This window comes from Peromyscus maniculatus, chromosome 5 (assembly GCF_049852395.1).
Source record: "Peromyscus maniculatus bairdii isolate BWxNUB_F1_BW_parent chromosome 5, HU_Pman_BW_mat_3.1, whole genome shotgun sequence".
In the NCBI taxonomy this organism is placed as follows: Eukaryota; Metazoa; Chordata; class Mammalia; order Rodentia; family Cricetidae; genus Peromyscus; species Peromyscus maniculatus.
The window spans coordinates 45,112,923-45,181,533 of record NC_134856.1 but is presented as its reverse complement, the minus strand read 5'-3'; the positions used below and the strand labels follow the sequence as shown (position 1 = coordinate 45,181,533).

Below are 68,611 nucleotides of genomic sequence, written 5' to 3'. Positions count from 1 at the left end.
CCAATATATTAAGAAATAAATCCAGTTACAAATGCACTAGTAGGTCTATGTGAAGAGGCTCTGGTAGAGGAACTGAAAACAGCCAGTTATTTACAAGATACACAAGCAGGAACGGTGCACCTAGCAAGCACTGGCCCTCAGAAGCCAAAAGTGTTCTCTCCGCTGTAGGCCACATACAAGAATCCATCTTCATCTTTTTCCTTCTCGTAAAGCTGTCCCATAGTTAGGCTTGAAAAGAAAAAAGAAAAAAAATCATTGAGAATTGAGTCCAGGTATCAAGTAGAAAAATGAGGCTTAAGGATGAGAAGCTTTGTGGCTGATGGTTGGGAGGTAAAAATAACTCAGGTGCCCTGCTGTGACCTACAATCTGTTCTCCTAAAAGAACGCAGAGCATGAAGAAAATGAAGACGGGGCTGACGGGGGTCAGTGGTACAGCCCTCACAGCAAGCACGAGGTCCTGGGTTCAATCTCCAGCACCACAAAAAATGAGGAGAGGATTATAGCACATCAGGAGCCAGGGACAGTGGCAGGCAGACACCAGAAGTCCCTGCACACTCGGACCTTGCAAAGGCATCTGATGACTTAAATGACCAGAATGATGGGCAACATAAGCAAAAGAAAGAGCAAAAGGACCATGACCATGAAAGACCCCTGTAAGCAAGAAGGTGTTGGATTCTCCTCTTCAGGGTATTTATTTGAATATTTATAAATTTAGACTCAGTATCAAAGGTACATGTGGATACTTACTCTGAACACTCCCAGGCCACAATCTCTGAGACCCCAGAGATCTCTACAGTATGATCAAAGAGACTCTTGTGTACAATGCCCAAAGTTCCCACTGTATCTGGGATCTAAAGAAACCTTCCCTAGGCCAGGGATGTACTTCAGTGGTAGAGTGCTTGCCCAGCAGGGGTGAAGCCCTGGGTTAGATTCCCACTATTGCAAAAGAATAAAACGCAATAAAAGATTGCTCAAGCTTCCAAAGAGCCTCCAAAAATAAGATTCCTTAAACTAAACATGTGGGTGGAAAATCAGCTTTCCCTATGCTGTGAAACAGACTGCAGTGGAGAACTAATCCAGTTCTCTGCCAGGAAACTGAGTTGTCTCAATGAGAGTAGTAACACCTACTGCAACCTCATGCAAACTCTGGCCACGTGACCATACTCATGCCATAAGACCACAAGTGCTGGGTCAACCAGAACCAGCAGTAAGATGCTGATCCAAGAATGAGCCCTGGTCACAACAGTTGTCTAGATATGGACAGAACAGGGGTGTAGCTCGGCTGGTAGAGTGCTTACATAGCATACCCACAGCGCGGGTTCAACCTCCCACACTGCATACAGCCTAGGTATGGTGGTTCAAACCTGTAATCCCAGCACTGAGGACAGGACGATCAGAAGTTCGAGGTCACCTTTAGCTACATATCAAATTCTAGGCCAGCCTGGCTACATAATACCCTGTCTCAAAAATAAATATGTAGCCAACCAAGGACCAATGGGGAAAATGAGGGATCCAGAACCTCAGCTTTGTGAAGCAGTGATTTCTCCCCGGCTTTGCTGCTGGTGCTCCTGTGTGTCTGACTGAGACCAATAGGTGACATTTGCAGGGGGAGTTTTTGCTTTTTTATTTCACTTCCCACCCCATTTGCATGTTTCCTGGAGATGGCTGTGTGGGTAGATTATTAATTAAATAATAATGTGAGGGATGAGTATGCACAAGAAAAAGCCTCATCTTCTTCTGCAATCACAAAAACTCCCCGTGTGAGGTTCTCAATTTGGAACATGTGAGAAAACTCTAGATTGGCTGGAGAGAGGCTCAGCAATTAAGAGCACCTGTTGCTCTTCCAGAGGACCCAGGTTCTGTTCCCAGTACCCACATGGCAGCTCACAACCATCCATCACTCCAGTTCCATGGGGTCTGACACCCCTTTCTGACCTCTCTGGGCAGCAGACACACACGTGGTATGTATATATATGGCTAAAACTCATGTATATAAATAAATCTAAAAACCAAACACAAAGAAAACAAGCCAACTTCTCTGAACAGCACTGCTTAATCAAATCCCTGTTGTTAAGGAAGAATATCCTTTATGGCTGCTTCGAAAACAGATCACTGTCTCTATTCAGCAACTGCAATGTGCCATCAGAACTGGATGTGCTAAGTATAAAAACACAAGATTTCAAAAATAAAACATCAAGTTTGGTTACATGTTGAAATGACAAATTTTTCCATTTCCTAAGTTAAATAAATGGTTAATTTCACCTGTTTTGTTTTTCTCTGTGTAGCTTTGGAGCCTATCCTGGAACTCACTCTGTAGACTAGGCTAGCCTGAAAGAACTCACAGAGATCCCTCCTTCATCTGCCTCCCAAGTGCTAGGATTAAAGGCATGCTGATTTTTTGATACAAGGTCTCTCTATGTAGTCTTAACTGTTCTGAAACTCCACGTGTAGACCAGGCTGGCCTTGAACTCTGAGATCCTCCTGAGTGTTGGGGATTAAAAGTTTAACCACCACACCTAGCAATTTCACCTGTTTTTAACTTGTTGGGTGTTAAGGAGCTACTAGAATTTTTAAAACCCACAAGAGGTTTCATGCCATTTCCACTGACAAGTCAGGTGTAGAAGGAAGCTGATTCATGAGAATAACTGTGTTGATTTTCAACCTGGGCTGCCTTCAGGATCTCTAGAGAGCTTTACAAGCATCTCCATGAATGAAATGAAATCAGATCTCTTGTGGTGGGACCCAGGCCTTTTTAAAAATTAGCATACCAAGTAACAGGTCTCCTTGGAGGCATTCTCGTCCATGAATTTTTGGTTGCCTTGACCCGCCCTCTCCCTGAGTCCCATCCCACTGCACCCTTGTGCCCCATATTACCTCACTACTTGCTCCCCTCAAAGCTTATCTCATGACTGTAGCTATTTCATGTCCCCTCTCTAGTTTTCATAGGCATATTTTTCTTTTTGGGGGGAGGGCGGGGTTCAAGACAGGGTTTCTCTTTGAAGCCTTGGCTGTCCTGGAACTTGCTCTGTAGACCAGCCTGGCCTCAAACTCACAGAAATCCACCATAGGCTCCAAAGCTACACAGAGAAACCCTGTGTCGAAAAAACAAAATAAACAGAAAATAAAATGCTGAAGATGAGTCTATGTGTGGCCATATTCAGGGCAAAGGCACCCATTCTTTGTGGGATGTAGAGTTTTCATCTGATTAGGAAGTAAGGTAATGAGTCAAAAATGAGTGAAAAGCCAGCAGGTAGCAGAAGAACTCAAATATATAGCTTGTCCTCCCAAAATTCTTATACTGCTGGCTGGGAATGCCCAGAGAAACGCCCCCTTTCTGAGACTTCTCAGAAAGAAGCTAACAGGAAAACACCACAATAGCGCTCAAGCCTACCCTACATGCTCCAGTGTCAGGTGCTCCAATATCTCCCCACTGTCATTACCAAATGGGTTTAATGGCAATCGCCTACAGTGTTCAACTCAGCACTTCCCTGGTTCCACCTATGAAGTTCTACTCTTTCCCAGCGGTCACAAGTACTAATGCAGCAATTCCAAACCCTGCTGCTGAACTACAAATACCCAAAGGGCTTCATGACCCACCCCAGGGTCTACCTCAGACTCCACAAGCTGCCCACAGTGAATGATGAGCAGCACTGGGACAGCTATTGTCTGGACCAAGAGTGGCCTGAGACTCAGTCCTGACCTCTAAAGGGTAGAGGTCATAATCATGTGGCTGTTCCACTGTTTCTCTTTGCTTTTTTAAAATTTACTTTTATTTCACATACTTGTGTTTGGCCTGCACGTATATCTGTGCATGTGAGTGCCTGATGACTGCAGAGGACAGAAGGCAAGCCCCCCCCCCCCCCAACTGAAGTTGCAAACAGTGTGAGGGGCTAGATGGATGCTGCAAACCAAATCTCAGTCCTCTGCAACAAGAGCTGCTCTTCAGCCCTCAGGTCCACTGTCTTTTAAGTGCATCAATTTGTTTAACAGTGCCCAAGCGGCTATAGAGGTCGGCAGTAAAAATCTTACCTACCATAACGCTCTAAGCTCTATTCTAAGTACTGTACATATTGTAACTTTTTATCCTCACAACAACCTGAAGTCAGTACTATCACAACCCATAATTCAAAGGAATAAAAACTAATACATAGACAAATAATTTATCCACAAAACTAGAAAACATTCTTATCACCAACCTGTATTGCCTCCAAGTGAATACACAGTAGGCTTGTCCCAATGACAAGCCTAGCATTAAATCTTTGTACCTTTGGCAAGGACCTTCCTCAGAACAGTGTTTCTCAAACACACGCTAATGTCCCATTCAAAGTTTACTGAAATGAAGCACAGGCAGGCAAAATGGACCCTGTACAGGAGAATTTGCAGCAGGGGCGGCATTTGTCAGGTGACGACATGTTCTATACACCTCAGGGTGGATGAGCTTCCCTCTCAGAACAAGGCCTGATCACCCGCACTGAGCAGGCACTGTCAGAATGGTCAGGAGTCAGTCCTAAAGCACAGAGGCAGCCCTAACACACCTGATAGGCAAGCTGCCCAAGCCTGCAGACAGAGCAAGTCAGTCAGACCACAATTCCATGGCTTCCTACCTAAGCTACTTCGAGGTGTCTGTAGAGACCCAAAGCCTTTAAGTACACTGCATTCTAGTGCTGTAGTATCCGGTACTACATGAAGGCATCTGGAACGAATTCTGCTCTGGGGGCTCTTGTTTCTACCTTCAAAACTCTTGGTTCTGATTAGTAAAGAGATGGAAAATGCCAATGGCAAATGCAAACCATGGAGTCGATCTAAGGAGAGATGGAATTCTGAGTGCTGAGTAAAAGGAATCACAGTTGTTCCCTAGAGGCTGCTCCCGTGCCTCCATTTGGGGTCACAAAGATCCAGGCAGCCATTTCTCCTGTGGAGGAACTGACCAACAGTAAAGTCAAGTCCTAGGAAGAACCAGGCCCAGGATTAGCTATGACAACCAAAGGCAAACATTCACTTTCTGCTTCTCAACAGCCTTGTGGATGGGGGGGGGGGGGGGGGGATGACCTAGGACTCAGGTGGGTGCCCAACCCCAGTGGAATTGCCTTGACTCCCAACCACAGGCAGGGCATGGAGGAATGAGTCATAAATGGGCTGGAGTAATGAACACCTGGCCAGCCATCTGCTGTACAGCTCATGTGCTTTCCTGTCTCTCAGCAAGGCAGGACAGTGGAGTGAGGCAGGAGTCAATGACCACCACCGAGGAACCTGAAAGGCATTGGTTGTCAAGTGCAAACCTAATGGACCCAAACCAAAACACACAGAGCTGACTATTCCTTCCTATCACATGTTACTCTTGCACAAATCTGCCATTCCTAAAACACATCTTTTCTTAAAAACAAACACAAAACAAACAAACCAAAACAAGGACTCAGTTCTCTCCTTCCACCATGTGGGTTCGAGAGCTCAAACTCAGACCATCGAGCTTGGTGGCAAGCACCTTACCTGCTGAGCTATCTTCACCAGACCAATAGCCATTTCTGAAGAAGTATTTACCCAGAAATGATGAAAATTTTTAAGCTTAAGCATATTTCTGACAAAAGATGGACCCTAAAATCATCATCCTTTAAGACTTCTTTCAGACCAGGAAGCCACCAACCAAACACCATATTCAGCAGCACTGGTCTCTTCAGGCCAAACTGTCAACATGTTGAAGATATTTATTCAATAATACATTTCTGTTTCTTTTGTTTGTGTTATTTTTCAAGACAGGGTTTCTCTGTGTAGCCCTGGATATCCTGGTACTCACTCTGTAGACCAGGCTGTCCTGGAACTCAGAAATCTCCCTGCCTCTGACTCATGAGTGCTGGGATTAAAGGTGTGTGTCACCACTGCCCAGCCACATTCCTGTTTCTATTTTTTTGTTGTGGTTTAGTTTTGTTTTTGAGACAGAGCCTCACTATGTAGACCAGGCTGGCTTTGAACAAATATCTGCCTGCCTGTCTCTGGTGCTGGGACTAAAGGTGTACACCACAACATCCAGCTTTCTGTTTCTATTTTAAACAGGAAACTAACATTCTTGTCTGTGCTTTAAACAAAGAACAAAGATTATTAAGAGACTTGGGTTCCCCTCCACTACAATGACTGGGAAACTTTTATCCCAATGTCTTTTTCAGTTCTGTCTGCATCAAGGGATAGTTCCTCTTCTGTGTAGAGCCAGATTCTTGAGGTAAGCACCTAGGCAGAAAACTCAACTTTCTAATGGGACAAGAAAAAGGCAGTATGGTGGCTTTGAATCCCAGCACTCAGGAGGCAGAGGCAGGTGCATCTCTGAGTTCAAAGCCAGCCTAGTCTACATGGTGAGTTCTAGGACAGCAAGAGCTATATAGAGAAACCCTGTCTCAAACAAACATAAAACCCAGGAAAGAAAAAGAAAAGGAAGCTGAGATCCAGATCCCACCACCTTTTCTTTCTTACTTTTCTTTTTTTCTTTTCTTTTCCTTCCTTCCTTCTTTCTTTTTTTTTTTAAGAAAGGGAACCTATAACTGTATTTAGTACTAACTATGCCACTCTCCATGCTTATCACCTGTGTTCAGCTTGACACATAACCCATGCACTGTTGAACCTGGCAACACTGCTAGTTAATGAACAGGGAGAGCCTGGATTCACCGTCTCTCTATGTTCATTTCCCCAGCCACTCTGCAAGCACTGGATGCAGGTTAAAGGAGGCTCCAGGGCTCCCAAGGAGCCTGGAAAAAGCTGACAAGAGGCAGCTCAACTGACTTTGAGAGACGTGAAGCTGTCACTACCAGCTTTAGGAAAGACACTCTTGTGCTCTGGGCTGACAGGTGTTTACATTTGCATGGGTCTGATGGTGTCACGTGTCTCTTTGTTTATAAACAAATTTGGGTTTTGGTTTTGATTTTTGTTGGAGACAGGGTCTCACTGTATTCCCCCGGAAGGTCTCCTCTTACCAACAGCTGGAATTAAAAGTGAATATCATCCCAAACCTGGCTAACAAATATGTTTTTGGGTTTTTTGTTTTGTTTGTCTTTGAGACAGGGTTTCTCTGTGCAGCAGTCCTGGCTGTCCTAGAATTGGCCCTGTAGACCAGGCTGGCCTCGAACTCACAAGGACCTGCCTGTATCTGCCTTGAGAGTGCCCAGATTAAAGGCGTGCACCACCACTGCCCATCTCTAAATCCATTTTTGTTTGTTTGTTTATAAGATGGGGTCTTTCTATATAGCCCTGGCTAATCTGGAATTTACTATGTAGACCAGGCTGTCCTTGAACTCAGATCTACCTTTGTATGCCAACACTGCCCATCAACAAATACCTTTTTAATAAAACTTCCTGCCGGGCGGTGGTGGTACACTCCTTTAATCCCAGCACTCAGGAGGCAGAGCCAGGAGGATCTCTGTGAGTTCGAGGCCAGCCTGGGCTACAAAGTTGAGTTCCAGGAAAGGCGCAAAGCTACACAGAGAAAAAAAAAAAAAAAAAAAAAAAAACAACTTCCAAATGAATACAGATTGGCCTGCATCAAGCAGCTTCAGTGCTAAGGGCCTGGGTGTTCTCTTCATCCTCTAGAGCCAGAATTTGATTTCTAGGGTTCTGGTCACTCAGTCCTAGAATCCTAACTTTGGTCGAATATAATCTGCTTTAGGACAGAGTCTTACCAGACTAGAAAGGCAAATGGGAAAAATGACAGCCCGTTTGTTTTTCTAGAAAGAACTGGAGAGAAAATGGCTCTGAAGCAGCCTCTGCTGCCCTGAAAACCGCTTTTCACTTCCAATTCAATTTACACTTCAGGACAACAGGGAGGAAATGGGTGATGAGACCTATAAGCTGTTTCCAGTCACTAGATTCTGTGGTGCATCAGAGAAATCTCAATGTCTTCAGACATTAAGTCCCAGGGACTGAGGATGTGGCTAGCAGAGCACTTGCCTAGCAAGACAAGGCCCTGAACTGGATCACCACCACCGACGACGACGACGACGGACAACTATACTCAGCATTAAGGAAAATCAACCCAGTGCCATTGATCCTACTTCCTCCCAGGAAGCCACCATCTCCAAGAAGGAGAAAACAGAATCAAGGTACTGTACAGGTTTTAAAAGCTATAAAGGAAAATTTACCTCCTCCTTTACTTGAAGGAGAGCCAAAAGTGACCCCACGATGGATGCCTGGCCTTCCTCCCTTGGTAAAGTACATGTCCAACAACATACTCCCCAAAAGCCTGTGAAGGAAGGCTAAGTAAGGGGGTCTAGACCCAAGAATGACAAGATTACCAGAGCTATAGGTATTAAAAGACCAGTAGCACCCAGTGGGCAGTCCCTGGCCTTTCTCCTATCTCCTCAGGCAAATACTGGCTTTAGAGACGCTTCTAGTATTCTCCTGTACCCTCTCTACCAGACACCAGAAATAGGTAGTAGAGATTTGCAAAGAAATCAGACCAAGAGAATATAGCCAGAGCTTTTCACCTTCAAAAGAAATAAAGTCTAAAATTCAGCTTAAGCTTCTGGAACTTTCCTTTTGAAACAAGGTCTTTGTAAAACTGCAGGCTATCCTTGAATTTTGAAATCCTGCCTCAGGCTCCTAAGAGCCAGGATTATAGGTATGTGCAACTACGCAGGGCATCTTTTGTAGTTTCCAGTGAATTATATTTTGACAAACTAGGCTAGTTCCCAAAACTTTGAAAGCTTAAATTGTTAGAAATATTACTTCTGAGGTAGTGTGAAACCTAGTGTGGGTCACTAAAATCAGATGTGACAAGAAACTCACACCGAGGGAACACATGAAGACCAAAATCTGGCTAGGGTTTTTAAATGCCCAATCAATAATGGGAAAGGAGTAACCAAATCTCAGCTAGCTAGTCTATTTTCCTCTCTCCGCGGGGGACTAAAGCCAGGCTGTGAGCTATACCAAGAGGGAAACTGTAATGGCCGCTGCCTAAATTCCGGTCCCAGTTTATATTACAAAGATCACTTCTAAAGCCAGGCATGGTGGCACATGCTTTTAATCCCAGCACTTGGGAGGCAGAGGCAAGCAGATCTCTGAGTTTGAGGCCAGTCTGGTCTATAATTCGAGAGTTCCAGGACAGCCAGGGCTACACAGAAAAACCCTGTCTGGAAATACAAGAACAACAACAACCAAAAAAAGAAGAAAGAAAGAAACAAAGATTGCTCCTAGGCAACATAACAGTCAGTCTTACTGGCCACCAAAGCAGGTGGTATCAAGGGAGGTACCCTATAGATGTCACTGTGGCTCCTGACTGGACATAGTCACTTTATCAGACTTGTGGAGCTGGGAGATACCGACTTCCAGAAGAGCAAAGAACTATATTTAGAGGTAACTGAGCAGAATGATGAGCTAATGATGAGCCTCTTCGGGACCTACAGGTTCCTGACAGAGAGAAATGGGACCAATTTACATGAGTCATTAGGTGAAAACCTCACTGTAGGCCTCAGTTCTACTATGGTTTAAGCCCAAGAAAGTTCTGAATGGTTTTAAAGAATTTCTGAGAGTCATTTATTTAGGGTATGGGGTGTGCGTGTGTATGTGGAGGCCAGAGCCAGAGGCCAGGAGGCTCCAAGGGGTACATTTTTAAGTCCGGATCTGGTGGCAAGGAGGTGACTCGGTACACACTGCCTGCTATGTGAGCATGAAGACCTGAGTTTAGATCAGTCAGCTCCAAGTTCAGTGAGACCCTGTCTCAAAATAGATGCTGGAGATGTAAGGTAAAAGCACTGGCCACTCAAGCCTTACAACTGTCCTCAGTGCCAATGGTGGAAGGGGAGAATCAATTCCAAAAGTTGTTCTCTGACCTCCACATGCACCTGCATGCATACACACTCACAATTTTTTTTTTTTTTTTTTTTTTTTTTTGGTTTTTCGAGACAGGGTTTCTCTTGTGTAGCTTTGCGCCTTTTCCTGGAACTCACTTGGTAGTCCAGGCTGGCCTCGAACTCACAGAGATCCGCCTGCCTCTGCCTCCCGAGTGCTGGGATTAAAGGCGTGCGCCACCACCGCCCGGCACACACTCACAATTTTTAAAAAGTGAACAAAAAAAAAAAAAAAAAAAAAAAAAAAAAAAAAGCATTAGTCTAAAAAAGTAAATAGGGTAAAGAAGTAATTGAGGAAGACACCCAATGCTGACCTCTGGCTCACACACACACTGTTCCATTCTCTTAACAGAGTATATACATAATTGTGCCCCTGTGTTTTTTTCCTGAAGCTACTGATATACAAGGAGCTGCAGAACTCTTAAGCTTTTTTTTTTTTTTTTTTTTTTTTTTTTTTTTGGTTTTTCGAGACAGGGTTTCTCTGTGTAGCTTTGCGCCTTTCCTGGAACTCACTTGGTAGCCCAGGCTGGCCTCGAACTCACAGAGATCCTCCTGGCTCTGCCTCCTGAGTGCTGGGATTAAAGGCGCGCGCCACCACCGCCCGGCTCTCTTAAGCTTTTATACCTCCTAAGGCTTGGGTTTTACAAGCAGCAGATGAATTTCTAAACCAGAGGCACATCTAGTAAACACCTCTCACCTGGACTGTGGGACTGTCTTGTCCACAAACAGGAAGATGGCCTTCTCAGAAGGAAGCTGGATCCTTTTCCTGATGATCCACATGAACTGGGCCACAGTGATGTCAGAGGGAACCAAGTACTTCCTTTTGTCAATGTCAACAATCTGAGAGCCTGAGACTTTTTCCACAATCACCTGGAAAAGTCAAGATATGTCAGCAGGGGAGGTTCTTCTTCAGCAAAGAGCAGCACTTGCCTGGCATGCACCAAGGCCGTACTTGATTCCCAGCACTGTAAACAGATGAGAGGGGAAGGAAGGGGAGGGACAAGGAGCACAGTGCACGTAAGCACAAAGCTCTGTCCTCACAGTCTGATGAGCACAGAGTGGGCAAGGAAATGCATGGGAAACTGCACAGCATGAGTAATACTCCTAGGTCTTAATAAGCCACACTCTGGAGGTCCAGATCTGATAAAAATATGTTATCTTTGGTCAATTACATCTCTCATCTCTGATCTCAGCATCTGTAAGAGAAACACAGCTACAAAACTTTCTACCTTTCCAACTAAGAGATCTGCCTGCTTCTGTTTCCTGAGTGCTAGGATTAAAGGTGAACACCACTACCACCCGGCTAACTTTGTAACATTTTATCTAAGCAGAAGAAAGATTATCTGGTCAGAGTTTCATCTGTAGTCTGTTAATCCAGGATCCCAGAACAGATCCACACCACTAGAGAATTAAAATCCCAAGCAAGAATGGAAAGAAGAAAAGATGAGTTAATGGCAATGCTCTACAATCCCAGCCACTCAAGAATCAAGGTGTTCATTTGGCCTGTTGCTTCTCTAAACAGGTTAACATTTGTCCTCCTCATTCTCTCCTCAAAGCAACTGTTTACAAGCAAAGAGCTCCAACAATAAGACTTTATGTCCTTCAAAAATCAATAAGGATAGCAGAAACCATCTCCCCAACTATGGCAGAAACATAGCATCATACTTATTGATTAAAGAAAAAACGGTGGCATTTCAGATTTATTGGTAAAGCAAGGATGACAGTATCAGGGTGAAGAGAAACTACAAGTTAAAGGCTCAAAGTTAAAGAGGAATGTCCTGTGACTGTGGCACTATATCAAAGACCAAGGGACAGTCTCCCTCCACCACCGTTCCCCAAAGTGGAAGTGACCTGTTGCCCTGTCCTAGAACACGGTTCCTTACATAATTGGCGAGGGAGCCTAGAGGCTGCAAGCAGCTTGCTGCCCTAGATCGGAAGATTCAGCACTGATGCCCCTGAACAGCACCACCCTCTTGAGCCCCAAGCTTGGGCCGGCCCCAGCCCAAACCCGTCCGGTCTCCGGCTACACTTTGGGACCTTATCAACTGTTGCATGGCCTAGCGATCCAAGACTCGTAGGGTGACAGAGGGGTGAGGAGACAGGGAGTCCACACTCACCGGAACCCGGTCGGGGTACTTCGCTCTGATCTTCGCGGATTCCACGCATCTGTGTTCTGGGAGAGAAGTACACCGAGCTGACGGTCGGCGTCTGCCCGCCAGTCGTCCCCTGGTTCCCGGAACCCCATCTTCCTGTCCGCCCTTCGCCACCCGCAACCAGCGCGCATACGCCCCGAGTCCTCGCCCCCCGGGGTCCCTGGCCGCGGTCCCCGTCACCGACTTCCAGCAAGGTCCGCGGAGGGGGAGGGGGTACACGGGTCCGTAGGAGGCGCCCCGGCTGGCGGGGCCTGGGCGACCCAGCGGCCCGAGTGGGGGAGGGGCCGCGGCTCGGGGCCCGGTCAGGCCGACCGCGCTTACCCAGCGAGTGGTCCTCCTTAAACATCCACTTCATGGCGGCGGGAGGCGACGGAGGCGGCTCTCGGAGCCGCGGACTTCGGAGAAGCGACCACAACAACAACGGAGGCGGCGGCGGCGGCAGCGACGACTACTCGGCAGGCGGGACTTCCGGCTGCCGGAGCCTAGCAACTACCCGGGGCGGGGCTTCCGGCGCGCCCGGACTATGTACCAGGGGCATGAACTTACGTGAGGGGGCGGGGCTTAGGAGGACCCCCACTAGGGGCTCTGGGGTGGATGGCGGCTGACGTAGGTGTCTGTGCGGGGCCGTGGAGGCTCGAGGCCTTAGTGACTGGAATGGGGGGTCTCTGGATGGTGCGTGACGGGCAGGTTACGGCTCATCGCTTAGAACGCTTATAAAGGACTCCGGTAGGGGAAGTCTGGGGCTTTGGAGAGAGATGAATATTAACGTTTGTCCTGGTGACAAGGCGGGAGGCACGGAGTGGCCGTGAGTACTTGGTGACAGCCTAGAGTTCTAGTATAAGAGTTTTCTCACCTAAACTTTGATTTAGACAAATTTCATTTCCCTTTACTCACGACTACATATTCAAACATTCATAAACATTTATGAACAAGTATCACAGACATGCGCTGAGTCAAGGGAATATCCCCGATCACAGGGATCCACGCATCAGAAACTGTCAGAGGCTAAGTGTGACTGTCCCCCGAGAGCTGGTCATGAGACGGCCAAGGCGACGGAGCCCCCAGTGGGAGTGGCTCAGCAATCAGCACGAGTCGCTGGTGTCACCTGCCCAGGCATAAGCCTTGAGCTTCACCCATAGGCGAGTCGTAGCCCAGTCATCGGAGCAGCCCGCTCTGGGTCACCATCTGTTTATGCACTGGTGAACATGTAACACGAATATGCAGTTAATTGGGCATCTGACCACGTGCTTGTGTTTCTGCGGCATCTGTCAGGACTGTGTCTGAATGTTGTCATCCATCATTTCCTACAGCCGAAATTCCTGACAGATGCTGTGGCTATAGCTTCATGCTGAAAGTATTTTTGTTATTTTAAATGGGCAGGGGTAGGGGTGGGGTGGGGTGAGACAGCTCAACAGGTAAAGTTGCTTGCTGCCAAGCCTGAAGACCTGAGTTCAATACCCAGAACCCAAGTGGTGGAAGAAGAGAAGTCACTTACAAAGGTTACCCTCTGGCCTCAGTGCATGCACCGTGGCATGCCTCTGTACACATACACACCCAGATGCACCAAAAAAGTAATGTAAATATAAACAAAAATGTAACTGAAAAATTTTAAAGACTGTGTGTCTGAGCAACTAGGTGTTGGTCTCTCATGAAATGAAATATCCTTTGAGTATTATACTTAGACATCGATGTTGCATACAAGAATGCTGTTCTGGAAACTGGGAGAAATCATGAGCAAAACAGACAACACCCATGCTGTAGCAGAGTTTGCATTCTCATGGAAGAAGACCAAAAAAAAAAAAACTGAGTGTTAAGTAATGACAGGTGATATTTAGAAAAATAAAACAGAGTGGATGACTAGAGCATGACGCGCTGGTGGGATGGAGTGATTATTGGACAAATTGTCATAAGCTAGGAACACAAAGGACCCCCTGTGGCTAGAACTAAATAAACAAAGAGGAGGATGCTAGGAGACAGATCGGAAAAACCTGGAACAAATTGCACTTTGACTTGCATGTAGATGACTTTGGTTTCTCCATAATGTGATGAGAAATGAACTTTTAAAGAAGATCTGTAATACACTCAGACAGGGTTTCTCTATGTAGTCCTAACCGTCCTGGAACTTGCTCTGGAGATCAAGGTGGCCTCTAACTCAGAGATCCTCCTGCCTCTGTCTCCTGGGTGCCTGCACTGAAGACATTAGCCACCATACCTGGTTCATCCAGACTTTTTTAAATGATCAGCCTAACCTGGGAATGTAGTTCAGTAATGGAGCAATTTCCGGCCTGGATTTAATCCCCAGGCCAAGAAAGAAAAAGAGACAGAAAAAAAAAATCATTGGACTGGGGACTTAGCACAGTTGGTAGAGAACTTTGTGCATGAAGCCTTGATTTCAATCCCTGTAGTCATTTAAAAGAGCTGGGTGGTGGTACACATCTTTAATCTCTTTTTGTTTGTTTGTTTGGTTTTGTCTTGTTTGTGTTTTTGTCTGTCTGTTTTTTGAGACAGGGTTTCTCAGTGTAACAGTTCTGGCTATTCTTAGAACTCCCTTTGTAGACCAGGTTGGCTTTGAACTCATAGAGATTCACCTGCCTCTGTGCTAGGATTAAAGGCATGCACCTCCACACCCAGTTCACCTGTAATCTCAATACAAGGGGGTGCAGGCAAGAGAATCAGAAATTTAAGGTTGTCCTCAGTTACACATTGAGTTGAAAACCAGCCTGGACTAGAGACCCTGTCTCAAATATATCTATCAAGAGCTGGTGAGATGACTCAGCAGGTAAAAATATTTGCTGTCAAGACTGAGGACCTGAGTTTGGTCCCTAGGACCCACATGATGAAAGAAAACTGATCAGGCGGAGGCCAGCCTGGTCTACAGAGTGAGTTCCTGGACAGCCAGGGATACACAGAGAAACCCTGTCTTGAAAAACAAACAAACAAATAAATAAATATAAGCAGGGCTTAAGGAGCTAGAATTTAGCTCAGTAGTAAAGTACTTTCCTACTATATGCAAAATCCCTAGTTCAAATCTCCAACAGTGCAGAAAGGGAGGTAGGGAGGGATAGAAAAGAAATTAGACTTAAAACTCCTACTTCTCAAATCAAAACGATTCTGAGATACCACCTTACACCTGTCAGAATGGCTGTGATCAAAATACTAATGACAGTCCATGTTGGAGAGGATGTGGAGCAATGGGAACACTCTTGGGCATATACCCAAAGAATGCTCAATCATACCACAAAGATACATGCTCAACTATGTTCATAGCAGCACTATTTGTAATAGCCAGAACCTGGGAACAACCTAGATGCCTGTCAACTGAAGAATGGATTAAAAAAATGTGGTACATATACACAATGGAGTACTACTCAGCAGAGAAAAACAATGACAGCATGAAATTTGCAGGCAAATGGATGGAACTAGAAAATATCATCCTGAGTGAGGTAACTCAGACTCATGGTATGTAATCACTCATAAGTGGATACTAGATATAAAGCAAAGGACAGTCAGACTGCAACCCACAGATCCAGGGAGGCTACCTAGCAGGGGGGACCAAAAAACAACAACAACAACAAAAAAAAAAAAAAAAAAAAACACTTCCCCTTCCTTTTTCTTTGACAATAAAGAATGTTGTATTTGTTCAAAAAACAAAAACCCTATCTCTTCTCGCCTTGTGGTGGGGGCACATGCCTTTGATCGCAGCACTCAAAAGGCAGAGCCAGGCAGATCCCTGTGAGTTCAAGGTCAGTCTGGTCTACAGAGCCAGTTTAGTGCAAGAGCAGGCACTAAAACTACACAGAGAAATCTTATCTCGAAAAAAACAAACAAACAAAATCCTGCTTCTCATTCTGGAGAAATGGCTCAGTGGTTAAGAACACTGGCTGTTCTTCTCCAGGTCCTGAGTTCAATTCCGAAGAACCACATGGTGTCTCATAGCCATCTATAATAACCACCTATTCCCTCTTCTGGCATACAGGAGTACATGCAGATAGAGAACTCATATACATAAAATATATAAATAAATAAATCTTTTAAAAAAATACCTCCAGCTTCTCTTTATAAATCTGGTCACTGTTTCCTAGTCCAAGACATGTGTTTATCACTTACAAGTAAGAGCTATGTACACTTCTCAGGGAGGAAAATCCACTGTTCATCAACTCATAGGCATGTCCCCTGATGGTTATTATGACAAGCAATGTCTTTTTGTCTTATTTGCTCACTTGATATCTTTTTTTTTTTTAGATCATCCTCTAAGTGGCTTCTCTAATCTGCCATGATATGCATCCATGTGTTGGTCACTGCATTTAGCTTTCTTGAACATTCTAAGGGCACTAGATGTCTTCCAGAGGGGGTGGAGAACTGAGGAGGTGAGTCAAGAGGAGTGGTAGGATTATCAACACATGCAATCACACATCAGCAGACCTATAAGACAGGCAGGATGTCTCATGTAGCCAGGACAACCTTGAACTCACAATGTAGCCAAGACTGGCCTTGGATTCCTATGTGCGTGGTATATGTACACATGTATGTGGATGCCCATGGGATGATCCACGTATGTGCGTGTGATGGTCGGAGTAGGATACTGAAGGGAGCAGGCAAAAGCACCTTGTCCTAAGGACTGCCATTTTAACTTCAGACTGTCATTTTACCTGTAGGGTGAAAAAAAGTTCATGTTTCCAAGCCCTAGGGGAGTTGGGAACTTTCCAATAGATGACTAACCTTCTCTTTAAACAATAGAAATAGTCTATTATGCCCCTTAGTTCTCTAAAACATTATGGCTAGTCCTAACCACAGAAAGAAGAAATGAATTCGATTGGTTGGACTGCAATCTGTATCTGTGGATGGAACATACAAAGAAAGCCCCTAATCTCTGACTCCGGATTTGTGAAAATTCTAACTTTAACTTGGCAACAAATGTTTGTTGATTTTTGTGCTCATAAACTCCACTTCTGGCCCTGCTTGGGGTGTCAGGAAGAGCAAGGCTCCCTAGTCCTTGTCCTGCAGCCCTGATGGATCAGCGACTCTGCTTATTGATTAAAGTCTTGGGAGCCCATAAGTGTTGTCTCTCTCCTTCCTTGTGGTGCATAATGGACTAGATGTAACAACATCAGGGGTCCTTCCCCATCATACTTAATCTTACTCCCTTGAGATAGGTTTTCTCATTGAACGCGGAGCTGGGCCAGCAGCCATCAAGGCCCAGCTACACTGAGATCACAGGCACACACATCCTGATCTGGCTTTTTACCTCGGTGCTGGATTTAGAACTGGGGTCCTCCTCATGTTTGTGCTGAGTGCTCCTTCCTACTGAACCAACCAGGTTGAGATTGTTTGCGATAAGCTCATGTAGTCCAGGCTGGTCTGAAACTTGCTCTGTAGCCCAGATGGGCCTTAAACCCTTGAGCCTCCTGTCTCAGCCCTCCAAGCGCTGGGATTCCAGGCATGCGCCACTATTCCCATCTAAAATGTGCAGTTTGAAGGAAATGATTTTGTCTTTTGAGGCAAACTGCAGTAACGGGAGGACATTCTGGTAATGGACACTGAAAAGCCACTGTTCAATCATAAAAATGTGAAAATACCATAACATATGCAAAACTTTAGCACTGTAACATGTAATATTTGATCCAGGCCTGTTAATACATGCCTTTAATCCCAGCACTCAGGAGGCAGAGGTGGGTAGATCTCTGTGAATTCAAGACTAGCCTTGTCTGTAGGCATAATTTTCTATCCTGCCAGCTAGCTCCCAAATAACCACACAGAGACATATTATTAATTATAAATGCTTGGCTGATAGCTTAGGCTTGTTTCTAAGGCTTATAACTTAAGGCTCTTATAACTTAAATTAACCCATTTTATTAATTTATTTGCTGCCACATGGTTCATGGCGTGTTACCTCATCATGTACATGTCCTGTTTCCTCTACACCTGTTAACTCTGCTTTTTTTCATCCCAGCAAGCTCTCTTCCTGTTCAGAAGCCCCACCTAACTTCTTCCTGACTAGCTATTGGCCATTTAGCTCTTTATTAATAACCAATGGAGAGCAACACATCTTCACAGTGTACAAAAAGATTGTTCCACAACACTTATCTACATAATGAGTTCCAGGATAGCCAGGGCTACATTTAAAATCCCTGTTGGGGGGTGGAATGGGGATGCAATATTCAGGGGCTGGAGAGATGGCCCAGAGGATGTCTGACCTCCAAACCTAAACTGTGGCACATGCACACATGTACACCTATACATGCACAATAAATATATTTTTAAAAATCATTTTAATATTTTCTTTTAAAGAATTGAAATAAAACCACAGAGTCTAGCTTCCTGAAATCAAGGCAGGAAAGAGGAACAGCTAGTATAATTTATTCCTAATTATTTTTTACCAAGTATATGGCCTTTCAGGGGAGGGGGAAGCATTTATTTTATTTTACTTTTTAAGACAAGGTCTCTCTGGCTGTCCTAGAACTCATAATGAAAACCAGACTGACCTTGAACTCACAAAGATTCACCTTTCTCTGCCTCACTTCTACCTCCCCAGTGCTGGGAATAAAGGTATACACCACCACACCTTGCTAAGGTTGAACCATTATGTATTCCTAAATTCTTACCAGTCACCTCCCTCTGTCTTATCTCCCTCACTCACCTAGCTACAGTATGCATCCCCTTCTGCTGACACTTTGGAGGCAAACACTCTCTACTCACAGAACAGCCACCCCAAGGAATCTACATCACATCCAGCCATTTCAAAATGGTTGTTTTAGTGCAGTTTTTATTTAATTAAAAAATACATTTATATTTTTCCTTAATTTCATTTTATTGTTTTATTTTTATTATTATTATTGAGACAGGTTTTCTCTGTGTAGCCCTGGCTATCCTGGAACTTGCTCTGTAGATGAAGCTGCCCTCAAACTGAGAGATCTATCTGCCTCTACCTCCCAAGTGCTGGTATTAAAGGTGTGTGCCACCATTGCTTGTCCCTTTCATTTTATGTGTATGGGTGTTTTGACTGCATATACGTCTGTGCATCACGTGTATGCAGTGCCCACAGAGGTTGTTGGATTCCTGTGACTGGAGTTACATATGGCTGTGAGCCACCATGTGGGTGCTGAGAATCAAACCTAGATCCTCTGCAAGAGCAGCCATTCTCTCCAGTTCCTTATGTTTTATTACACTGGTTTACTTATTTGTTTATGATTTCAGATGAGCACCATGACATGCACGTGAAGGTCAGAGGACAATATTTCCAGAATTAAGATAAATTATTGGTGGGGGCTGGAGAGATGACCCAGTGGTTAAGAGCACTGATTGCTCATGCATAGGACCTGGAAGAAGGAGAATTGAAGGTCAGCCCAGGCTATATAGTAAGTCCCTACTTCAAAACAGACAAAATCTTCTGCTTGGGTTGAGGGTTGGGGGTAGGGGTTTGGCACACACCTCTAATCCCAGCACTTAGGAGGCAGAGACAGGCAGATCTCTGAGAGTTAAAACCAGCCTGTCCTACAGAGAGAGTTCCAGGACAGCCAGGGCAGTTACATAGAGAAACCCTGTCTTGAAAAACCAACAAAACAAAACAAAAGCTAACTTTCTTCCATGTTGAAATATTGGCAGTAGTAAGTGTTCACATAATCTATCAGCAAATGCTAATTTTGGGGAATATGATACCAACACATATATCTAACTACATACATCAGAAGGAGTCATTAAATAGATTACCTCTAACCTTTGAACAACCAGGGGATTTGTGCCCTGTTTTCTGGCTTTCCTGGCATACCACCATGTGGTATGGTGAAAACAGAACCAAATTGGAAGTCAAAAGTACCTGGCTCCAGAACTGTGGCCTTGTTACGTTAAATGGCTCGGCTTTGGTATGAACCACATTGGAGTTTGGTTTGGTTTGGTTTGGGTTTGGGTTTTGGTCTTTTCGAGACAGAGTTTCTCTGTGTAGTTTTGGTGCCTGTCCTGGATCTTCCTCTGTAGACCAGGCTGGCCTGGAACTCACAGAGATCAGCCTGGCTCTGCCTCACATTGAAGTTTTTGTATTAAGACGAAGTCCAGTGTATTCCAGGCTGGCCTCCAACTCACAATGTAGCTAAAGATGACCTCGAACTTCTGATCCTCCAGCTTCCACCTCACGGGTTGCTGGTATTACAGATGTGGGCCACTGTGCCTCGTTTAATGAAGTGCTAGGGATGAACTCAGGGCTTCCTGCATGGTAGGCTAAACTCCTACCAGCTAAGCTACATTCACCACCCGCATGTCGTGCGTTAATAGATGACCTACGGGGAAATATTTACCAAGTCAACTTCTATGCATATGTGGATAGAAGATGACACAGTCTTCAGTGAGTGGAAATAGTGGTTTTGCTGTTCTCTTGAAGGGACCAAAGGCAACGCATAAAACGCATCTACTTTCTAATCCAGCACACCCCGCTAGCCCCACCCCTACTAAAGGCCTGCGTGCTTGCGATTGGTTCCTCTGCCCGCTGTCGGTTGCCGTGGAGACTCGGCGCTACGGGCCCTGCGCTCATGGCGCTGTACCAGCTCTTCTCCCACCCGGCCGAGCGCGGCTATCGTGCGGGGCTCTGCTCCAAGGCCGCGCTCTTCCTACTGCTGGCCACGGCGCTCACCTACATCCCTCCTCTGCTGGTGGCCTTCCGGAGCCACGGTGAGCCTGCTTGGGCTTGGAGAGCCACATGGCTCGGCGCGGCCCTCTGGCCCGGGCCCTCTCTCTTGACCTGGCTCCCCAACCCGCCTTGTCTCTTGCAGGGTTTTGGCTGAAGCGGAGCAGTTACGAGGAGCAGCCGAGCGTGCGCTTCCAGCACCAGGTGCTGCTCGTGGCCCTGCTGGGGCCCGAGCCCGGAGCCTTCCTCGCCTGGAGCACGTTCCCCACCTTCAACAGGCTGCAGGGGGTTCACCTGCGCGTCCCCCTCGTGTCGGTGCGTGGTTCCCGCCGGGGCCCTGGGGAACAGGAGGGAGTTCCAGGGATCCCAGCTTGGATCTTTTTTTTGGGGGGGGGGATGGAGGATGCTGGGGGGAGGTCTCATGTATCCCAGGATGGTCTTAAACGTTATAGCCAAAGACGGCCTTCAACATCTGATCCTCTGGCCTCCACCTTCCCAAGTGTTGTGATTTCAGTTATGAAACGCCATGCTCCAGTTTATGGGGTGCTAGGAATCAAACCCAGGACTGTGCGCTTCCGTGAGAGCACTTTACCACTGGGCTTGAAGCCTGAGTTCTGTAAACTCCAGGATGTCGCTGAGTTTCCACACTGGAAGGCCAGACAGTACCAGGGTTTTATGTAGACTGGACGCAGGGGCGGGGGCAAGCGCTGATTGGTTGAGTTCTCGGCTCGTGCTTTGGCCAAGCCACGCCTGTCAGGGTTAGGCTAACACCCACACCCCGACACACACCACCACCCCACACCCCCACCCCGCTCCACATTGCAGCTGTCTTCCATGAAACTGAAGCATTTTACTGTCTGAAGTTTAGTGTTTACTTTCGCATAAGTCAAATGCTTTACAGTCACCCCTTTCCGTTCGTATTCTGAAAATACTTTCCCTTAGACGTATGGAACATCTGGCTTTCCTACTTTCAAACGTGGATTCTTTCAGACACAGCTGATTATTAGCCATATAAGGCAAACGTGTAGCTGATAGGGGGAAAAAGAATTCAGACTTTTCCGCCAACAGCTAAACAAGAACTTTAAAATATGAAAACCTTGTTGGTCGTGTGAATAGCAATACATACACAAACTCTAATTCAGATTACTTTGCTCTTTAATTTTTCCATATATATATATATATATATATATATATATATATATATATATATATAAAAAAAAAAAAATTTTCTGATCACAAACCTGTAGGCTCGTGGGGAGATATTAAAGAGGTATAGGTTTATACGCGATGACGGAAAAGTAAGGGTTCAATGTGGTTGGTAATGTAGCAGTACTTGTTAACCAACCTTATTAGTTTTAAGGTCTGTAGATGGTTTAATGACATAAGGAGTGATGGATTTAACCAGTTATTTGTTGGTAAATGTTTTGTCCGTTCCTAACCTACGCTTGCCATCCCAGCTGAGGCAGGAGGATTGCCCCCTTCCCTGGGCTACACAGCAAACACAAGGCCATTCTGTCTCAAAAGACCATGGCGCTGGCTTGTGAAGTCAGAGAAGAACTTGAAGGAGTCAGTTTTCTCCTTCAGCCATGCAGCGGTCCAGCTCGGATTTTCAGGGCTGGCTGCAAGGGTCTTTCTTTACCTTTGACCCTTACTCCTTGGGTTTTTTAAAATCTGCCTCAATTTTTTTCTATGAGAATTAATATTTGAGGGTTGGGGATTTAGCTCAGTGGTAGAGCGCTTGCCTAGCAAGCTCAAGGCCCTGGGTTCAATCCTCAGCTAAAAAATAATAATATTAATAATAATATTAATAATAATAATAATAAAATAATTAATATTTGAATAACAAAATTTTGAGATGGGTCATTGCTATGTTGCCTGTCCAAACTTGCTTTGGCTGAAGCAATAAGGCAAATTCAGCCCCCTAAGAAGCTGGGCAACAGGCATGACCACACACCCAGACTTAAATCGTACACCTTTAAGTGTCAACAGGAGCTTTTTGTTGAAATGTTATGCATATAAAGAAAACGAGGCAAGCAAATCATTGTTAAGTACAGGGAAATACAACATAAGAAAAAGCAAGGAAGGAAATGCAGTTATCATTGTGAATAGGACTTGCCTTGTCCTGGTTACCACACTGAATATTGACTGACCAAAATATGGGTCTAGCTCAGTTGAAGGGATGGGAGAGGAGTGTGCGTGATGGGGGCTGGTGGGAAGAGGGGGGCTCAGGCTCCAGCTTTCCTCACGGAGGAGTGTCAGTAGACAATACTCAAAACAGAAATGGAGATACACCAAAACAGATGTTATCTAAACACCTGGAAAGCATTTTTAAGCACACTCATCAAGCAACGGGTAAAAGTTTTTGCTTTGAAATCATGTGGTTTTTGTAAGACCCCCTTTGGATTTTTTTGAGACTGCGTGGCATGTAGCCCAGGGTGGCTTGGAACTGGATTTGTAGCCAAGGATGACCTCAAAGACTGATCTGTGCCTGCCTGCCCAGTGCTGAGATTGCAGTTGTGGGCCACTGTACCTGTTTTTACTTCTTATTGTTGTTGTTTGTTTGTTTGTTTGTCAAGACAGGGTTTCTCTGTGTAGCTTTGCGCCTGTCCTGGATCTCACTTTGTAGACCAGGCCAGCCTTAAACTCACAGAGATCCGCCTGCTTCTGCCTCCCAAGTGCTGGGATTAAAGGCGTGTGCCACCACCGCCCGGCGTGTTTTTACTTCTTATTTACTTACTGTGGTTCTGGTGAGCCAACGCAGCATCTCAAAATGGCTAGGCAAGTGTTCTGTCCACTGAGCTACACTCCCAGCTCCCTATTTATCTATCTATCTGTTTATTTATTTATTTATTTTCCGTAGGACAGGGCTTTGCAGTGTAGCACAGGTTGTCCCGTGAACTGGTGATCCTCCTGCCTGCTCTTACTGAGTACTTGATTACGAGCAAGGACCACCACACCTGGCCCCAATTTTATTCTTGAGCCGCTAACACAGTGGTTCTTGACCTTCTCAATGCTGCAACTTTTTAACACCGTTCTTCATGTGGTGGTGACCCCAAGCCATAAAATTATTTCTGTTGCTACTTCATAACTGTAATCTTGCCACTGTTATGAATTGTAATGTAGATATCTGATACGTGACGACCCACAGGTTGAGAACCACTGCTCTGATGCAGAGTGATTGGGTGAGAGGCCCGCATGGAGGCAGACCTGTGTAGTCACTGGACTTCTTAAGGAAAAGCAAGGATAAACATTGGGCTTCGTTCTTTATTTTTACTTACTCATTCACTGCAACTGGCTAGTAGCTTAGTGGGCTGGAGTCGGCTTCTTATCTCTAGAACCAGAAGCCACTCCCTTGAGAGGGCTGATCCTCCTCTACCTCCACTTCTGGTACCTGGGTCTAATTTCAAATTTAAGAAGCCAAGACCAATTCTCTTTAGTACTGGATGGACGTGCTATGTTCATTTTGTTTTGTTTGTTTTAAATGGTGGGGCTCTACCCTAAGGCCTTAAGTGTTCTAGGTAAGCACTCTACCACTGAGCTACAGCCCTAGCCTGGATGATTTCGCCCAGCTAGGGAAACAGAGGCCTTAGTCTAGGGATGTTGTTCAGTGGCATAGTTCATGTGCAGGCCTCTGGGATCAATCCCTTACACACACACACACACACACACACACACACACACACACACACACACTTCAAAAAAACACCAGATGTGGTGGCTCATGTCTGTAATCACAACACTTGGGAAGCTAAAATATGAGGATCATTATGAGTTTAAGGCTAGCCTGGGCTACACAGTGAGTTACATTTCAGGTAGGGCTAAAGTGAGACCCTGCCTTAGAAGAAATAAAACACAACTCCTTTTCTTAAACCTCTCTTTTAAAACAATTTTTAAACATTGATTTATTATTTTTTGTGTATGTGACTGTTTTGTTTTGCCTGCATTTATGGCTGTGCACCATGTTGATGCAGTGTCCGTGGAGGCTAAAAGAGGGTGTTGATCCCTGGAACTGGAGTGGCAGATGGTTGTAAGCCATGATGTGGGTGCTGGCAATCAAACCCTGGTCCTCTGGAAGAGGAAGTTAAATTAAGCTATTGCTCTTAACCACTGTAGCCCACCCCCCACAATCTCTTATTGCTTATTTATAATTGTTCAGTAAATTATTCGCTTGCTTCCTGGCTGAGTGCTTGACTTGAGAATGATTTCAAGTTGTACTTAAAAGAATAATCACTGAGCACTGGCCCTGGAGCTGCTGCTGCAACTGTCACTACTGTTGAAAAGACGCTCTGTGGTTCTTGTGTATTGGTGCAGTAGTTCCCTCTTCAAGAGAGACATCTGACGGCCAAAGTCAAAAATGGTTGTATCTGCAAGGAATTCTGGGAAAGTAAATCGTGGTGTGTAGTAGAATGTTACTTTAAGATGTGTTACATTTGTTTATGCTGTGGAACATTTGTTTAACGATGCAAAAAAAAATTAATCACTGGTACTGGAGAGGTGGCTCAGTGGTTGGGAGTGCTTGCTGCTTTTGCAGAGAACCTGAGTTCAGTTCTCGGCATCCATCTTAGGTAGTTAACAACCAAGCATAATTTCAGTTTCAGGAGATCTGATGCTCTCCTTTGGCCTCTGCAGGAATTCGAACTCATGTGCAAGCACATACAGAGATACATATACACATACACATAAAGAAAAATAAAATATTTTTAAATGAATTAATGACTCTACATACCAAAAAAGAAATGAGAAGGCAATCTACAAAATATTTTTAAAGAATGACTGCCTTGTTATGTGCTGCTCCTGTGACCCCGCCTATTTGCCCACCACATCCTTCATTTGGAAAACCCCTAACCCTGAGTGATAAGAACCTTGTCTTCCTCACATCCACTGCTGACCTCTTGAACCCTGCCTGGAAGGCAGCCCATGTACACAAATAAAAAAGCTTACTTTAATCAATTAAAAAAAAAAAAGAAAGAAAGAAAAATGTCAATTAAAAAAAACAAAGCCGGGGGTGGTGGTGGTGGTGGTGGTAGTAGTAGTAGTAGTAGTAGTAGTAGTAGTGGTGCACTCCTTTAATCTCAGCACTCGGGAGGCAGAGGCAGGAGGATCTCTGTGAGTTCGAGGCCAGCCTGGGCTACAGAGTGAGTTCCAGGAAAGGCACAAAGCTACACAGAAACCCTGTCTCAAAAAATAAAAATAAAAAATAAATAAAACAAACAAACAAAAATCCAGAAGATGTCAATTAAAAAAAAATTTACTGGCCAGTGGTGATGCACACCATTAATCCCAGCACTTGGTAGGCAGAATCAGGCAGAGCTCTGTGAGTTCGAGGCCAGCCTGGTCTGCAGAGTGGGTTCCAGGACAACCAGGGCTTCATGGTGAAACCTTGTCTTGAAATACAAAACAAAACAAAACAAAAATCCATAGATATCTAAAACCAGATAATTATATAAAATGTTAAAGTCACTTTGGATGACAATTAAACAGTTTAGCAATTCTTCAAAAGCTACACTTAAAAGTACTTATATATAACCCAACATTTAGTAAATAAACTGAAATCTATTTCACTGGCTAGGACTAAGTATGTAAGACACAGACATGAATTTTTTTGAGTTGTGTCTTGCTCTCTTTGTGTTGATATCCAGGCTGGTTTGCTGAACTTGGGATCTTCCTACCACAGCCCCATTAATAGGCTGGCCTTACAGGCATGCACTGCTGTGCCCAGCTGGACACCGTTCACATGATTGATATATATCATTATTATTCTGAGACAAGGCCTAACATAGCCCAGACCAGCCTTGAACTTCTAATCTTCCTGCCTCTGCCTCCTGTATTCTGGGATTGCAAGCACTCACCACCACACTTGGTTTATATGGTGCTGAGAGTTGAACCCAGGGCTTCATGCATGCTCAGCAAATGTTCTACCAACTAAGCTAAATCATCAGCCCACCTTTTATCATTTTTGAAAATAATTTATTTTCTTTTGTTTTATGTACATTGGTGTTTTCCCTGCGTGTATGTGTGAGGATGTCTAGATCTTAGAGTTACAGACAGTTGTGAGCTGCCCTGTGGGTGCTGGAAATTGAACCGGGGGTCCTCTGGAAGAGCAGCCAGTGCTCTTAACTGCTGAGCCATCTCTCCAGCCCCCCATTTTTTCACTTTTTAAAGAGCAGGTTTTATGGCATGTGAATTGTGTCTCCAGTGTTCATAAAAGCAGACAGACAGTAGCCTATGATGTGATACAAGTAAGGTCATAAAAGTCCCTGTTGACTCTCTATGGCTTATCTTCTCACCCCTATCTCCCTGTACACAGAATAAGCACTTTATTGTTAGATAGCATATTTAAAGTCCTTTCTATGGCATTTGGCCTGTAATAAACAGTAAATGTTAGCTACTAATTTTGAAAACAATATATACCTTCTTTTATTCTCACAGTAATTGTGTGAGGTGGAGATCATGCTGCCATTTTACATATGAAGAAGTAGACTGGGAAGGGCTCCTTTGCCCTGGGTTTCATGTGAACGGTGTCTAGCTGGGCATAATGGTGTGTGGCTGTACTGTCCACTACTCACGAGGACCACAAGTTCAACAAGCAAGCCTGGGTATGAATACATAGCAAGATACAATCCAAAAAAATCCATTTTTTTTTTTTCGAGACAGGGTTTCTCTGTAGCTTTGCGCCTTTCCTGGAATTCGCTTTGGAGACCAGGCTGGCCTCAAACTCGCAGAGAACTGCCTCTCCTCCCGAGTGCTGGGATTAAAGGCGTGCGCCGCCGCCGCCGCCGCCGCCGCCGCCGCCGCCGCCGCCACCACCACCACCCATCAGTCAAATACTTTTATTTTAGCTCTGACCATAGATCCGGGCTGGCTTCACTGTAGCTGGAGAGTTTTCTCTCCAGGTCCCGACAAGCCCCAGCAGTCCCGTAGCCCCCTTATAAAATAAACACACAGACGCTTATATTATTTAAACTGTTTGGCCTAATGGCTCAGGCTTCTTGCTAACTGTTCTTATATCTTAAATTAACCCGTTTCTATAAATCTATACCTTGCCACGTGGCTCGTGGCTTACCGGCATTTTCACAAGCTGCTTGTCATGGCAGTGGCTGGCAGTGTCTCCCTCCGCCTTCCTGTTATCTCAATTCTCCTCTCTGCTAGTCCCGCCTACACTTCCTGCCTGGCTACTGGCCAATCAGTGTTTTATTTATTGACCAATATTATGGATCAGAGCAACACATTTGACATACAGACCATCCCACAGCACTTCACCATGTCTAGAAAACTGTCCAAGGAGTCACGGACACCATGGTAGTATTGTTGTTTTTGGTTTTTCAAGACAAGGTTTCTCTGTGTAGCCCTGGATGTCCTGGATCTCACTCTGTAGACCATGCTGGCCTTGAACTCACAGATATCCGCCTGCCTCAGTCTCCTGAGCCCTGGGATCAAAGGTGTGTGCCACCACCTCCCTGCTGGAGGCCTTATTTTGTTTTGTTTTGTTTTTAATTAAGGAAATTGTTTCATTCATTTTACACACCAGGCAAAGATCCCCCACTTCCGTCTTCCCACCAGAGGCCCTGGTTTTAAGGTCAAGGTTTGACCAACACTGGGAGGTGCCTTTGTAGTTGCTAACTGGGGAAAGTGTTCAGAAGTCACAGACAGCCTTGTTACTGCTTTCGTCAGCTCCCCTAGAACAGTGTCCCCAAGAGCCCTATTTTCTTTTAATGTTTTAGAGTCTGTTTTTCGTTTGTTTGCTTTTGGGGGTTTTGTTTTGGTTTGTTGAGACAGGGTTTCTCGATATAGTCCTGGCTGTCCTAGAACTCACTTTGTAGACCTCTCTGGCCTCTTAACTCACAGAGATCCACCTGCCTCTACCTCCCAAGTGCTGGGATTAAAGGCGTGTGCCATCACCACCCAGCCTTTTTTTCTTCTCTGAATTCTAGGTTTATTTTATGTGTATGAGTGTTTTTAAAAACCACAGAAACTGAGCCAGTTAGCTGGCCCAGCAGACAAAGGTGTTTGCCACCAAGCCCAATGACTCGTGTTTCATCCCCAGAACCCACATGGTAGAAGAAGAGAACTGTCTCCTGAAAGCTGTCCTCTGACCTCCGCTCATGTGCCACCCACACACTTAAATAAATAAGAATGACTTCTTAAATTGACTTATCTTTATTTTATGTACATTGTTGGTTTGCCTGCATGTGTGTCAATGTGAGGATGCCGGATCCTCTGGAACTGGAGTCACAGACAGTTATGAGCCGCCAGGTGGGTGCTAGAAATTGAACCCAGGCCCTCTGGAAGAGCAACCAATGCTCTTAACCACTGCGCCATCTCTCTAGCCCCATAAATGTAATTTTTAAAGTTCCAAATTACACATATATTTCATAAAACAAAGTAGTGTGATTTATGAATTTTCTTAACCAGGTGCCAATCAGATTTTAGGAACTGAGCTAAAGTTATTGTTGAGGTATCAGCTCTCTGAATGTCTACTCTTTGAAAAACAAAAAATACATTTAGTGTATGTGTGTGGGTGTTTTGCCCACTGGCATGTTCTGGGCACCGTGGGTCCCCAGAAGCCAGCAATGGGACCCCTGGGACTGAAGTTACAAACAGTTGTGAGCTCCATGTCGGTGCTAGGAATTGAACTTGGGTCTTCTGGAAGAGCAGTCGGGACTTTTAAGAGCTGAGCTGTCTCTCCAGTTCCCCCTGGATGACGGCTTTTATCACTGTTTGCATCAGTCACTGTTAGGGTTTGAACGTGGCGTGTGCCCCAGAGGCTCATGTTTGAACACGTGGTGCTCAGTGGCTGGTGGTGTTTGGGAAGCTTGTAGCGCCCATATGCAAAGAGTCTGTTCTTCCTCAGCCTTCCTCACTGTCCAGGTGCCTGACGCCACCCACACCCAGCACACAAACCCTTGCTTAGCCTGGATCACCCTCCACCCAAACCCCCAGATATCCAGGCACTTCTGTTGTCATGGTACCAGCAAGTTAGGTCGTGCCAAACACCTCCCGTAAAAATCCCTGTTAATTTCCACCCTCTCCATTCTCCCATTTTAGCCTGCTTCATTTTTCTCTGTGTCCCTGGGCAATTACCTGGTGCTGTTTTGTATTTATTTGGTACTTTTCCCAGTACAATGCTACCTTTGTACAAAATGATGTTTCCTGCCCAGCATCTTTGGGGTTTTTGTTTGTGTGTGTGTACACATGGAAGTCAGAAGACAGATCTTAGAGTCAGTTCTCTCCTTCAGTTGTGTGAGTCCTGAGGATCAAACACAGGCTTGGCAGCAGGCACCTTTACCAAGTGAGCCATCTCACTGGCCCTGTTATTATTATTATTTTAAGATTAATTTCTATTATTTTGATTTGTGTGTGCACATGAGTGTAAGTACCTATGGAGGCCAGAGGGCATTGGATTCCATGGATCTAGAGTTACAGGTGGTTGTGAGGCACCCAGTATGAGTGCTGGGAAGCAAACTCTGGTCCTCTGGAAGAGCAGCACACAGGGCTTTTAACTGATGAATTAACTCTCCACCTCCTGTGAGACCAAAACAGGTTTCTGTTTGCAGTTAAGACAGTTAAGAATAAGGTCTGTTGGGCAGTGGTAGTGCCCACCTTTAATCCCAGCACTTAGGGGGCAGAGGCAGGTGGATCTCTGTGAGTTCAAGGCCAGACTGGTCTACAGGGCAAGATCCAGGACAGCCAAGGTTGTTACCCAGAGAAACCCTGTCTCTCAAAACCAAAAACAAACAAACAAACAAAAACCCAAAGAATAAGTTCCTGTGCAGGTTAAGGTTTCTGTTTGTAGTTAAATAGTCAAAGAATAAGTTACTGTCTATCCTTGCAAGTTAAGGTTCCTTTTCTTTTTCTTTCTTTCTTTCTTTCTTTCTTTCTTTCTTTCTTTCTTTCTTTCTTTCTTTCTTTCTTTCTTTCTTTCTTCCTTCCTTCCTTCCTTCCTTCCTTCCTTCCTTCCTCTCTCTCTCTCTCTCTCTCTCTCTCTCTCTCTCTCTCTCTCTCCTTCCTTCCTTCCTTCCTTCCTTCCTTTCTTTCTTTCTTTCTTTAAAGATCTATTTAATGTATATGAGTGTTCTATCTATACGACACCTTTATGCCAAAAGAGGACATCATCCCAATATAGATGTTTGTGAGCCACCATGTGGGTGCTGAGAATTGAACTCAGGTCCTCTGGAAGAGCAGCCAGTGCTCTTAACCTCCCCCACAAGTTAAAGTTTCTATTTGTAATTAAGAATATGGGACCGGAGAGATGACTCGGTGATTAAGAGCACTGGCTGCTCTTCCATAGGACCCAGGTTCAATTCCCAGCACCCATGTGGCAGCTCACACCTGTCTGTAACTCCAAGCTCTGACACCCTCACACAGACATACATATAGGCAAAATACCAATGCACATAAGATAAAAATAAATTATTAAAAAAAGAAGAAGAAGTTCCTAGCCAGACCCCCCCCCCAAAAAAAAGAATAAGTTCCTATTTCTTAGAGCTGGTGTAAACTGCAAAATATGTTTTTCAACTTACATTAAATTTGCAACTCTATTCACAGGATATATATCCTTACTCTTGTTCCTTTCCTAGTATTTTTATTTTTCTTTCTTTAAAGATTTATTATATATGCAGTGTTCTGCCTGCATAGATGCCTGCAGGCCAGAAGAGGGCACCAGATCTCATTACAGATGATTGTGAGCCACCATGTAGGTGCTGGGAATTGAACTCAGGACCTCTGGAAGAGTAGTCAGTGCTCCTAACCTCTGAGCCATCTCTCCAGCCCATTTTTTGTTGTTTTGTTTTTTTGAGGCAATGTTTCTCTGAACAACAGCCTTGGCTGTCCTGGAACTCACTTTATAGACCAGCCTGGCCTCAAACTCACAGAGATTGCCTGTCTCTGCTTTCTGAGTACTGGGATTAAAGGTGTGCACTACCACATCATGCCCAAGCTCATTGTATTTTTCTTTCTTTCTTTTTTTTTTTTTTTTTTTTTTTCCAGACAGGGTTTCTCTGTGTAGTTTTGGTGCCTGTCCTGGATCTCATTGTGTAGACCAGGCTGGCCTCAAACTCACAGAGATCCACCTGCCTCTGCCTCCCGAGTGCTAGGATTCAAGGTGTGTGCCACCACTGCCTGGCTCATTGTATTTTTCTAACAATGTATAACAGCCAACTCTCTCACCCCCATAATACTTTATCTCTCCCATAAAAGGGACCTTAAGAGGTTAACAGGGGCTGTTCTCTAAAATCTCAACATAGGAAAAAGCAGGTAGACTGGCCAGTCCCAGATGCACCCCAAAATACAGCTTGCCTTAATCAGACAATCGGCTTGTTTTTCCTCTTTGAAGTTCACAGGTTTAATACTCCCTCACTGTTAGTTTTTTGAGATGAGGTGTTGTATAACCTAGGCTGGCCTCAAACCTTGCTGTGTAGCAGAGGAAGACCTTAAACTCCTGATCCTCTGTCTCGGCCTTCCCAGTGCTAGGATCACAGGTGAGCACCACCATGCCCAGGTCTTTCTTTCATTCATTCATTCATTCATTCATTCATTCATTCATCCATCCATCCATCCATCCATCCATCCATCCATCCATCTATCTATCTATCTATTTTTGATGCAAGGTCTCACTCTGTAGTCTAGGCAGGCCTTGCACTCCATGTAGCTCAGGCTGCCCTCAAATTTGTAGTGATCCTTCTGCCTCAGGCTCCCCATATGCTGAGATTGTGGTGTGCCCCACCATACTTGGTTACTCTTAGTTTTGTTTTGTTATCTTTTTTCTCCTTCCAAATCTGGACAATTTAGTACTAAAAGGAAATTTGAATTAAAAACACCTAACCTTGTGGGAGCCCATTCCTGGGGTTCCTCATGGCTTTACCCAGCAGGTCCAAATAGAGGATGATCAGGACCACGGGCCTGAGTGCAGGTGTCTGAGATGGTCTGCACTTGGCTGTGCTGGGGGAGGAGGTCTTTTGCTCCACCCCTTGGCGTCTCTATAAAAACCCTGGACCAGAGACAGTCCGGGCCCGTTGGAATAGGTTCCAGGCACTCTCGAGGCTATCCTTTATTTTCTATCTGTTTATCTCCGCAACATTCTCCGCTATAAATCCTTCTATCTAATATTTCCTGCTGCTCGCACTCAAGAAAACTCTGGGAAGCTGTGGGGGTGATGGGTAAACGCCCCACATAACCTCCACCTGATTTTATTAGCCAAAAGGCTGAAACACAGTTAAACACCCATTTAAATCCTGTTAGACAGTTTCCCAACTGTGCCTCTGATAACAGCCCTGACTTCCTGTCTAGAGTTTCTCGTCTGTACAATGTAGATAGCACTTGGTCTCTGTCTGAGGCTTGACATGTACTATACAGATCAAGTGAAGTGAGTTCCTCGCCCTCCCACAACCTGCTGGAATCTGCACCCTCCTGGCAGTTCTCTCCTGGCCCCTCTGCCCTTGTAAATTGAGAAGCGTGGTCTTTATTTTCCTGTCCAGCCCTAGAGTCCAGGAGACAGTCTGGCCCCCATAGGCTCACAGGGAGTGGCACTATTAGGAGGTGTGGTCTTGTTGGAGGAAGTGGTCACTAGTGGCAGGCTTTGAGGTTTCAGAAACTCAAGCGAGGCTGTAGCTAGAGTTTTCCTGCCTTGCCCACAGTCAGGACAAATCTTTGTCACCCGCCAGTCCCACAGCTGCTCAGACCCAACCAAGTAAACACAGAGATTTCTATTGGTTACAAACTGTATGGCCATGGCAGGCTTCTTGCTAACTGTTCTTAGCTTAAATTAATCCATTTCTATAAATCTATACCTTGCCACGTGGCTCGTGGCTTACCGGCATCTTCACATGCTGCTTGTCCTGGCGCGGGCTAGCAGTGTCTCCTTCTGCCTTCCTGTTCTTTCTTTTCTCCTCTCTGTTAGTCCTGCCTATACTTCCTGCCTAGCCACTGGCCAATCAGTATTTTATTTATTGACCAATCAGAGCAACACATTTGTCATACAGAACATCCCCCAGCATGAAGCCTAGTGTCTCCTCTTTCTGCTACCTGCTGATTCAGATGTAGAACTCTCAGCCACTTCTCCAGCACCATGTCTGCCTATATGCCACCATGTTTCCCACCATAACAACAATGGACCAAACCTCTGAACTGTAAGCCAGCCCAAATTAAATGTTTTCCTTTCTGAGAGTTGCCATGGTCATGGTGTCTCATCACAACAATAAAGCCCTAACTAAGACAGAAGTTGGTATCAGGGACTGGGATATCGTTGTAATACACCTGACCTTGCTTTTGTTTGGAGGAATGTGGACTTTGAGACTTCAGGTTAAGAAAGCATTGGAAAGCTTTAAGCATGGCTTAATGAGCTATATTAGTAGGAACAGGGAAGACAGTGGTGCTGAGGTGATTTGAACAGTGGGGGCCTGCTTCAAAAGGCTTCAGAAGAGAGGATTATTAGTATGTGGTCTAGAGATTGATCTTGTGATATTTTGGCAAAAAATGTGTCTGTTTTCTGTTCTTGTCAAAAAAAAAAAAATCTGCCTGAGATTAAATTGAAGAGTTTGGATTAACATCTTTGACAGAGGAAATCTCAAAACAGCCTAGTATAGACTGTTGTGTGGTTACTAGTGTTCACTCTTATACAGATTTATGATGAAAAGGAGCAAGCTGAGCAAATAAAAATGCAAAATGTACAGTCCAAGGAGAAAAGGGGCTTCAGGAAGTGTGAGCAGGTTAAAGAAAAGCCTGATGCTAAGTGGAATAAAGGGAGAGGTGACCTCAGAGCAAGACCCCATCCAGCTAAGTTTCCAACTTGGAAAAGAAATTAAAGAAAAGCTTAGAGCCGGGTGTGGTGGTACATGCCTTTAATCCCAGAACTTCAGAGGCAGAGTGAGGCAGATGACTAAGTTCAAAGCCAGCCTGGTCTACAGAGCTAGTTCCAGGACAGCCACGCTTAGGTAGTGAAGATAACCATCAAAAACAGGAAGCTGGTGAAGATGTAATTGAACAAGGGGACCATGTCCCAGGCCCAGCAAGCTGCAGAACCTGGCAGCTTCGGCCACGTGGTTCTGGCTTTAGAGTCAAGGATAAAAGAAAGGGGTTATGGAATCTCCCTCCACAACTGAGGAAAACATCTAAGGCCACGCATGTGTCAGGGGTATCTCTGCTTGGAGGTCTAAAGAGGTCATTTCATGAAGCTGTGAAGGTGAAGCCACCCCCAAGATACTGGAGATGCCAGAGTCGTGAGATACTTTGTCAAGGAGAGCTGCTAACAGGGAGTGGAACCAGCTCAAGAGAGAGAAGTGTGTTGCAGTCCACAAAGCTGAAAGGAGTTGGAGGTCTAAAGAGTGCTGTGACATCAGACATGGAGATGCAGAGTTTGGAGTTTGCCCAGCTGGTTTTTTGGTCTTGCTTTGGTCCAGTGTTTCTTCACTGTGCTCCTTTCCCTAAATTTTGGAATGGATGTATATCCTGTGCCATTATATATTGGAAATATGTGATCTGTTTTTCATTTTTATTTTATAGGGGAGTACAGTTTAAAGATTACCATGAATCTCAGAAGAGACTTTGAACATTGGACTTTTAAGCAAGTTTGAGACTTATAGATTGTGGGTACTTTTGAAGTTGGACTAAATACATTTTGCATTATGATATGGTTACAAACCTAGGGGACGCCAGAGAGTGGAATGTAGTGGTTTAAATAAAAATGGCCTTCACTGGCCCATAGGATGTGGCACTATTAGGTGTGGCCTTGTTGGAGTAGATGTGGCTTTGTTGGAGGAAGTGGTCACTGGGGCAGACTTTGAGTTCTCAGATGCTCAAGCCACGCCTGTGTGACAGTTACTTCCTGCTGCCTCCACATCTGGATATAGAACTCTCAGCTCCTTCTCTAGTACCATGTCTGCCTGCATGCTGCCATACTTCCCAGTGCCGCAATAATGGACTGAACTTCTGAATTGTAAGCCAGCCCCAACTAAATTGCTTTCTTTTATAGGAGTTGCCATAGTCAAGGTGTCTCTTCACAGCAATAGAAACCTGAACTGAGACAACCCTCTTCCTTATAGCAGCAGAAGCTAACTTACAGAAGACCCAGACGCCGCTTTCCCATCCCATTCATATTGACTAATGCATAAGTGCCTCTGTGGCTCTCTCCGCAGCCCTGGTTGCATTGTTCCCTCCCCCCGCCCCCCGGAAGCTGATGAGCTAGGACGAGAGTAGTAGTAGAAGCCAGTGGAGGAAGGACAGGAGGTGATAACAAGCCTAAGAAAAGGACATTGTTGCCTTGAAGGAAGGAAATCACTGAAAGGCTCTGAAAGCAGCTATCCTGACCCCAACGTTGCTCCCTTGAGAAACAAAAACTCTTCTTCACAGAGTGGTATTAGTGGGAAAGAAATGAGTGAGCTTAGCATCAAAGTGCAGGCGTGTGCCAGTGCTGTCCCTTCTGCTGGCCACTGGCAGTTCACTGTGCTGCAGCTGGGCCTGGCAGCACCAGCTAGTGACTTATTTTTAATTGCCCACATCGGATTTATAGGCTGTGACTTTCCTTATGCCCTCCTCTGATTTTTGTCAAATATTCATGGTCTTGGTATCTTATTGATTTTGCTCAGCTTCCTTTTTTACTTTATTGATTGATGCTAAAAGATAAACAAGGTTTAGAGCTTTGACATGAACAATGAGATGGATAGTCCAGCCTCAAGGATCTGAAGCAAAGGTACCTGTAGTTTAAGGATGTATAAATAGGGGCTGGAGCGGGGCTGGAGAGATGGCTCAGCAACTAAGAATACTGGCTGCTCTTCCAGAGGACCCAGGTTCAATTCCCAGCACCCACATGGCAACTCACAACTGTCCAGTTCCAGGGGATCTCACATCTTCACACCAATGCATATAAAATTAAATAAATTATTAGCCGGGCGGTGGTGGCGCACACCTTTAATCCCAGCACTCGGAAGGCAGAGGCAGGCGGATCTCTGTGAGTTTGAGGCCAGCCTGGTCTACAGAGTGAGTTCCAGGACAGGCTCCAAAGCTAACAGAGAGACTCTGTCTCGAAAAACAAAAAAACAAAAACAAAAAAATAGGGGCTGGAGCAAAGGATCAGTGGCGAAGAGCAATGGCTGCTCCTGCGGAGGACCTGAGTTTAGTTCCCAGCACCCACATGACGGCTCACAGCCATCTGTAACATCTTCCCGAAGTGCCCTTCTGACCTCTGTGGGAACTAGGCATGCACTTAGAGCACATACATATGTGCAGGCAAACATTTATAACCATAAAATAAAAATAAATTTTAAAGAAATGTATAAATAGAGCTTGGTGGATTTCTTTAGCTTGCTTGGTAAATGCATGATGATTAGAATTAGATTGTTTTCCCCCATTTAAACAAGCTGACTTAGGGATGGAACTGCCACACAGCAGTGACGCACTTGCCTGACATGTAGGAGGCCCCAGGTTCAATACTTAGCACTCTAAAGAAAGACAAAAGGAGTGAGAGGGAGAGGCAAAAGCAGTCTCTCCCTGGGGGCTGGAGACATGGCTCTGTGATTAAGAGCACATACTGTTCTTGCAGAGGACCCGAGTTAACTTCCAGCGCCTTTATCAGGTAGCTCACAGTCACCTTTAATTCAAGTTCTACAGCATCCAACAATGTCTTCTGGCTTGCACAGGCACATACATGTGCATATGTGTAGTCACAGATATACATATACATAAATAACAATTGTTTGTTTTTCAAGTCAGGGTTTCTCTGTGTAGCCCTGGCTGTCTTGGAACTCACTCTGTAGACCAAGCTGGCCTTGAACTCAGAGATCTGCTGGTCTCTGTCTCCTGAGTTCTGGGATTAAAAAGTGTGTACCACCACCACCCAGATATAACAATTCTTTTTTTTTTTTTTAAGATTTATTTATTTATTATGTATACAGTGTTCTACCTGCATGCCAGAAGAGGGCACCAGATCTCATTATAGATGCCCGTGAGCCACCATGTGGTTGCTGGGAATTGAACTGAGGACTTCTGGAAGAGCAGCCAGTGCTCTTAACCTCTGAGCCATCTCTCCAGCCTCAGATATAACAATTCTTAAATAAATAAATAAATAAATAAATAAATAAATAAATAAATCTCTTTCTTTGGCCTTCGTAGACCAGAGAAGAAGACCGGAACCAGGATGGAAAAATGGATGTGTTCCATTTTAAACTTGAACTTCCCCTACAAGCCACAGAGAATGTTCTCGGTGTGCAGCTCATTCTGACCTTCTCCTACCAACTTCATGTGAGTCAGTCCTCTCTTTTTCCTCCTTTCTAGGGAGAACCACACCACAGATGGTACTTGTGGAATATTGTTGGGGATTTAACATAGACAAATTGAATATTTTTCATTGGGGGTAATATTAAATTATTTGAGTGACTATTAATAGGTCAGAGGGTCTGGGCAGAAAGGTTCCTGTGTGGGCTAGCCCAGGTGTGCCAGCCTGTCAGCTTCAGCTGCAGACGGGTGGCTTGTGAAACCCCCAGGCTCTACAGACGGGACAATGGCGTCTCTCTTTTTAATGATTTCAGAGGATGTCAACATTTGTGATGCAGAGCATGGCGTTTCTTCAGTCCTCCTTTGCTGTTCCTGGGTCACAGTTGTATGTGAATGGCGACCTGAGGCTGCAGCAGAAGCAGCCGCTGAGCTACCGCGGCCTGGATATCAGATACAATGTAAGGATGCCTCTTATGGTCTAGCTCCTTTGTGCCTGTGTTTATCACATCCTTTGAAGGAAGAAAAATTTGCACTTAGAAACAGCATTTGGATCTTTTTTTTTTTTTTTTAGTTTTTTTTTTTTTTTTTTTTTAGTTTTTTTGAGACAGGGTTTCTCTGTATAGCTTTGCGCCTTTCCTGGAGCTCACTTGGTAGCCCAGGCTGGCCTCGAACTCACAGAGATCCGCCTGGCTCTGCCTCCCAGTGCTGGGATTAAAGGCATGCGCCACCACCAGCCGGCTATTTAGATCTTCTTATGTGTATGAGTATTTTGCCTAAATGTATGTATATGCATCACAGATGTGCAGTGCTGGATCCAAGCCCAGGTCCTCTGGAAGAGCAGACAGTGCTCTTAACAACTGAACTCTTTCTCCAGCCCCATCATGAATTCTTACAAAATGCAGAAAGGGAGTTGGAGAGCTGGCTCGGTGGTTAAGAGCACTGGCTATTCTTTTGGAGGACCCGAGACTGATTTCCAGCACCCAGATGGCAGCTTCCAGGCACTTGTAATCCCATCTCCAGTGGATCCAGCACTCTCTCCTGGCCTCCTTACATGCTGCACATACAAAGTGCATATAAATGTATGCAGGTAAAACACACATACACATGAAGAAGAAGAATTTTTAAAAAGGTCTAAAAGACACACCTTGGTTTATACCCTGAAAGAGGGGAGACTGAAGAAGTAACTTGTTGCTCTCAGGCGCACATATTCCCAGTGTGTTCTGTGTTAGTTTATCGTTTGCTGTGGCCAAACGTCTGAAGAAACAACAAAAGGAGGAGGAATTGATTTTGCTCACAGTTTCAGAGGTTTTAGTCCATTCTGGTGGGAGAGAGGGGACTAAAGAGCTTCCCACACCATGACCAGCAGGGGGCAGAGTAGAGCAAGATGCAGTGTGTCATTGCCGGGCCTCCCTCCCCAAGGTCCCAGTGCCTTGCTTCCTCCAACCAGGCCCCACCTGCAACAGCTCCACTCCCCCAAACCACCCAACGTCTGTTCATATTTGAATCCATCAGTGGTCAAACCACAGGTCAGACCTGAGCCCTCCTGTCCTGATCATTTCTGGAAATGCCTTACACCCAGAGGTGTGCTCTACTAAAATCTCCCAAGTGTTGCTCCGGCCAAGCCGTTTGACCGTCAAGATTGACTGTCACATCTTTCAAATGATCTTGTAAAATGCCGATGTAAATACATTTTCAAAGAAATAGTTACCACTTATCAAACAGGTGACATGTGCCAGCCCAAAGTGAGAAAGTTTACACATGGGTGTGGTGGCAGGCCTGCCCTAGTAGTCCCCGAGGTGGGAGGGTAAGGTGGGAGGGTCACGTGAGGCCAGGAATTAAAAAGACTAGCCTGGGTAACTGAGCGACACCCCATCTCAAACAGAAGTAAAAAAAAAAAGGCGTATACGTCACGTTTTTCAGTCTCCGTGGCGTAAATGAGCAACACCTCATCTCAAACAGAAATAAAAAAGAGGTTTATAGGTCACGTTTTTCAGTCTCCATGGTGGCTTCCTGAGACACCTGCTGGCTCAGCCCTTAGCACTGTCCGTACAACAGCCCTGTGGCTGGCACATGCCAACAGGACAGCTGCACGGTTAGCATGACCTGTTTTCCTAGAACAAAAATGGGAGGAAAGCGATTTTTTTATACATAAAAATCAACTAGACACATGAGAGAAAGAAGTTTAGCCATCTCCCAGCTCTCTAGCCTCTGTTCTTTCCTCATTCCCTTTGTCTCATTCAGGCACACGCATGGGCCCTTCTGCTGGTCTGTGAACCCACAAAGTGAGTGTGTACACACACACACACACACACACACACACACACACACACACAAAACTATAAATAATTAAAAAAAAAAACTCTAAAAAATGATGACTGAAATAGTAAAATAGTAATAGGTCCCAAGAATAAGAGTTCGGTCTCTGGGCTTTGGGTGGTCTCCAGGATTGAGCCTGGGTGAGCAGCAGGGTGGAAAAAAGGGGGGAGGGGAGTGTTCATAGCTTGTCCTCCTACCTCGCCCCAGGTGTCTGTGATCAACGGGACTAGTCCTTTTGCCCATGACTACGACCTCACACACATTGTTGCTGCCTATCAGGAAAGGAATGGTGAGTTACCAGGAGAGTCCACTGCTCACAGACTTCCCAGGTTGTGGGCGCCATGAAAACAAACAGCTGGAATGCTTCTCCAAGATGGAAATCACAAACCCAGTGGAGGCTCGGTGATGGGCGGTAGATGGGCTTGCCAGATTGTCCTGTGTCCTGTCCTCAAAGCCACATCCTTCCCCACTTAGCACCTGGAGCCCACGGGTTAGTGATCACTCGCCTTGTTTATCCCATCACTGGCTTGGCTGGTTTCCTCTTTCTAATGTGTATTTAAGCCTAATTGAGTTATCCCTCATAGTACACCTATTTAAAAATATCCCGTGACAACTTACTATCCTCAGTTTCCAGACAACTGTGGATGATGTGTGTCCGACAGTCTACATTTCTAGCCTGACCACAGATAGTGTTTAGCCCCCAGAGGAGCATCCCCATGCTTGACTTAGCACACCAGGCTGGTTGATGGGTTAACATTTTTCCTAAAGGCATCAAAATTGTTTCTTGGCAGCAAGACACTATAGATGATACCCACAGACATTTCACAAGTGGAAGGCTTACAATTCTAGTATGTCTTAATAAATCTGACAACCATTGGTCTGAAAATCAACTCTTTTTCTCTTTATTTCATTCACTCTTTGTCCATATATAAATAGTTTCTACAACTTTCATTCTTTGGGGCTGAGAAGATAGTTCAATTGGGAGAGCTCTTGCCTAGTATGCACAATACCCAGGTTCAGTCGCCAGTACCACATAAAGCCATAAAGCATGGTAGCGTACACTTACACATTTGTAGCCTCAGCCCTCAGGAGGGAGAGACAGAAGCATCAGAAAGTCACGGTAACACAGCGAGTTGGAGGCCAGCTTGAGTTACATGAGATGCTGTCAAAAAAAGGAGCCCGTGAGATGGCTCAGTGGATAAGAGCTTTTTCTGTTAAGCCTGGTGATCTAAGTTCTATACCTAGGACTCACATGGTGGAGGGAGAGAGCTGGTACACATTAAATAAATGAATGTATTTAAAGAGGACATGACTGCTGGCTACTGGCAGGGTGGCAGCAGTGAACGCCTTTAATCCAAACACTTGGGAGGCAGAGGCAGGCAGATCTCTGAGTTCCAGGCCAGCCACGGCTGCACAGAGAAACTGTGTCTCAGAAAAGAAAAAGAAGGGACTAGAGAGACGGCTCAGAGGTTAAGAATACTGACACTCTTCCAGAGGTCCTGAGTTCAATTCCCAGCAACCACATGGTGGCTCACAACCATATATAAAGAGATCAGGTGCCCTCTTCTGACCTTTAGGCATACATACAAGAAGAACTCTGTATAAATGATAATTTTTTTAAAGGAAAAAGAAAAAAGAGTGCTGCTACTTTTCCAAATTACTAGGGTTCCCAGTAGCCATGTTAGGCATCTCTCAGTTGCCTGTAATACCACCTCCAGGGGATCCAACGCATCTGTCCTCTACAGACACCCACACACACAAGAGCACACACACACAAATAAATAATACTTAGAAACGGAAACACTTTGGGATCCAAGTTCTTATTTATTTAATTATATAATAAAAATATTTCCCCTACTCTGCTACACCATTTTAATTGCTACTTTTTCTAGAAACATAGTATTTCTCCAGTTAGCTCTTCAGCAATGGTAGGCCACATAGATCCTTTGCAATTTTTTGACATGTTGTAGCAGAAGTAGTTTGGCAAGTCTTTTAAATAATGTGTAAGCAACTTTGCACACTCAAGTGCTCTTTCCACTTCTTTGCATTCTGAAATGCAGAATAGCCCCCTGCATTCAAAGACTTTACTTATATTTTGGATTAATGATTAATGTTTGTGTTGCAGTTACTACCGTCCTGAGTGACCCCAACCCAATCTGGTTGGTGGGCAGGGCCGCCGAAGCTCCTTTTGTGATCAATGCTGTCATCCGATATCCTGTGGAAGTCATTTCATATCCTTTCTGTTAGCCAGTCAGCGGTGGCTCCTTCCCACTAAGAAAGGAAGGGCTCCTTAGCTATCCCAAGTAGGAACAGATGTGGGACTCACAAGATAGGAAATTGCTGCAGCTCTGTAGCCCCCACACAGATGACTGCTATTCCCACAGGAAAGAAAAATCCATTTCCTGTTTCTTTCTAAGCAATTCTTCTGGGTCAGAATTATCCATATTTATATCTTAATAATCTCTGGTTATCCATTTTATCTCAAGAGTATTTGAAATATTCTTTCTATTTCCTATCTGACCTGAACTTTGGGGTAACTGTTCCTTACATGTAGCTGTGGCCTCCTTAACATTTTATACTTACCAGCCAGGCTTCTGGGAGATGATCAAGTTTGCCTGGGTTCAGTATGTCAGCATCCTACTCATCTTCGTCTGGGTGTTTGAAAGAATCAAAATCTTCGTGTTTCAGAACCAAGTAGTGACCTCCATTCCTGTAGCCGTGCCCCAGGGAGAGCTGGGTAAAGAGCACTTGTCCTGAGAAGACCACATCAGGAGACTCTGAGGGACCATGGCTACCTCATCCCTGGCTTCTGAGAACTGTGACTTTACAACAGTTCTGCAAAGAGTCTGCTGGACACTTTCAGGCTCGCGTGTTTCCCCCTCAGAGACAAAGAATGGTTCTTTCAACTGCACAGACCCTATGCCTTCAAAGCACCAAGGAAATCACAAGGACGAGTTTGTGGAAAGGTCCCAGGGTTACTAGAGGCTATGGTTTTTGTTTTGTTTTGTTTTTGCTTTTGCTTTGGCCTTAAATTTCAGGAGAAAATTGCAGTCAGTTCATACACCTTTAAAAGAGTCCCACCTCTGGTCAATGAAAGACTTTACCCCTTTTGAACTGGGCTGCCCTGTGCATTCCTCCTCCTATTATAAGCTACTTTTTAGCTTCTTCAGGGCCCTCACGAGAAATATGCAAGTCCCTAGTACTTTGTACTCCTGCGTGTCTACACATTGTCCATTCAGAACTTTGATTTCCAGAACTGAAGCCTTTAACTGGAGAGCTGAAGGGGGCAGGGCAGAGCCTAAATACAAGAGTCCCAGAAACATGTGCATGCGGGTGGGTAACTTAAGGGCAGGAGGAGCAGCCACCTGCCTTCAGGCTAATAGATGGGAGTCTGTCATCAGCTCAGCTGAACAGCCCTCTGTTCCTGCCCTACTGTGGCTGGCTCTGTGCCCCGTTTCTTGCCCTCTGTCTGTGCCCCCGGGATGGCGGCTGAAGTCAGAAGTACTGTTTTATTTGGTCTGTCCCCCCACCCCCAATAGCAGGGAAGGACGTCAGGCTTCTAACAACAGGTTCTTTCTCTCTGGTCCTCACCCAGCAGCCTGGCCACTTGCCACCCCCCCCCACCCCGCCCTTGATGGCCTTCCCCCTTTCTGAAAGGATCTGCGTGACCGAGGGGTTGGTGGCGGTGTTGGCTTCCATTGCCTGACAACCGCAGGGTTTATTTGGAGGCTGAGCCAAAAACTCAGTTGCTTGCAGTTCCCTGACTAAGGAACAGGGTATTCGGCAGAAGGGAAGCTTTGGGGGAAGCGCAAGGAGCAGGTAAAGAGGAGGCTAAGCAGGGCATCTACCAGAGTGACAAGCAGCCCAGTCAGGGAGCCCTCCAATCTAAAGAAGTATCCACGAAGAACATGGCCAGAACAAGCTTCTACCTTGCATAGAAAACTGAAAAGAAAAGAAAAGAAAAGAAAAGAAAAGAAAAAGAAAACTGCAATTTGGCCTTATTCTTGTGCTGAACTATTGTGCGATCTTAAAGGACAGGTGGCTGTTTATGATGTCACCATGTCATTAGCCCTGGAAGGACATACCTACACCTACCACCCCATGCCTCATGTCTAACCCCAAACACACTCCTCGGTATATGTCTTAGTTTACCTTGGAGACTCAGTTCTGATCTCCAGAGCACCTTCTGTCAGACTGAGCAAAATAAGAATTTTGAAAACAAAGCTATTTTGAAGTATTCAAGCAGAAAAATTCCCTAGTACTAGTCTCTCTGATTTCACATGTACAGCTATTTATATGCCTGTGATTTTTTTTTCTGGTGATTTAAATGAAAAATGGCCTCTGATTTCAATTTCAAAAAGGTTATGAGAAAGTTAGGGAAGAGTGCTGCTTGCCTGGCATGCACAGAGCCCTGGGTTCCATCCCCAGCGTCATTTAAAAACTTCATGGAGTCTGTAATCCCAACACCCTGGAGGTGGAGGTTCTAACTCAGAAGACCATTCTTGAGTTAGAACCCAGGATGGGATACTTGAGACCTTGTCTCAATAAAATAAGGAGATGGGGATGAGAGTGTGATCAGAATATACTGTATGGGAAAAAAGATAACAAGATTCAGAAAGATGACCAAAGATGCAGGCTACTTTGCATTATATTAAACTATCTTGTGTAAAATTTGTATAGGGAACTCAATGAGGTTTTATAAGTTTCTAATTAAAATGTCTGGAAAAGAGGTTTCCTGTGGCTTCTGAAAGGCAGGGGCCTTGGGTGGGGGAAGGATAGGGAGGGCAGAGGCTGCCCATGATTCCGGGAGACTCTTTAACAGCCGTGCTCTGGCAATGATCTGCCTAAAGACCTGGGAACTTTTGTTAGGTCTTTGGCAAAAGTCCGGTTGGCCAACCCCAAGTAAAGGAGGGTTTTCATTGGCATCCACATGGCAAATGAAGGATGCGGGCTGGAAAATTACAGATGTGTTGGGTAAGTATCAAGTTATTTTCAGAGCAGAGGGTGGTTGGGTAGTTCTGGGCCTGAGTCACACAGAGGAAAAACCGTGGAAAATAGACAGGATTGAAATTGGGCTATACCTCGGAGCAGGCAGAGCTCAAGCAGTTACTCATTGTGGGGAGAAGAGGGAAAGGTCTCTGATTTGCTTGAATGATTGGCTCAGTTTCTGTTTGAATAAGGTGAGGCCTGGGTTAACAAAGCTCTCTCTTCACTTTTGTTCATTTTTTTCTCTTTTTTTCTCCTCTCACCTCTTCATATCCATGCATTTGAAAATAAGTTTTGTACATTTTTAACCAGGTAAATCCTGTCCTACTGGAGAAAATGTGTAAATTACACAAACCTTAATTAAGTTTATTTATTGTTATTGAAACAGGGTCTTTGTAACCCAGGGTGGCCTCACACTTCAGGCAATCCTCCTGCCTCACTTTCTCAAGTGCTGGAATTACAGAAATGACCCACCAAGCCTGACGTTGAAATTTTGGGATTTTTGTTGTTGTTTTGTTTGTATGTTTGTTTGTTTTCAAACAGACAGACAGACAGGGTTTCTCTGTGCAGCCCTGGCTGTCCTAGAACTCACTCTGTAGACCAGGCTGGCCTCGAACTCACAGAGAACCACCTGTCTCTGCTTCCTGAGTACTGGGATCAAAGGCATGTTCTATCACCACCTGGCTCTGACTTCAATTTTTTTTATAACTTATTTATTCTTATTTAATGTACATTGGTGTTTTGCCTGCATGTGTGTCTATGTGGGGGTATCAGATCTTGGACAGTTGTTAGCTGCCATGTGGGTACTGGGAATTGAACCTGGGCCCTCTGGAAGAGCAGTCAGTGAGTGCTCTTAACCACTGAGCCATCTCTCAAGCCCCTCAATTTTTTTTTTTTTCAGTTAAAAAAATGTATTTAGAAAATAACAGGGATCTAAATTCTTTACCCGGAAGTTAATAGCTGACATTCTCTTGGAACACAGTTTTGAATTTTTGGTTTGTTTTTTGTTTGTTTGTTTTGTTTTGTTTGGGGGGAGTTGTTTGTTTGAGGGTTTCTTGATCTTTTTTTGTACTCCTTGCAACTTTTTTTTTCTTGTGGTAAAAACCGCTTCTTTGAAAGTTGTGTATAAATCTTTGTTGTTGGTTTATTTTCTTAAGATGCATCTAGAAAGGAATTACTAGTTCAGAAAACTTGTGGCCATGGTTAAGGATCCTAATTTCATCTTGTCAAGCCGCACCCCGGAAAGGCTGCGCTGATGCACTGTCCCCAGCAGGGACTTGGACCCCACCACAGAGTCATGGGTCTCCCACAAAGCCCCAGCTTCTGCTTCTGCTTGGGCTCTGCCCTGTTATTTGTAAGAGGCGAACTCGGCTTTATTTGTTGAAACGTGTCCAGTGTTTATCTGGACCTTTTATCAAGCCGGCACATCTGGGTAGAGGCTTGTACCCGGAGGGGATGGCAGCTGCGGCTCCTGCTCCAAAAGCCACCTGGCCTCTCGGTCCCTCCTCACTTCTCTGTTGCCCAGAAGGCAGCCGGGTCCCCCTGGCATCAAGGTGTCTATTTGGATAGTTGCAAAGATGCCACCCGCAGAGGAGGGGGCAAGATAAAGATCCAATTTCCTGCACAAGGGCCTTTTGTCCTCCCAGAAGCTTCTCCCCTCAGGGGACAGATTTTTCGGTCCATTAGTGGGCCCAGCAGTGGCTCTGCCAGCAGGCTTGATCATCCACACACCCGGGGAGGCGGGGAGTGAGGGGGGGAGCGGTCAGTGTGGTTCCTGGAGCCCACCTGTGTCCTCCCTCTTCCTGGCCTGGCCACCCCACCCCCGACCCCAGGCGTGGCCCCAAGGTCCTGTCTGGAGTGGATTGCGGAGCCCGGGGCCAACTGGCTGCTTCCTTGCTGTGCTCCCGCCCTGGCGGCCCAGGGCGAAGAACCACTGAGCGGCTCATTGTATGCCCCGCGGGCGGGCAGCGCGGAGCAGCGCAACCAGCAGCGCAGGTACAGCGGGGCGCCGGCTGGGTCGGGGGCGGCTGCTCCAGGGCGGGGGACCCGAGTCTCCGTGGTAACCCTAGGACCCCTGCGCCCCAACATCTGCTTACGGCTCTTCTGTTTCCATCCCCCGCTGGTACTCCTATCTAGTTTCCAGACTCACACTTGCTTGGGAGGCTCCAGGTGTTTCCAATAAGTTAGTACCCTGGCTCCCATCAGTGCCTTCTAGAGTCCGCGGCTGATGTCACCGGATGTCCCGTCCTCGCTGTGGGATCGTAAGACCCGAGTCAGTCCTCGCGAATTCCTAGGGAAGAAGAAGGACTCCCTGTGGGGTCCAGTCCTAGGAGCCTTTGTTGAGCCTAGGGAGAGAGCGGTCCTACTCGGGGCGCCAGGGCCAGTTCGTGGAAGAACACCAAGCTTTGGGTGTTCCACTCCAAGGGGGATTGGGGCTGAACTGGAGGTGCAACTGGCGGGGCTCGTTGGTCTGGCAGCTTAGTCAGGGTTGGCAGGGAGAGCGGAAAGGTGTGAGTTGTGTTTTCACCAAGGAGAGCACATTGTTATGGTCCGTCCTCAGGGGCTTCAGCCCTCCTTCCCCTCCCCATCTACTGGAGCATTACTTACCAATTTAAACATGCTTTTCAAAAGACATGTTTTTAAAAAGCTCATCAAGAGCTTTGTCACAGAATGCTAAAGAAAAAAAGAATAGTTTGGGAGCATATCTAGAATTTGGGTCAGCTGGCTTTGCTTCTGGCTGCTCAGCCTTGGACACAGCAGTGTGCTCTCTTGGCCCTCAGTACATGTGCTCCCCAAAATGCCGACCCTACTTTCTCTTCCCTCTTAAACAGGAAGCAAGAAAGTTGAGTCTCACTTAAGCAAAACAAAATCAAGTCTCCCACGCTTCAGGAGGTGTTAAGGTTTTTTGGGTTTTGAGGCTTGATTATTCTGTATAGTCCAGGCTGGCCTGGCCTCAAACTGTCCTCCTGTCTCAGGTTCCTAAATACTGGGATTACAGGAGTGTGATGCCACGCTCTTAGCTAAAAATAGATAGATAGATAGATAGATAGATAGATAGATAGATAGATAGATAGATAGATAAAGTCATCTTTTTTAAAGAGGAGGAAATTGTGGCTTGAACGGTTGGAAAGACTCGGTTGACTGGAAGCTAGGAGTGAGTATAGGCCAGCGCTAGAGCTCCTGGGAATAGAAGGCTGGGGGAAAGCCCTGTGGGTGAGGTGGCTTGTTAAAGTCGCCTTTTACCAAGGAATCTGGCCCAGAGTGGTTTAGTGACTGGTTTGACACGGGAGATGAACCCAGTCTGGCTTCAAAACTTGGCTTCCAGACACTCTTTCTTGTAGTCTTCTGTGCTGTGCACACCTGCGCTGTCTCTACCCATGCTTGTTATTTTTGTTAGAGTCAGAGGGTCATCAAAATCTGTTAGGGCTGCTGTGCTTGGGTTTTTCTTAGGCACAGAATTTCTCTTAGGTTCATAGACTATGATTACAACCCAGGTTTTGGAAGATTATTGAATACTGTAAGCCTACTACATGCCTGGAGTTATTTTAAGTGCTTTAGAAATAGGAACACCCCCAGTCTTCAAACCAAGCCCAGGCATTAGGTATACTATTTTCTTGTTGTGGAGATTTAAAATAATAAATGGGTACAGAAATATTAAGTAACCGGGTCCCTCTGATGAGACAGGTCCAGCTTTTAGCCTCATTGGAAGAGACAGGTTGTGTGGACTGCATGGACAGGAGTGTAGTGGATGGTACTGACAGCATTCAGCATCACCTAAGACAGACAAAGTCGTATTGAAATTTCCCCTGTTATCTCTAAGATAGCTTCTTGCAATTGTTATTTTTTTCAAATCAGAATATGTCCTAAGGTAGCACTTGACTATTGTGTGTGTCGAGCTCCTTTCTTCTCAACTAATCCTTTTTTTTTTTTTTAGTTATATCATTGACTTGGGAGAATAATTCGCTGTTTTGAACATAAGTTGCAGCTGTGCATGGTGGCACACACCTTTAATCCCAGAGACAAAAGCAGGATGGTCTCCTGAGTTTAAAGCCAGACCACTCACAGAGCAAGTTCCAGGCCAATCAGGGTTACACGGCGCAACCCTGTCTCAAAAATAAGTAAATAAATAAGTATTAATAAAATAAATAAGAGAGCATCTGAGTACTCTGCAGGGAAGCACAGGAATACTCTAAGTGTGCTGTCCCTACCTGATGTCCTGCATGTGTTGCTGTGGAGAAGGAGCCTTTGGAGTTTAGGATCCCTCTATCTGTATGATTCTATAATTTGTTTGTTTGTTTGTTTGTTTTGAGACAGGGTTTCTCTGTGTAGCCCTGGCTGTCCTGGAACTCACTCTGTAGCCCAGGCTGGCCTCAAACTCAGAGATCCATCTGCCTCTGCCTCCCAAGTGCTAGGATTAAAGACGTGAGCCACCATGCCTGGCTGGTGTACTTTCTTTTCATTAACAGTTCTTGGCTCAGAACTCCAACTCCAAGGCAGATCATATAAACTAGACTTTCTTTTTTTCCACCAAGTCAGGTCATAGAAACTCAAGTCACCCCACCCCTACTTTGGAGCTGCTGGTTGTTCAGAAACTGTTGGATCTACCTTGTCGAAAGTAGACAGTGACATGAGGGGTCTTGCCTCATACCCCATACCCTGGAGGAAGGAATACTGTGCAGAGAAGTCAAGAAGAATCTAGACTGACAGGCCTTGCTGGGTTTCCACACCCAGTGTGGCATCCAGGGTAGTGTTTATACAAACTCAAAAGGACAGAGTTCAGAGGGATTCCTTTAGGACTATGTACCTGGAGAAGACCACGAAGCCACTCCTTCCTCCTTCCTCCTTCCTCACTCCGTGTCTCTCTTAATCTGTATCCTTGCTAATAAAATGATGGATGTAAGTGTTCCCCGAAGTTCTGTGAGCCAGGCAAGCAAACTGATTGTACTCCAGGAAGGGACTGTGGGAACCCCAATTTCTAGCTGGGCCAATCAAACAACCTAGGGCTTGTTGACTAACACCTAAGGAAGGAGAGATGGTCGCGGGGACATGGTCCTGGGACTGTGGGCTCCATCCAACACTGTCTCCAGGAAGCTTGGCTCAGAATTGAATTGACTTAAAAAATACACAGATGCTGCAGAATTGGTCACTTGTGTGCTAATACAATCCCCCCACACACACACTCTGGGGACCCCAGAGGTCTTCAATGGGGATTGTGATATGAGAATAGGGTCGGGGGAGGGGTGGGATTCAAAACTCAAAACATTTCCCTCCACAGTCCTTTTTTTCTCAGTCCTGGGAATGAATCCTAGAGCCTCGTGCCTGCTAGTCAAATACTCTACCACCACTGAGCAGCATGCCCAGCTCCGGAGAACTGTTTCTCTACAACAGAATTTCCAAAGTTCAGGACTAAGGAAAGCGAGGTTATGTTTTGCTCTCTGTTCAGAAATGCCTCAGAGTGGCTGTGAGCCCTGGAATCTCGAGGATCTTTTCAGTAATTGGGATTGAACCTATGAGTGCTCACATGCAAGTAGTCTATCACTGAGCTCTATCCCCAGCAATAGCCTACACTTCAAGGTCTGGAAGTCCTGGAATCTGTGATCCTGATGCCTCAGGCTCCCAAGCAGCTAGGGATAAAGCCTGTGCCACCAGGCCTGGCTTTCCAGACTGATGTCAATTCATTCCCCCCCAATGAATGATGATGATTTTAGACAAAGTCTCATGTAGTCCAGGCTAGCCTTGAACTCTTTTTTTTTTTTTTTTCTTAAGATTTATTTCTTTATTATGTACATAGTATTCTGCCTGTATGTATCCCTGCAGGCCAGAAGAGGGCACCAGATCTCATTACAGATGGTTGTGAACCACCATGTGGATGCTGGGAATTGTACTCAGTACCTCTAGAAGAGCAGCCAGTGCTCTTAACCTCTGAGCCATCCCTCCAGCTCCTAGCCTTGAACTCTTGGTCCTCCTGCCTTTACCTCTCAAGTGCTGGGATTACAAACATATGCCAGCATGCTGAGGGTTAACTGGGCTTCATGCTTGCTAGGAGAGCACTCCATCAGCTGAGCTACCCCGCCAGCCCCTATCTCTTGGATCGATTCCAGAGGCAGTCTCTCTCCTTCTGCAGCATCTGTACCGTGCAACTCCAAGCTCCTTACCCCTGGCTGCCACCATGCAGCTGTGTGGTCAGAACCGGCAGGAACTGCTGATTGGCCAGAGCCTCAGAGAAGACCTATCTTCTGTCACAGCCCAGCCCAGCAAACAGCCTTGAAGGTGAAAATGGGATTGCAAACACGTTTCCCTGCATAGGAGAAGATCCTCCAACCCGTGCCCCTGGCCTTCCCTGGTCTGGGGGGTACTCAGGTCAGCTGGTAGATGGACTGGCAGGCATGTCTTCTGGCAGTCAAGGCTAAGATTACCAAAGAAAACCACTGGAACTGCACACAGTGGCACATGCTTATAATCCCAGCCCTGGGAAGAGACAGCGGGAGGAAGAGGGGTTCAAGTCATCCTTAGCTATGTCTTTTAAGGCCAGCCTGAGGTACATGAGACGGCCTCAAAAACAAAACCGAGACCCTGTAACTTGCCCATAGAAAAGGGAGCACCACTTACTATTTGATGTTATCCCTGCCACACTTCTTTCTCCATTTTCTTATGTGTTCTTTTTAACAGCCTTATCAAGGTATAATTCGCATACTTTAAAGTGTGTTCTTTTGAAATGTACAACTCACTGTTTATAATGTATAATGTATTCAGTACTGTGAGTTCAGCCACAAGTGAAACCAGGTTGAATTTTATATGTATCCACAATTTATTAGTATTTATTGCCCGATAATTAATTCCCTTTATTATTGTTGTTGTTATTGTTATTATTGGTGTGTGTGTGTGTGTGTGTGTGTGTGTGTGTGTGTTACATTTGAGTGTAGGCTCATGCATGCATGCCACAAACCACATATGGCAGTCAGAGGATGATTTTGGGGAGACACTTCTATCCTTCTATCCTGGGGATCAAACTTGGGTTATCAGGTGTACACAGAAAGTACCTTTACCTGCTGAACCATCTCCTTGGCTCTTGGCAGAGACTCTTCTATTGTGAGATATATAATAATTTTGCTTATCAATTGATAGATATTATAAGTTATTTCAAACACTGTTATGAAAACTACCGGGCAGTGGTGGCTCACGCCTTTAATCCCAGCACTCGGGAGACAGAATCAGGTGGATCTTTGTGAGTTCGAGGCCAGCCTGGTCTATAGAGCAAAATCCAGGAAAGGCACAAAGCTACACAGAGAAACTCTGTCTTGAAAAACCAAAAAAAAAAAAAAAAAAAAAAAAAAAGGAGGGGGTTGGGGATTTAGCTAGTGGTAGAGCGCTTGCCTAGCAAGTACAAGACCCTGGGTTCAGTCCTCAGCTCTGGGGGAAAAAAAAGGAAGAAAGAAAAAAGAAAACTCCTGTGCAAGTTTTAAGTGGCCATGTGTTTTCACTATTATTGGGTCTATAGCCTGGTATGGAATTATTGCATCACATGCTGCTGACTCTGTTTAGCCCTCGGGGAACTGCCAGACGAGCAGATGGTTTTCCACAGCGCCATTTTCTATTCTCGCCAGCACTGGGTGAGGGTCCTGACTTCTCTTATTTCCACTAACACCTGTAATTTTAAAAATCCTGGCTCATGCTTGTAGTATCAGAACTAGGGAAATGGACCAAGAGCTCAAAGTTAGCCTTGGCTACACAGCAAGTTTCTAGGCCAACCTGGTTACATGAGACCCTGTCTCAAAAAAAAAAAAAAAAAAAAAAAAAAAAAATCCTGAAAGTTCTCCCTCCCTCCCTTTCTCTCTCCCTCTCTCCCTCCTTGTCTCCCTCCCTCCTCCCTCTTTCCCCTCTCTCCAGCTGGCTTAGTACTACATGCTTCTTAATCACTCTACCACGTGCCTAGCTTGTACTATTTCTTTTTAAAATTTTGTATTTATGAGACATAGTCTCGCTATGTAGCCTTGGCTAGCATAGAACAAGGTGTGTGAACCAGGTTGGCCTCCAGATCATAGAGCACCACCATGCCCAGCATGCCCCCTTCAAAAAACAAACATTTATGGCCAGACATGTGCACCATGGCAGTCAGAGCACAACGATTAGAAGTTGTTTCTCTTCTCCCATTATATGATCCCAGGGATCAAACGCAGGTCGTCAGGCTTGGCAGCCAGTGCCCTTTACCCGTGTGCCAGCCTCCTCCCCCTCCCCCGCCCCCCAACACTGCTCTTTTTCCTCAGCAGCTGCCCTACTGGGTGATTTACCTAGTGATTAAGAATGTACTTGTCAGTCATTTGTGTATCTTCTCTGGAAAAAAAGTCTCTCTCTCTCTCTCTCTTAAACGTGGAACGCTTCACGAATTTGTGTGTCATCCTTGCGCAGGGGCCATGCTAATCTTCTCTGTATCGTTCCAATTTTAGTCTCTGTCCTGCCGAAGCGAGCACATTGAGCATATATCTTCTTAAATCCTTTACCCACTCAGGGGAACTCTTTAAAATCCTAGGTCTAAGTCGCTTTCTCAATGCTATTTGTAGCAGGTCTTCTCCTGTCTGTTGCTGCCTTTGATGTTTGTCCATTTTTAACATCAGTCCCTCTTTTTTTTTTTTTTTTTTTTTTTTTTTTTTTTGTTGTTGTTGTTGTTGTTTGTTTTTTTGTTTTTCAAGACAGGGTTTCTCTGTGTAGCTTTGTGCCTTTCCTGGATCTCGCTCTGTAGACCAGACTGCCCTCGAACTCACAGAGATCCGCCTGGCTCTTGCCTCCCGAGTGCTGGGATTAAAGGCGAGCGCCCGGCATCATTCCCTCTCTTATACATCCTTCTCCCTAAGGACATGCTCCATCACGGTAGTTTTATTTCACTGGTCATCCTTGAGGTGTGACATTTACCGATTTCCTCACCTAGAATCCGATGGGATTCCTGAGCAGAGATGGCCTCCAGCTGACACCAAACCTAGAGAAATCTGAGCCTGCCAGTGTCATGTTTCACTCTCTCAGATTCCATGCCAGGGCTGGGACAGGCTGATGACAAGAGGAGCCCTCTAGTAGAGCTTGGCTGGAAATTTCTGGGCTCCAGCTCAGTGCCTGTGATGGCAGACATCCCTTGCCCTGTATCTCAGCTTTACCATCCCCAAACCAGGCAGAAAACAGCCCTCCCAGTATCTCTCAGGCCATGAGATGGTAAGGGGTGTTTTAAGGAACATCACAGAGAGAAATTCAGGGCAAGAGCCTAATTAATTATTCCTTTTAGACTTGGATGACGGGGTGTCTGATTTCAATCCAGTAAACATTTATTTATGTCATGTACTACAGTCCAGGCTGCCCTGGAACTCATCATTTAGCCAGGCTGGCTTCAAATTTGCAGTACTCTTACCTCAGCCTCTAGATTACAGGAATGAGTGACCGCACCTGGCTCTTACATGGTCTTTCCACTTTTTCCTGACGTGATACTCACAGTCTTATTCAATTGTTTTATTGAAATATAGCACCTCAGGAAAGAGCAAAGAACACAGAATATAAAACTATCCTTCGGGGGCTGGAGAGATGGCTCAGCAGTTAAGAGCACTGGCTGTTTTTCCAGAGGTCATGAGTTCAATTCCCAGCAACCACATGGTGACTCCCAACCATCTGTAATGAGATCTGGCGCCCTCTTTTGGCCTGCAGGCATACATGCAGAGCACTGTATACATAATAAATCTTTAAAAAAAAAAAAACTATCCTTCGGACCAGTGGTGGCGCACACCTTTAATCCCAGCACTCGGGAGGCAGAAACAGGTGGATCTCTGAATTCGAGGTCAGCCTGGTCTACAGAGCTAATTCCAGGACAGGCAACAAAACTACACAGAGAAACCCTGTCTCAAACAAAACAAAAACATCAAAAAGTATCCTGATAGACATGCATTCTCCGCCCTCCCACCCCCCACCCCTGATAAACTTTCAACTAGATGTAGGGCAAAATGGTTTCCAGACTTCTAGTGATCCTCCTGCCTTTGCTTCCCCAATACTGGGATTACAGGCATGTATTACCAAGCTGGCCTGATGGTGTTTTGTTTTGTTTGAGACAGGGTCTCATTTAGCACATGCAGGCCTGGAACTACCTGTGGAACCCAGGCTGGCACTAAACTGACCTTCCTGCCTTTACCTCCCAAGTGCTGGGATTACAGGTGTGCACCACCACCCTGGACTGATGAATTGTCATTGATACATTAATATATTTAGCTCCCACATGGAGAAATAGCATGACCAGAACCCAGATGCTCGGTGCACCCACCAGAATCCACTATTAAAACCAGAACTCCTGGTTATCACAGAAACTCAATTTGCATTTGTTTGAGCAGAAGTGGAATGCTTTCTCCAGTGGAGAATCTGTACATCTCGATCCAGATGTTTAGATGATGCTGTCAGCTTGCTTGGGAACTTCATTATTTCTCTGTTCAGTGTTCTTCTATGCTGGCAGTTTCTCTCCCTTGGGGATTGGCAGGTGTTCTGTTCTTTTTTTTTTTTCTTTTCTTTTTTAGATTTACTTACTTCATTTTATGTGTGTGAATGTTTTGCCTACATGTATGTCTGTGCACCACATGTGTGCCTGGTGCTGGCGGAGGTCAGGAGAAGGGGGTCAGTCAGATTCCCTTGAATTGTAGTTATGAATATTTGTGAGCCTCCTCGTGGATGCTGGGGATTGCATCCAGGTCCTCTGCAAGAGCAACAAGCCATCTCTATAGCCCAGGTGTTCCATTCTTAAGCTACTTCTACGTGAGGCCAGGAAATGGAAGGGGAAAGTATGTAGATAAACCAGTCTTGGAACATGTCTTTGCTAGGTGTAGCATGAATTCTAACTGGTCTTAATCATAAAAACTGAGAGTCAGATATCAGGGTGAAAGCTGAAAGATCAGAGAAGCAGAGCAGCCAGCCACTAGAAAGACTTCTTATAGGAATCCTCAGACTGAAAGGGCCGAGCTCCTGTCTCCACCCTACCTTATCACTTCCTCTCTCCATCCATCCATCTCATTTCCTGTTTCCTCCTCCCAAGTGCTGGGATTAAAGGTGTGCACCACCACCACCTGGTGACCATGGCAACTCTTATAAGGAAAACGTGTAAATGAGGGCTCACTTACAGCTTCAGAGGTTCAGTCCATCATCATGATGACAGGGAGCATGGCAGTGTGCAGGCAGAGGTGGTGCTGGCGACATCTTGCCCAGAAGGCTACAGGAAGTCAACTGACAGTCACACTGAGGGATACTTGAGCAAAAGAGACCTCAAAGCCCACCATCTGCTTCCAAACTGTTGTGGGGTATTCACCAGAGAAGACTACTCAGACATGGGTTTAAGCCACTTTATTAGCTGGCTGGTGACTACACTGGGTGTTCAGGGTCCCAATGTAGCACTGAGCCTTTCTCAGGGTGAGCTTTTAAGCACAAAAAAACATGTCCTGGATTGACATACTTCAGTTACTAAGAACAGTTAGCCAGAAACAGAACTACAGAAGCCAAAGAGTAAGGTTAGTCCATTTAGAGACTTTCCCCTAACTATGGACGTTCATGGATTAGGCTTTTGTTTTAGTTTTGGCAAGTGATGCTATCTACATGCTGGGTTTTACAGCTTGATTGGTAATTCCACTATGGAGTCAGTTTTGCTAAGGTCTAAGGCCCTTTTACAAAACCACAGGTTCTTTAATGGATGAGCAGTGGTTCCTTATGGAAAATCTAACATTGTTTGTTTGGTGTCTTAGTTAGGGTTATATTGCTGTGAAGACACCATGATCATGGCAACTCTTATAGAGGAAAACATTTAATTGGGGCTGGTTTATAGTTTCAGAGGTTTAGTCCATTGTCATCATGGTGGGACATGGCAGCGTGCAGGCAGACATGGTGCTGGAGAAGTAGCTGGGAGCTCTACGTCTTGATCGGCAGGCAGCAGAAGGAGACTGTGTCCACACTGGGTGTATCTTGAGCATATATCAGAACTCAAAGCCTGCCTCCACAGTGACACACCCACCTCCAGCAAGGCCACACCTCCTAATAATGCCAGTCCCTACGGCCAAGCATTCAGATACTTGAGTTATGGGAGTTATTTCTATTCGAACCACCACAGTTGGTTTTTGTTTTGTTTTGTTTTGTTTTTTGGACAGGGTTTCATTTGACTCAGATTATCCTTGAACTCCTGATCCTCCTGCCTCCACTTCTCAAATACTGGGATTACAGGCATGTGCACCACGCCCAGCTTACAGGCTGTCTTGCAAAGAACACATGCCTAGTAGATACACTTATGCTTGCGAAGTGCCAACCTCCACACCAGATCCCTGAGAACTGACAGACACTTAAAAAAAAAAAAAAAAAACCCAAACCACAATCCCAACTCCAGTGCTGCCCGCAAGAAGGAGAAATGGAGTACGGCATCAGGCAGAGTAGCATGCCTTGAGAGACACTGGCAGTAGTTACATCAGAGGAGGCTGAGATTATTCCAGGTGGAGATGGGGGTCGGCGCTCCACATCAGAGGGAGGGTTTGGGGATATGGGGCCTGGATGCGCTTCTGATGACCTCTGATGTAGAAGAGTCTGGATGGGAATTAGCAGTGCCTTTGGAAAGCCGAGTAGATGGGCACAATCAGATTTAGATAGTCCTGCAGGCACTGTGCAGGATGGATTGGAAGAAGGAGAGGGATGGATTAGACCAGAATCTAGGAGAAAAGTTGAGTGTCTGGGCCAGTCCCTGGGACCACCATCTCTCTGGTCTTCGGACCATCCATAGATGAGTTGTCCCCTTCCCTTTTTAGATTGCTTATTTTTATTTTATGTGTATGGGTGTTTTCCCTGAATGCATGTATGTGCACTGTGTGCATGTCTGGTACCTGTGGAGGCCAGAAGAGGGAGCCAGATCCCCTGGAGCTAGAGTAAGCTGTGAATGTAAGTGCTAGGAACCAAAGCGAGTCCTCTGCAAGAGCAGCAAGTGCTCTTAACCTCTGAACCATTTCTCCAGACCCCATGGGTGAGTCTTAATGTCCCTCGCTAGGCTGTCCACTGCACTGGGACAGAGGCTCTTCTGCATTAGACACTGAAGCTCTTGTTCTCTTTCATCTGTTTCCATGTTATCTCTTTTTGTTCTGCTTTCCACGTTCCTTCTATTTTATCTTTAGCTCCTTTGATTACAATTTTAATAGCTAGGGAGGCCTAATCCCGAGGAAAACAGTTTTGTTATTGTTTTTATTTGGGTTTTGAACTGTTTGCTTTTTTGAGACCGGGTCTCATGTAGCCCAGGATGGCCTCAAACAATCCTTCTGCCTCATCCCACCAAGTGCTAAGATTACAGGCATGTGTTCTTTGCTCTTTCCTGAGGTGCTATATTTCAATAAAACAATTCAATAAGACTGTGAGTATCACGTCAGGAAAAAGTGGAAAGGCCAGCATGTGAGAGCCAGGTGTGGTCACTCTCATTCTGTTAATAGATGCAGCATGTGTTAGTTTTACTATCAAAAAAAAAAAAAAAACTTCTCATTAAAGGAAGATGTCCTCTTAAGCACATTGTGCGTTTTAGCTGTCAACTGCATTTTTAAATCATATCTTGCACACTTTTAATATCAATTTAACCAAAAGTTATAATAGGAGGTGTCTAAGGAAATTATGTATGTGCAGAATGTAAATGTATGTATTACACTGTAGTAAGCCACTAGAGAAACTCATAAATTGTAACAGTGACAGTTGGAGTTTTTTTTTTTTTTTTAAGAAATAAGAAAATGGGCTACTGCTGAGAGGTGGTGGTATAGCCTCTAATCCCAGCACTCAGGAGGCAGAGGCAGGCAGATCTCTGAGTTTGAGGCCAGCCTGGTCTACAAAGTGAGTTGCAGGACAGCCAAGTCTACACAGAGAATCCCTATCTCAAATGTCTTAAGAAACCAAAAAAAAAAAAGGAAAGAAAGTGGGTGACTGAGGTGGTCTCAGCTGGTACATATGCCATGGAGCCCAACAACCTCAGGCAAATCCCTGGAACCCTAAAGATGAAAGACCAGAACAGACTCTTGCTGGTTGTCTCCTGAGCCGTCTGATGGCCCGATGTTTTTGCTTGCTTGATACAGGGTCCAATGCCTACCAGGCTGGCCTCAAACTCTCTGTAGGAGGGGATGACCTTGAATTCACACTCTTTTTGCTTGCGTCACTCCAGGACTGGGGTTACAGGCGTTTGCCACCTGACTTGGTTTATGGGGGCAGGGGGTCAAACCAGGGCCCCACCTTAGTTTTTGAGAGCCTAGAGCTTCCATTTGTCTAGAGTGACTGGCCAGCAAACCCCAGGGATCTGTTTGCTATGTCTGCCCACGTTGTTGGGGTTACAGGATGTGCACCTGCTTTTATGTCAGTTCTGGGGATATGCACTTAGGTCTTCATGCTTGCTCAGCAAGGGCTTTACTCACTGAGCCATTTCCCCAGTCCCAGGCTTTGCTTTTATTTCCCAGTGTAGGAGGAGCTACTGGGGATTGAACCCACACATTCTGCCACCCACCAGGCTAACACTAAACTACACTCCTTTGCTGACTGGGTCTTCCTGTGTCTGAATTCTAGTTGCTTCAACGAAAACAGATAGGGAAAATTAGCTCTACCTTCTAGGAATGTTGAGAAAGTAAAACTTGACCATGAAGATAAAAATGCATTCCACTGCTTCCAACCCTCTGGTAATGAACCTGTGTGGGAACACTGGCATTTCTATGAGATCATCTCAGGCAGAGCTTGAACTCCTAGACATACTGTGTGGCTCTCTGAAGTTCTTCCTAGTTCCTGAGTTCCAGTAACAGGGTCAGAGAGCATTCCCTCTAGTACACGAGTCACTTAAGAAGAGCTCTGGCTTTCCTAGAACTCGGGTGACAAACAACTTGGCTCAAATCAAGATGAAGTCCCTCCTGGCTAGGCAGCTGCCTTTCGTTTGGGAGAACAGTCAGAAATGGGAGAGACCTTCCGGCTGCCATCAGAAGCACCAGGAACTAACAAACTGGAGTTCTGAGCTAGGGTCCTTCCTCCCCACACTCTAAGCCTTGAACTCTCCAACTAAATAACTGAGCTCTTTAAGCCCACTGCAGGGGCAGCTAAGTTAAATCACTGGGTCAACATAAAGCAACTAGTGCTTGTTGGTAAATGTGGTGACCCGTGCAGAGCAGATAGACAGTTACTCCCCGTCTTCTGGGTTTTCCAGGGCTAGGTGTGTGATCCAGGAAGCCCTCCAGAGTCAGCAGGTAAGACAGCTTTTAAGCGTTTTCTACCCACTCCCAAGCCCCGACGAGAGGAAAGCACAGAGAAGGGACCATTCACAATTTAGACCTCAGCTTTTCTCAGTGGTGATATTTCTAAGGACGTAGGTGAGGGAGGAGAAAAAAATGCTACAAAAGCAAGGAGGAATGGTCCAGTCTCTCCCTTTCAAAGAAAGGAAGCCTGGGATCGTTTGCAGAAGCAAAAGGTACACAGACAGGAAACTCTAGAACCTTGGGGTGTGGAAGTTGGGCCTAGGGTTGCTCCTACCTACTGGACAAATGTGACCTATTAAAGGGAGCATGGGCTCTTAGACATTAGAGGTAAAGCTATTCTAGAAGATATGTAAGTGATCAGGATGGCTCATCTAGACCGAGGCCTCTCATGCCAAGCTCTCGCCTCACAGGTGTTTACAGCATCATCCCTCACAGCAACTCTAAGAAGTTAAATGTCACAGCTGGACATGGTGACAGGTGCCTGTAATCCTAGCACTTGGGAGGCTGAGGCAAGGTGGTATAGAGAGTTGGAGGCCATGGGGTTTGGTGGATAAAGTGCTTATTTAGTATGCATGAAGCCTGGGGTTTGATCCCCGTTACCTCAGACACCAGACATGGTGATGCATACCTGTAATCACATTTGGGAGGAGGATCAAAAGGTCATGTTCAAGGTCATCCCCGACACATAGTAAATTTGAGGCCAAAGATTTAAGTGTTGCAATCTCCATTTACAGAAGATATTAAAGCTTAGAGAGATCAAATCACTTGTTCCAGGCTTTAAAGTTCCCGCATGGCAGTTTGGGGACTCGGAGCCAGCCCTCGCTCCTCCTTGCACCTGGAAAGCCCATCAGTTCCCATTCATTTGGAAAGCTGCCGCGGGAGAGCTACTCTGCCCGCTCCTGGAGAGCTCTCTGTGAGTGGCGGGGTTAACTCTGCCCCCTCCAGGAGAGTTCTCTGTGAGTGGCGGGGCTACTCTGCCCCCTCCTGGAGAGCTTCAGTGAGTGGCCGGGCTACTCTGCCCCCTCCTGGAGGGCTTTCTGTGAGTGGCGGGGCTACTCTGCCCCCTCCTGGAGAGCTTAAGTGAGTGGGGCTACTCTGCCCCCTCCTGGAGAGCTTAAGTGAGTGGGGCTATCTCCCTCCAGGGGCTCTGACCAGTCTTCCTCCTGTGTTCTCAGGCTGAGGAACCTCCAGGGACTTCCCATGGATTTGTGATCAACACAAGCAACTCTCCCAGCTCTGGACAGCCGTGAGTACTCTCAGCTGGGGAAGGGCCAGCAGCCTGCATGGGTACGTCTCTGCTCTGCCTCTCTGCTTCTCTACCGCCATCCTGCCTCCCACTTCACCGGGCCCCTCTGAAACGCATGGCTTCCAGAGAAAGCCCTTGTTCTGGAGTCCATCCCAGCTCCAGCACTTTCTCTCCAGGGGTGAGGGCAATGATATTCTCTCTCTCTCTCTCTCTCTCTCTCTCTCTCTCTCTCTCTCTCTCTCTCTCTCTCTCTCTCTCTCTCTCTCTCTCTCTCTCCATACGTGGAGGTCAAAGGACAAGGACAATGGGGAATCAGCTCTGTTCTTTTTTTTTTTTTTTTTTTTTTCTTTTTTTGGTTTTCCGAGTCAGGGTTTCTCTGTGTAGCTTTGCGTCTTTCCCGGAACTCACTCTGTAGCCCAGGCTGGCCTCGAACTCACAGAGATCCGCCTGCCTCTGCCTCCCGAGTGCTGGGATTAAAGGCGTGCGCCACCACCGCCAGGCTCAGCTCTGTTCTTTTACACGTGCATTTCAGGCATTTAAACTCAGCTCATCAGGCTTGGCAGCAAGTGCCTTACCTGCCCTGTTTGTCCTTGTTTATTTCTTTGCTCTTTGGGCTCTTTGGGGGTGCTGGTCACCCAGCTCCCAAATAAATCACACGGAGGCTTATTCTTACTTATGAATGCTAGGCCTTAGCTTGGCTTATTTCTAGCCAACTTTTCTCAAATCATTCCATCTATCTTATGCCTCTGGGCCTTTACCTTTTTCTATTTCTATATGCCTTTCTTTACTTCTTACTCTGAGGCTGGCTGGGTGGTGGCCCCTGGTGTCCTCCTCTCCTCCTTTTTTCACTCTTTCCTCTTTCTTCTCCATAGAGCCTAGATTTCTCCTCCTATTTATTCTCCTGCCTGGCTATTGGCCGTTCAGCTCTTTATTAAACCAACCAGGTGTATTAGAGAGGCAGAGTAACACAGCTTCACAGACTTAAACAAATGCAACATAAAAAAAATGCAATACATCTTTGCATCATTAAACAAATGTTCCACAGCATAAACAAATGTAACCCATCTTAAAATAATGTTCTACAACACTGTTTATTTTTAATAGCAAAAATTGTGCTACTTGTTAATAAAAAAATTCATACAACGTGGAAGCACACTGTGGTTCTAGTCTTCAGTCACGACACTCTCCTTCCCTATGCGTTTTTCAGTCATCCCCCACAAATCCTGGAAGCCAGCCGCCTGTATGATCCCCCCCTTAACAGATGGGTAAATAGAGTCACAGAGAGATTGACTTGTGCTAAGACCACAGAGCAGGAAGTCAAGAGGCAGGATCCAACCTGAAAAGCCTGGCAGTACTTAGATATGGCCAAACACCTAGAAGTAACTCCATAAGAGGGATTTTTAAAAATATTTTAATTTACTTATTTTTAATTACACTCATGATATTAATTACATTTGTGGCATTCATTGATTACATTTGCAGTATTCATTCAATAATTATATTTATGATATTCATTAATAACATTAATTGTATTGATTTATTACATTCATGATATTATGTCCTGATACCACTGTCCGTTTGTGGGGTTTTTCCATCATACAAAACAGAGATTCTGTACTTGGGAAATCATTGCTCTATATTCCTTTCTTCTCCATCTTGAGATAACATCTAATCTTTCTGTCTCTTTGAATTTGTATATTCTATATATTTCAGGTAATACAATTCTATAGTATTTGTCCTTTTTTAATGTAAAAACATTTTATGTACAATTGCAGGGGAAATAATACACAGATAGCCTGAACATAAAAGTAGATTATAATTTAAAAGCCCAGGGTTATTTTAAACAGTAAAATATTTTTCATAAGAGGGATTCTTAAGAAAAAGGCAGGAGTTCTGTTTGAAAAATCGTAATTGCCAAACCAGGTGTGGTAACACATATCGGTAATCCCGGCACTTAGATGAGGACAGAAGGAGCAGATTCTGTTTAGGGTCCCCCTACAGCTACATAGAGAGAGTGTGCAACCCGTGTGGTGCTGAAGTCGGACCTGGGGTGTGAGCTCAGCCACAGTCCCTAACTCTGACCCTCCCTTTTCATAGGCCCTAACCAGAGGCATGCGGCTGCCCCGCTTCTCCAGCGCTGTAGTGCTTTCACTCTTGATAGCACAGACCTGCATCCTGGTCTTCCTGGTCTCCCGGCAAACGCCACGGTCCCCAGCGGGCAGCAGGGAGCATGTGCACGTGCTGGTGCTGTCCTCGTGGCGCTCGGGCTCGTCTTTTGTGGGCCAGCTCTTCAGCCAGCACCCAGATGTCTTCTACCTGATGGAGCCGGCTTGGCACGTGTGGGATGCCCTGTCGCAGGGCAGCGCCCCCGCGCTCCACATGGCCGTGCGCGATCTGGTCCGTTCAGTGTTCCTATGCGACATGGACGTGTTTGATGCCTACCTGCCCTGGCGCCGCAACATCTCGGATCTCTTCCAGTGGGCGGTGAGCCGCGCGTTGTGCTCGCCTCCGGTCTGCAACGCCTTTGCTCGCGGCCACATCAGCAGCGAGGAGGTATGCAAGTCTCTGTGCGCAACGCGGCCCTTCGGCCTGGCCCAGGAAGCCTGCAGCTCTTACAGCCACATAGTGCTCAAGGAGGTGCGCTTCTTTAACCTGCAGGTCCTCTACCCGCTGCTCAGTGACCCCTTGCTCAACCTACGCATCGTGCACCTGGTGCGCGACCCGCGGGCGGTGCTGCGCTCCCGAGAGCAGACTGCCAAGGCGCTGGCACGGGACAGCGGCATCGTCTTGGGTACTAACGGCACGTGGGTAGAGGCGGACCCCGGGCTGCGCGTGGTCAGTGAGGTGTGCCGCAGTCACGTGCGCATCGCAGAGGCCGCCTTGCACAAGCCACCGCCCTTCCTGCAAGATCGCTACCGCCTGGTGCGCTATGAGGATCTGGCCCGGGACCCGCTCACCCAGATCCGTGAGCTCTATGCCTTCACCGGCCTGGGCCTCACGCCGCAGCTCCAGACTTGGATCCACAACATCACACACGGCTCAGGGCCAGGCGCACGCCGTGAGGCCTTCAAGACCTCATCCAGGGATGCGCTCGTTGTGTCCCAGGCCTGGCGTCACGCGCTGCCCTTTGCCAAGATTCGGCGGGTCCAGGAACTGTGTGCCGGCGCACTGCAGCTGCTGGGTTACCGACCTGTGTACTCCGAGCTTGAGCAGCGGGACCTCTCTCTGGACCTCCTGCTGCCGAGAGGCATGGACAGTTTCAAGTGGGCTTCTTCCACTGATGCGCAGTCAAAATCTTAAGAGTTTTACTGGATGGGGCTGGAGAGATGGCTCAGAGGTTAAGAGCGTTGACTGTTCTTCCAGAGGTCCTGAGTTCAATTCCCAGCAACCACATGGTACCCTCTTCTGGCCTGCAAGCATACAAGCAGACAGAACACTGTATACGTAATAAATAAAATAAATCTTTAAAAAAAAATAATAATAATTTTAGTGGAGAGTCCCAGCTCTGACGTTAGGGCCTAGCAGAGTATGATAAAGAAAGGGCTTTGAGAACCCAGAAGAAAGTCCACTACCAGCAGCTGCGAGTGTGGGTGGTCTTGCCTTGTACTAGGAAAAGGATTGAGTCGGATTTCCATATTTTTTTTCCTCCCCAGATTACGGGTTTCCTTTGAGTCCTCTAGGATCTGGGTTCCCATCAAGCACTCTCCCATGGAAAATGAACCCCCTGCCCACGTCCTCTGGTCACGGGGGGGGGGGGGGGGCAGCCAGACTCAGACTTTCCTTTGTCCTTTCTCTTCTCTTTGGTAATACCATGCAGTAGCACAGAACGGTGTCCCAGGCCCGGTCGGGAGTGGAAGGGTACTGCTGTAGGCCGGCTCCTAAAATGTGTGCACCTCCTCACATTTGCTCACGCTGACCTCTCCACCCCTGTGCCCTCGTCTCATGGTCCATCGAAGGCTTGGATGGCGGTGTGCATGGTCGAGAAGGAATCAGAGAAGATGCCTCTTGTGGTTTCCTCTTAGACTCTTTGCCTGACCTGCTAGGGAGGAGCCCAGGCACCCCCCCCACCCCCCCCACCCCACCCCCCCGTGCCTGAGGAGGATGAATTTTTAATGAGACTTTGATTTGTCCTGAAGTGAAAAATCCTAATTATGGAAATAAACAGCATAAATAAGCTGCATGATCCAGATTATAGTTTATAGCCTACCATGTTTGAAAAGTATCCCAAGAAGTAACAGGACTTGTCCGAGGTGACATTTTTTTTTTTTTTTAAGTTCTCCAACTTTGACACTCAGCAGCTTAGTTCTCATCCACATTGACTGTCTGTAGATTTTTGAATGTGGTAACAGGTACGTAAGTTACCAATGTGTAGAGCTTGTTTGGTGAGTCCTCATCCTCATTACGTTTTCTGGGCAAACGTACACGGATACAGTATGGAACATTCCTTATTCCTTTGGCCCAGATGGCTTTATTGAGCCTGGTATCCATGCGCACATCTGGAGTCCCCATCTCCTTCAGGGCAAATTTCCGGGTTTCTTTGAGTGCCCTAGGGGCACACTTCTTGAAGCCCACTCCATGGATGCGCTTGTGAACATGTTGACGGTGTATTCTCGGGTCACCGCCTCGTTGATGGCAGAACGGCCCTTCTTCTTCTCGCCACCCTTCTTTGAGGGAGCCGTTCTGCCGGGCCCAAGTTGGAAAGGACGGGCCAAGGTCACACCTTAAGAAGGGTGAAGAAAGGAGAGAGATGGATTTGCTCTGGGCGTGCAGTGGTGAGAGGGGTGATCCAACTTTGCTTAGCTCTGTCTCCTATCAGCAATAATACCCAGACATAGTTGTCCCTTATAAAATACAACTAGGGGAAACAGGAAATGGTAAAACTCTGGGTCCGGAGCAAAGAACCCCAAGTGTAACCTAGAAGGAGACAAAGAAGAGGGGGGAGGGAGCTGGGGAGATCTGGGCAGCAAGCCAAGCCCAGCCAGTGGCAGAGTAAGAGCCTGGCTGGGTCAGTGTCTGGGAGGCAGGTGGGGACAGGTCATGGGGTGCCTGGAGCTCAGGCTTGCCAGGAGCTTAGAAGAGAAAATGGCCTCAAGGGTGATTCTGCCTGGCGTTGGTTCTTCTGGACAGAGTATGAGTACTTCCTGCAAACCACACCTGGCTCTGATAGCAAGGGGCTCATTCAAGCGATGTTGGGCGTGCAGAACTTAGCCCTAAGCTCAGGAAACAAGAGCCAGTGAGTAAAGAGTAAATGTTTAAAAGAAGGGCAGTCTTCCTTCCTCAGGCAAGGACAAGGAAGTGGCTTTGAGCCCACACCAAGCACCGCAAATCCCACAGGGACACACACTGATCCGGGAACTCTCGATTGTTGTCACAACATCATCATCCTCATGGTTCTTGGTTCCTGATTCTCAGCACAGGTGTGGTCTTCAACAACTGGTAGAATTTAGCACAAAGGGGGGCAGGATACATGATTTGAAGACTTTAGGCTATTTTTGTGGAGAGGGGCTCATGCAGCCCAGGCTTTCATCAAACTCACTGTGTAGCTAAGAATGACCCAGAACACATGTGTGTGCACACATTCGTGTCTTAGTTACTTTCCTGTTGCCATAAGACACCATGACGAAGGCAACTTATAGAAGAAGGCATTTAATTTGGGGCTTACAGTTTCAGAGGGTGAGTCCACGACCATCATGTCAGGGAGCGTGGCAGCAGGCACAGCCCTCGAGCAATAGCTGAGAGCTTCCATCTTGAGACACAACAAGATGGCAGAGAGAGAGAGAGAGAGAGAGAGAGAGAGAGAGAGAGAGTTAACTGGGAAATGGCTTGTGTTTTTGAAACCTCAAAAACCCAATCCTCCTCCAACAAGGCTACACGTTATTCTTCCCAAACAGCTCCACCGAGTATTCATATATATGAGCATATATATGGTGCATGTAGAGATCAGAGGACAACCTTGGGTGTCTTCTCTTTCCACTTTTTAACTTTCTTATCACTGTATGCATGATGTGTATGTGGGAGCTCACATGTGGAGGTCAGAGGTCAACTTGGTGAGTTCCAGGATTCAAACTCGGGTCATAAGCCTTTTGTGTCAAGTGCTTTGACTCCATGAGTCTTCAGCCTTCTCCAGCCCTGGAGAGAGAGAGAGAGAGAGAGAGAGAGAGAGAGAGAGAGAGAGAGAGAGAGAGAGAGAGAGAGAGAGAGAACTTGCTAATGTATGTATGTGCCTGTGTTGTGAACCAACATGAAGGAACTGGTAATTGAACCCAGGTCCTCCGGAAGAGAAGCCAGTGCTCTTAACCTTGAAGCTGTCTCTCTATTTTCTTTGAAACAGAGTCTCTTGTTTTTACCACTGAGCACACCAGACTAGCTGGTCTTTGAGCTCCTGGGGTTCTCCTGACTGCACCTCCTATTTCACTGCAGGAGCCCTGAGGTTACTCTCTCTCTCTCTCTCTCTCTCACACACACACACACACACACACACACACACACACACACACACACACACACACACACATCGGTCAGCGTCTATGTGGGTTCTGGAGACTTGAACTCAGGTCCTCAACACAGCAAATGCTTTTACCCACTAGGCCATCTCCAAACTGTGACCTAGAACTTATGCCTCTCCTGCTGTTGTAGGTGAGAGACCCAAAGACCACTCAGCACCTCCAAAGCTCGAGTTGAGAGTCTGCACTCAGCCAGCAGCCCCTGCCTGGAGAGAAACACTTCTCATAGAGCAGCCCTGAATGCATATTACAAGGAATTTTTAAAGACAGAAAACACAGAAAAACTGCATTCTGGTTGGCAGCTGCAGGGGGAAGCAAGGAAGCAATTTAACAAGAGCCAAGAATATGCAGTTAGCTGGGGCGTTTCCACTGCCAGTTTCTAGAACAGGGTTAGGTGCTTTCCCAAGGGACTTTTCAGGGCAGGGGACAGGAACCAAAGATGGCTTCAGCTAAGATAAGATGGAGAACTTTGCCCTGTTACACTGCCTCCACCTCCTGAGTGCTGGGATTAGAGGCATTAATGCC

General features: G+C 45.9%; 3 protein-coding genes, 1 non-coding gene and 1 pseudogene across 5 annotated transcripts in view; 2 read left to right on the top strand and 3 right to left on the bottom strand.

Moving 5' to 3' along the window:
- The window catches only part of Gabarapl2 (GABA type A receptor associated protein like 2), a 12,835-nt gene extending 376 nt beyond the window's left edge, over positions 1 to 12,459 (bottom strand). The window contains exons 1-4 of the mRNA XM_006974076.4: positions 12,299 to 12,459; positions 11,942 to 11,997; positions 10,522 to 10,694; positions 1 to 228 (exon numbers count right to left, since the gene is read on the bottom strand). The exon at positions 1 to 228 is cut by the window's left edge and continues 376 nt beyond it. Coding sequence (XP_006974138.1) covers positions 138 to 228; positions 10,522 to 10,694; positions 11,942 to 11,997; positions 12,299 to 12,332 — 354 coding nt within the window. The 5' untranslated portion in view covers positions 12,333 to 12,459 and the 3' untranslated portion in view covers positions 1 to 137. The remainder of the gene's footprint in view (positions 229 to 10,521; positions 10,695 to 11,941; positions 11,998 to 12,298) is intronic.
- Positions 12,460 to 20,454: 7,995 nt separating this feature from the next.
- On the top strand, positions 20,455 to 44,093 carry Tmem231 (transmembrane protein 231). The gene is made up of 7 exons (XM_006974077.4): positions 20,455 to 20,635; positions 20,737 to 20,906; positions 37,692 to 37,820; positions 38,108 to 38,251; positions 40,317 to 40,398; positions 42,235 to 42,340; positions 42,689 to 44,093. The coding sequence occupies exons 1-7, from the start codon at positions 20,497 to 20,499 to the stop codon at positions 42,864 to 42,866; spliced, it is 948 nt and encodes a 315-aa protein (XP_006974139.1). The 5' UTR covers positions 20,455 to 20,496; the 3' UTR covers positions 42,867 to 44,093.
- Positions 44,094 to 44,986: 893 nt separating this feature from the next.
- Positions 44,987 to 65,067, top strand: LOC102924287 (carbohydrate sulfotransferase 5). 2 transcript variants are annotated; one of them, XM_042277734.2, is made up of 3 exons: positions 44,987 to 47,090; positions 61,513 to 61,583; positions 63,681 to 65,067. In XM_042277734.2, the coding sequence occupies exon 3, from the start codon at positions 63,696 to 63,698 to the stop codon at positions 64,881 to 64,883; it is 1,188 nt and encodes a 395-aa protein (XP_042133668.1). In that variant the 5' UTR covers positions 44,987 to 47,090; positions 61,513 to 61,583; positions 63,681 to 63,695; the 3' UTR covers positions 64,884 to 65,067. The 2 variants fall into 2 exon arrangements, with proteins under 2 accessions (XP_042133668.1, XP_042133667.1); XM_042277733.2 differs by having other exon boundaries at positions 60,289 to 61,583.
- LOC121829953 (U6 spliceosomal RNA) lies at positions 53,457 to 53,563 on the bottom strand. Its single transcript, XR_006072992.1, has one exon. It is a non-coding gene; the product is annotated as a U6 spliceosomal RNA (small nuclear RNA).
- An 815-nt stretch (positions 65,068 to 65,882) lies between the features above and the next one.
- Positions 65,883 to 66,762, bottom strand: LOC102920176 (large ribosomal subunit protein eL31 pseudogene; annotated as a pseudogene).
- Positions 66,763 to 68,611: the final 1,849 nt, after the last annotated feature.

Bases quoted from the DNA above. Each gene is read 5' to 3' on its own strand.
- LOC102924287 (XM_042277734.2), top strand. From the start codon at position 63,696: ATGCGGCTGCCCCGCTTCTCCAGCGCTGTAGTGCTTTCACTCTTGATA.
- Tmem231 (XM_006974077.4), top strand. From the start codon at position 20,497: ATGGCGCTGTACCAGCTCTTCTCCCACCCGGCCGAGCGCGGCTATCGT. The intron at 20,907-37,691 runs GTGCGTGGTTCC...TGGCCTTCGTAG, and splicing joins TGCGCGTCCCCCTCGTGTCG to ACCAGAGAAGAAGACCGGAA. The intron at 40,399-42,234 runs GTGAGTTACCAG...TTTGTGTTGCAG, and splicing joins TGCCTATCAGGAAAGGAATG to TTACTACCGTCCTGAGTGAC.